Raw genomic sequence first — 72,089 nt, 5'->3', positions numbered from 1 at the left:
ATTTAGTCACATATTTATTACATAAATATATAGTAAAATAGACCAGCGACAATTACCATAAAAATATCTTCCTTTAAAACCCTGACCATAAACAAAGATTTGAAAATCACACATCGACATTTACAAACACGCTGATTGTCTGGACCTGTCGTAAGCAGCCCACCACAAAAACCTGACATCACACCACCCACTGGACTCGTCGGGAGGATGAGGAGGAACAGGAGGAGGAGGAGGAGGAAGAAGAGGAGGAGGTAAGAAGGGGGTGGTGGGTGCTCAGGAACAGCAGGGGATTGGGTAACTGCGGGGGAGGACAGGTCCAGGTGAGAAGGGGTTTGGTGTGATGGCGGTGTGGGTGGTGTGAGTGGAGATCACAGTAAATATTCCGAGGTTTCCTGCGCATGTGTGTATTTATTGAAAGACAAGACTGTTGTGTATTTATTGAGCCCAGAGCGTCGCAGTATGTCCTTGCATGTTTGTTTGCCCCTGTGCTTCATGGAAATGAATCCTAAATATTGTTCCTTAGCTTGAAATGTCATCTGAGAGTTAAATAATATTTATTATAATAATAAAAATAATATAATAATAACATCTTCTGATATTTCTTATTGTCTGGTTCAACCTGCACCAGATACCAGGAGGTTGGGGTGTGTAGTTATATCCTGTATGCTGTCGGTAACAGAAAAGTAAACCGATAAACTTTTTAAATACTTTAAACTGCTCTTTATGTTACCCTGAAAATATATGAATATCTGGCACCTGTGGATAGAGACAGAAGGAGAGAGCTCTACTCTGAGTACAGTGAATGGCCATGTGTGTTTCCCTGCGTACTGTGTCCTCTGTCCACTGTCGTGCAGGAGACTCCGGCCTACGATGTACCTGCAAACTCTGCAAGCACTTTGACTTATATTACTGCAGATTCTCATTTGGATGTGTGTTCCCTTTGGCTTCTTATGCTCTCTAGAAATCTCCTTTCAGCGGTGTCCTGATCGAGGACCGAGATACGTACAAATCTGGACATTTCAGTCACTCACCGGCTCACAAACTTCAGTACAGGAAGAATGTTTAACTCTGGGTGGACAGCAATCTTCTTAGTAATGTATAAGGTGGCTACTTAGACCAAGAAAGTCCTCTAACATTGTATTTATGTACCTGAACACTGGATTCCAAGACGGCACCCCAGTGATGTCACAATTTTCTAGCCTCTGGAAAAGCTTTATAAATATCAGGGCTCAACAATAAGAATTGTCCAGTGAGTAAAATACTGTGTCCAGCAAATAAATCTGGCAACTCATTTGCTCAATTGGGCAAGTAGTCATCTTTTTTGATAATTGATTAATGGTACACAAAGATAAGAACATTTTCTTCTTTTCTCTTCTAAACAGGCTAGGATTCGTTTCCTGTATGAAGTTATTTTCACCCAAACAATCATGTCTTTCTCTTTTGTGTCATTCATAAATATTCTGCAATCGTCACAGGACACAGAAATTTGCATCTACCGTGTGTAGAACCACATCACATCACATTGTGATCTTTTGCACACTAAATAGGTAGAGCTAACATGTTCTCGCCCTGGAACAACCGCAACCATCGCTCACATATTGACTTTAAAGAAGCAGATCTTTCTTGGTCAAAGTAATTCTTGATTTTTGGTGCTTTAACACATTTTTTTTCCACCTTGAGGCTCATTTATGTTCGTGGTCCGTTCAAAATTCTTCCATGCATGCTTTACATTGGCATGGGTGTTAAGCAATTTATCCAGTAGAGGGCGCCACTCGGAGTCAAATGTTACCCCAAAGAAGAAAAAGAAGGGTCAAAATTTTTGACTAACATGAAGACACTGCAGGATGGTACTGCTCTGTTTCATCTGTATCCTTACATTTTTAGAAAATGTGCAGAAATACGGATGAAATGAATGCAGAGTACGGACAGAAGGCTCCGTCCGTATCTGTATGCAAATCTAAAGTTAAACATAAACGAGCCTTTCTGAGTCATTAAGAAAACTTCCCATAATTCATTTATGAGCCACAGAGAGGCTGAAATGTCCCGGTTTCAGGAGATGCCCATCCTGGACCGTGATCCGTACGATGAAAGTCCTGGATCAGGACGAGTGACATTCCTTGCTTCAATCTCTTGCGCTTTGTTGTTCCCAGGTGTCTCCAGAGACAACGTGGTAACTGTCTGGACAGGTAGTTTGCATGGAGAGCCATGACAACAGGTGTACATGCTTTCAACACAACTGACAAAAACACCTCACATCCTGTTTTTGGCACCTTCCGCCTAACCCTGACCCTGACCGGACAGGTCATGACCCCTGAGTGTCTGCAGAACACATCATAGTTTTCCCAGCAGCCTCTGCAGTCACAGTGAAGCAAGGAACTCTTGAAGGAGTGATACAAAAGTAAGAAAAGTAGTTGTATAAGTTGTTATCTGTGGTTCTTATAGCTCATTTGCATGTGTACTTTATTTTTGTGTTGTAAAACATCTACTGCTGGTTTGTGAAGTTATAGAACTGTATGTGTTTCCATAGTTACAAATATTCTCAGCAGGCAGCACAGGGTCCTTGAGAAAATCCAAGAGGAAATGACAATAGAAATTCAAGAAGAAACAACAAATCAAAACATAACCCAGCTTGTTTGTTTGCTTGTCTGAGTTTGACGTCAGTGTGTTTCTGTTGGTTGAATTTGCTGAAATATCCAATCACACAAGGTTTGCAAAAGGCGTTGTGTTTGAAATGACCTGTCCAGACTTTGAAACTGGCATCTTTATGTCAAATCAAGACAAAGTAAACTTCTGAACACCGTCACTGTTTACTTTTTCCTGATTTATCATATGTTTTCTGACGCACCTGCTTTTTCTATACAGGCGTGTAAATAGTGAATACAGACACATAGAAAGTTCATAGACATTTGTACAACATAACGCCATCTAGAAATAAAGTCTGACATGGAAACATCAACCAGCACCAACTGCTGCATACAAGACGTAGAACTTGTTGTGTCCACCAGTTTATCTGCTTTTTTTTTTTTTCAGCGAAACATCAGCCCTGCTGTTGAAGACACCACTTTGAAGCATACTCTGTTTTTGCTAAGAGTTTTTTTTTTTTTTTTAGAACATACTATAAGCATGCTAAGCTTTCTGTACATGCAACACTGAGTCCTTTCTGTTGTGAACAACATGAGCAAAAAAGGTGGTAGAGTAAAGAAGATGTTCCCAGTGGACATGAAGCCTTTAAGAGGTGGTTGTTGGTGGTTTGCTGGTGCTGTATAAAGTGGCTTGGACCTGCTACAGAGTGGAAAACGGTTCATAAATTGATCCCATTCTTTTTTCTAAGCTTGAGCAGAGAGCATCTCCTCTGGTTTTGCATACAACAGTGGGCTTGTGTAGTGTAATGTGCCAAGAGAGCTGAGTGTATATGCTTTGAGGATGTTCAACAGAACAAAGGACAACGGAGACACGTTGGACCAAGAGCACAGGGGGAAGAGAGAGGATGGAAAGCACCCTTTGAGGCCGTTTTTTTTTTTTTTTCAAACCTGAGCAGTTCTGAACCAATTCAAAACCTTATTTTCAACCTGACAAACATTGCATATTTTTCCTCAAAAGCACAGATCTCCCTTCGCATCATTTATCTAATCTCTGATTGATAAAATATTAATAGATGAGCTAATTAGTGTACATTCTTAGCTGTCTAGGCATGCGATTTCCCACCCGTTTACAAAAATATCCTCATGACTATAAATCTCCTTGCAGATAGTCCGAGCAGCACAAAACTGATCAACTTGTGAGTTGACGTCCGAGCAGCACAAAACCCATCAAAACCGCCTATAAGTGCTCTTAAATTCTGTCTTGGGATTTGGTGTACTAGGCAAAGGTCTCACAACAGGACATCAAAAGTGTCCACGCAAAGCTATTCATAACGTCTAGTGGCCGGATCGTGGTTCAGAGCAGTGAATGGAGCTCCATGTGCCATTGGATAAGGCATGGGGTGCGGTGGTGCAGTGTTTTCTCATGATCAATACATCTATTTACTCAGCCATTAAACTCACAAGTGCCGGCTGTGAAATAGTATGCTAACAGTCACAATTTAAAAATCAAACAGTCTGAACACGTATCTTTATGTTTCAAAAAATCGGATGAAAATTGATGACAGTGCGCCCAGTGAGCAGATTTGGCACTTTGATTACATCGTTCAGCTCATGGGCTTAATTATCCTCTGCTGATTTCTCGTTGTGGTAATGTGCCCCAAAAGGGGGTGTTGGTTTCGATTTATTCTATTAATATTGTGTTGCGATAACCTAAAAATCACTCTTGGGAGCCCTCAAACTGCTACCACCCAGCACACTAATTCACTCTTTACCAGAGATTCAAGTCCACGGCATGCATTTTCTGAGTGCAAGCTTTCATTACAAATCCACTAGCGCCCTATGAAACATGCTGTAGAACAATGCCACAGAGGAGGAGGGATACAAAGCAATCAATAAGGCCATCATTTGGAAAGAGAAGCAAAATTGCAAAGCCTCGAACTGCAGCCGTGGCAGCAGTCTGCTCTGTTGTGTTCTGCGAGCTGCAAACAGTCCGGCTTTTGTTTGTGGGAATCGTTGCAGCTTTTCTTTTGAAATATTACCCACTCTTGCAATCCAGCCCTCATCTCCCTACGAACTCACCACTCCTACGTATAAATGTTTCCCAAGACCCCCTGCTTTTTACTCTCCGTTATCTCGCTGAACACAATATTAGTTACATTCTTCAAAGTTAATAATACAAGTCTATGACAGGCCTCTGTTCTACAGACTTCTGTCACGTTCCACGGCCTGAAAAGGTGCTTTTAAAGGGGTTTGGGAGGGAAAGCGAAGCAGGTCGATCAAACATTCATAGCAAAACGTTCACACGCACCAAGCACAGTTCTCTCACATGAACATGGACGCTGACATTCACATGCACACACCTATATACACGAACAGCGTTGGTTTGAGCCATGCCAGTCTGTCAGAACATCACAAAGTTAAACAGTAAGCACACAGAAATAGAACAGGCCTGTGGACGGAGGAACAAAGCCAGTTCCTCTGCCCACCCCCCACTCCCGCCACCAAGGGTGGATGGAGCCCGGTTTGGATGGGAGCCATGGACTGCTGTATGTACACCATTAGCCAACTGGGTTGAGGGTGAGTTGGATATTGCTGCTGGCACTTTGACCGTGAAGGGAGAAAGTGCAAAGACTAGACTAGTACTGATAGTGAGGACTGAATTGGCTTTTGTTCACTCTGGCACGTGTTTATGAGAAAAGTCAAAATGTGATTTATTTGGGATCATGTGATCATGGTGGACTTTTGAAATGAAACTAGGCTGGCCTGAATAAAAAAAAAAAGACAAACCAATTTGTGTTCTATGGAAGCCCATTTCTGCCATGCAGGATAAAAAAGTTAAGTTTTAAGTAAAAAAAAACAAAAAACATATGACATAAAAAGTCAGATTTACAATGAGTAGTCTACTTTTTATCTTCGTCTTCTAACAATTTGTTTATTTTTGATTCCAAGACACTGGCACCTCCCCTGATGCACATTGTGATTTCCGTGTGATCGATAACCGCTGTCTACGCTTTCTCCCTCCTCAATTTTTTGTTTTAATCTCTTCACTCTCCTTAATCTTCACTCATATACTCATCTACTCAATTTCTCTCTGCTGAGGTCGTATCATTTCAGATGGCCTCAGCCAGAAGTTTGATAGCAGGCCTGTTAGTGAAATAACCAGCAAAGACTCGTTGGTAGATAAAGATTCTCCCTGTTTAGCACACAGCTCCACTTCAGCAACACTGCAGTCCATGCTGGCACCGATAACAAAAGGATGAAGCAGTCAGAGAAGAGTCACACGTTTGAATTTACCAGAAAGATTCTTCAGCACAGTCTGGATATGATTGTTTTATCTAAAACATGGCTTAAACCAAATATTTTCTTCTCATTAAATGAAGCTTCACCACCTGACTATACCGGCACCCACGTTGCTTGAGCTACTAAACAAGGTGGGGGTAGGGTGGTATGCTAAAGACCATCTGGTCCTTATTCCCAATTTTCACAAGAATTTGAGGATTTATCTCAGACTTCTTACTCATTCTGGTGATATTCTGATTAGTTGTGATGCTAACACTCACTTGAATAAGGTCTTTTTCAGTGGAAAATCCTTTCTGGCTTTCTTGATATTTTTCCTGTCACTCAGTTTGTGCATGAACCTACTCAGTGCAGTGGTAACACTTTTGACTTTCTATTAAAGAAACTGACAGATGTGAACTCAAAAGCCGACACAGGCAATCAAGTCCAGTTTACTGTCAAGGCAGACAAAGATCGGAGTACTGGATATTTGCGCCAACTGGCAACAAAATCCAAAGCGGCAGGCAGGAGAAACGAGGTCCAGGAAACAGGCAAACGGGATCAAACACAGGCAGAACAGGAACAAAGTAAAACTGGCTGGAGACACCGCATGTTTCTTAGATCTGGTTGGACGCAAGTCAAATGGAACTGGTATATGTACTGTGGCCTAACTTGGGGGAATGAGCTGCAGGTGGGGAGACGGGGCGGGGAAACCAGGTGAGGGGAGTCGGGTGAGGGCCAGGAGGGAGGAAGAGGAAGGATCTGAAATGAGTTAAGCTGATATTAAACTTTACGTGAGCGCTCAAGGGTCTGCCAGGGTCCATGTGAAGTCAATTTCATCACCAGAGGGTGGACGTATGGACATCTGCATCACTGTAGCATTGGACATCTGTAGTGTCTGTGCAACCACTGCAGATGCCAGTCTACTGCTCACATCCACATTCAGAGGACTAATAGGCGTCCATGGTGTCTGTGCGCCTGTTTGGGAGTATAATCAAGCCTTTAATGAACTCACTGCTCTGACTGTCTCTCCTGTCACGCCTGTGGTGTCAGATTACTTTCTTTTTATCCTCTCCTTGTAATGTTGGTGCTGATGTATTTACCACTTGACACATTGGTATAAACCAACTACCTCCTTGACCCCTCTACCAGTTGACCAGTTTCTAACCTTCTGTAGTTTTCAAAAATACTAGAAAGACCAAATTGAAGGTCAAACTGGCATCTCTGGCCTGGCTCTGTGTGGCTTAAGTCTTTCGTATCTGTAACTACACAGTGTTTCCCCTATTGTGAAGTAAGGAGTGCCTCAGGGCTCTATTCCTGGCCCACTGCTTTTTTTCTCTTTATATTTCTTAGCCGGATTATCCACAGGCATAGAATTAATTTTCAACTATTATACTGATGATATTGGATATCACATAGTTTCACATAGTTTGGTAGTCTGTCCTCTTTCCAGGTCTCAACAACTGTGTGGCTCAGGTTTGTTTAGCACCACCTCATGGTTCAATGCCTCCCTGAGTCAGTTGCTCTTTCTTAAGTTCCTTACATTTTAATAGTTTTTTTTGGGAGGAGTTTATCAATATCTGAAATGTTCAAGGCTCAATAAGAGGAGAGTATAGGGTGCACAGATTGTAAAACCCCTTGAGGCAAATTTGTGATTTTTGATTTTCGGCTATATAAATAAAACTGACTGTCTTTTCCTGGCAGGAATGGGCTTCCATACAGTGCAGAATCAACTCCCAAACAAACACAACTCACAAACACTCCAAACCAAACAAAACAACACACAGACAACACTCTCCCACCTCCACATGTGAAGAAATAAGTGCTTCATTTCGGGTTAAGAAAGCAATGAGGGCAAGATTCTTTGTGGTTGAGGTGGACTCAGGATCCAAATCCTTGAAACCTGGATGTCTACACCTTTTTCAATCGGACCGAACACAGAACAGGGAAAAAAAAAGGTACACTGCTGATTGTAAATTGAGAAGACAAATAAAGATGAACTTACAAATGGGTTTTCATCTAAGGTTCATCATCATTTATTAGAAAATGTTCTTTTACCTGAGAGAATCCTTCAATAGCTTCCTTTACCCAGTCACAAAAAGCGGCCTGTGTTTGTGTGTGTCACATGTGTATGCGCACGTCTGGAGTGGGTTTAGCTGATGCTCTCACGGGTGAGCGAATTTTAAAAAATAATCATGAGATTATTGTTTTTCCACTAATGTATAAATAAGATCTGATGCAATGTGAAATACGCCAAAAGGTTCACTCACTCACTTATTGCACTTCATTAAAAAATAATTGTAAACTTTATAATTAGTCATTTAATGTCTTTGCCTAAAGGCTGCAACTCTGTTTATTTTCGGGGTAAACTAATTTAAAAAACATTAAATGGTGGAAAAAGGCAATTGGCTTGGATGCAATTTTATTACCACCAATGATTCTTCCACTTAGCGTGGATTGGTGTGGGCCGTTCAAAGTGCTTTTCAGTTAAGTGCTGTAGTACAACTGATGGTCAGCAGATCTTCATCTCAGTGGGGTGTTGTGGATTTTTCAAATCCGCTCTTCACGTCTCAAAAGCAGAGGTAATGGGTTAAGTAAACTTGCTTATGCTACGTACAGTACATCTCACTGATGAACATCAACCACCAAGAATACTCTTTAACATTACATTAACTTGGTCGCAGGGTAGAAATATTAAAGCTTCACACACATATTGCAAAGGGATTAAATTCGGGGGCTCGTCTAATTCTTGGCCTTTGAGGCCTTAATGGTCAACCCACCAAACAATGAGAGCATTGCACCAAATAGACATGAGTAGTACCCAAACGTCCAAACACACATATACATACACACACACACACACACCGCTTTCTGAGCAGTTTACAAAAAACAGCACATCTCGTAGAATCCTTATTCTCCACAACATCCCCAGTACCCCTCCTACTTGTTCTCTGAGACCCGGACTGCTGTGAAGAGTTACCGACCCTGAGGACCAGCCAGGCGGCTGGGCTAAGGGCCAGCTCACCCGGGCAGTCCTGACCCTCACCCACACAAAGTAGCAAGGGTCTCGAGGTCACGTAAAGAACCTCTGGGAGCTCAAGCCAGGCCGAATTTGATTTCAGAAGCAAGACTGGCTCGTTGTTGTTACACCGAGCTTGTCTTTTCGAAGGGAGCTGGAGGGAAATTGCATAGACATCTTGCTACTTGCATGTCTTCACAAACTCTACATTTGGCATAGGGGGGGGGGGACCAAACACAACCATAAAACCAAAAAACATCACAGACAATCTCCACCCTTGTCCAATGTGTCAACATGTGAGAATAAACCCAGGATCATTATATAGGAGGGATGGGCTTGGAACCCCCCCCCCCCCCTGCAGAGCCAGCCTTGAAAACCTCACTTTGCTGTGGTCTGGCAAATGCAATCTGCTTGCATTATGGGGTGTCATTATATCCCAAAATTACTTACAGATTTATCCAGTCAAAGACAAATATGGTCCTTAATTCAAGCAGCTATCATCATCGTCTAAGACTCCATTTACACTTCACTTCATGTGTCTTGGGCGGATCAAATGGCTATTGGATCTCAAAACAGTTAAGTGTAAATGCCTCCAGGACGAATTTCAGATGGGTTGAAATCAGATGTAAATACACAGGTTATCTTTACTCTTCCTATAGCTGAAATTGCAAGTATGTAAAGGTTTGCTAGGGTCAGAATGATGTAAATTTCATCATCAGAGGGTTTATGCAAAGGCTCAGTCTCTGTGCAGAAAGCCTGCAAACATGCCTGTACTGCAGCACCAATCTGATGGCAGCCCTTTATTTTTGGGCGGTGACATGCAAACGTCATTTGCCTACCACTGAGGAGAATGGGGATGGAGGCTGTCGTGCTCTTGAAAAAATGTAAGGGGGCAAATATTTTGTATTTAGAAAACCTCTGATAATTGGTAGGCACAAAGATCTTTGATCATCTGGTATCACGAGACTAGTCCTGTGAGAACGGTAGCTAAAGTTACATTAAAACTAGCCGTTGCTCAGTTTCCAAACTCGAAACTCATTTGTTACGGACAGTTGTTAGTAGGGGTGGGGGAAATTTCCGATTCTTAGATGCATCGCGATTCGGACGTGGACGAATCTGAATCGATTCACAAACGTCCAAATTTCGATTATTTAAATCTGTTAATTAAAGTGATACAGAACCTTCTAAATAATGTGGAACTAAGAAGCGTGGTACGCGTCATCGCCGGGACACTTTGGGACGCGCACCTGGAGCGACACGCGCACAGCGGAAAACAAACATGGCCGACCGGCAGCCACCTCGCCATGAGGTCCGAACAGCTCCTTCTAATTTAAAAGCAGCCGTGTGGAAACACTTCGGCTTCTACAACGTCGACGGCGGAAGCGAACTGGACAAGAGCCACGTTATATGTAAGTTGTGTCGAGCTAAAATAAAATACTTTGGCAACACAACAAACATGAGAAGCCGTAACTCGATTCCTCCCGACGGAGGAGTCGGGGAGACGGCAGGCTGCTGTTGCTGCGGCTACTAGTGGCTACTGTTGGTACTTTCCAGTTTGCACATATTTCCAATAGTTTAATAAAATATAATCGAAATGAATTCTTATTACAAATGCGCTGTTTTTAAAAATTGCAAGTGACGAATGCTTATTCAGTGAGACAAAAAGAAATGTGTTTGTGAAAAAGTGCATCAATATACATAAAGATGCATCAATAATCGTTTTATAATCGAATCGTAGCCCCTGAATCATAATCGTAATCGAATCGGCAGGTGCCCAAAGATTCCCACCCCTAGTTGTTAGCTAGCTGGCTGTTATGGTTTTAACCAGTAGATGATTTCAGAGGGAGCGAAGGGGGATGCCATCTCTTTTTTATAGCAAAATGACCAAGAGAGATAAACGTATTTAGGCTGAGTTAACATGCCGTCTCATTATTTTTATTTTCTCTCCTCATATAGGACATTTTAGCTCATTTCATAAATGAGACAAAATAAGTGAATTTAAGCTAAAATTAACAGGGTCTCTTTATTTCCCCTCATCAATATAACCTTTATAAAATATGTACTGCAGTTATGAATCTTTAATTTGCAGAATTTCTTCCATAGTCTTTTATCTGTTTGGTCTCTGGGAATGACTTTGAATCTATGGCCCTGACCACGGCTCTGAAATATCAATAGGCTAAACTTGTGGTTCTGTCCGTGGTGCTGAAACAGCAGACAGCTTTGCAATTACACCTTTTTCTTCTGTCAGTTTGCATGTAGAAAATTATCTAAACTATACTGCTTATATAGCAGGTTTCTTAAAGGATCCAGTCTTTCACTAGGGTGTTCTCATTGGGTCATCCTTCATTTTAAAAATGAACAAATCTCCTACTAGTTACAACAGCACGAGTTATTATTCCTCTGTTAAGTTTTGTCTGGCCTATGGAGACACATAAATGAACGTGTCTTAAATTGCAACTGAATTTCATCTGGATACAAGACACTTGAAATGAAGTGAAGTATAAAGGAGTCCGCTACTGTAAACTGGTCCTACTTGTTTCCTTGATTGCTTTAATATCAAAAAGTGAGCTTGTAAGGTTTTTAGGCTGGCTTCTGGGAGGCAATGAAGTGGCAGACAAATGGGGAAATCCATTTTGGACTTTTTCAACCATGATGTGGGTGTGTTGCAGCCACGTTAGCTGACATTCTTGCCAAATAATAACCTGCTTGTGTTCTATTCATATCTCCCTCACCCACCTCCCACTTTATCAAATGAAAACAACCTTGCTTCTTCCTCCTAACCTTTAGCCACTGTGGCTGCTGGCGACACTCACATCAGTCGGTTGGAATAACTGATTCCGTAGATGAACACACTCACAACTATAGGCATTCATGTGTAGCGTGTCATGTCGTGAGAATACGAGGGAATCTATCTCTTTGCAAACAAGAAGAGGCACAGGGTTTATGATTAATGTCACGGGGCACTTCTGAGTATGGATCGGCATGCACATGTGAGAGAGTGCACACATACACATGTATGAAGCATTACACATTACGTTTGTTTTTCTTTTTTTCCTCTTACATGACAGTGGGATGGAGCGGTTAAATTTACTTTGTAGCATTAAATCTTGAGTGTTGTATGTTTTTGTATTTACATCCTTGGTTATGGCCAAAACAAAATGTAAATGAAATGAAAATAAAATCAAAACAGAAAACATACAAAAATACATAAACATAGTATTGCACCTTGCAGATGGGCAATATATATTCTCAGTTTTGTTGGTTGTTTTGTAACGTCTATGTGACACCACTATCCTTTCTGCTGGTGTGTGGAAGTTAGGTTGTGGGTGGCGGGCTCAGGTCCAGCCCCCTCCTGTCAGCTACATTCAATACCATAAAACACTCAGCCATTACAAAAGTCATAATCCCTCAGTCTCTGGGCCATTCACATTTTGAGTTTACTGTCTGTAAACTGTGCCTTTAAGTTGGAGAAGTGCTCACATTAGCAGATGATTTCTAACGTCATGTTTGTGTTGCATCTCCCGTCAACCAAGAACCAAATCAATAAGATAGAGAGCACAAAAGCTTGAGGGAAGAGTCCTTTTGTAACTTCTACTGATGCGTACACACAAGCACATATTATCTTAACATATACATTTTTTAAATCTATATATGCATCTCTGAACTTTCACATGTGCCTGCAAAATATGACTCCTCCCAAGTTCCTTTGAGTTTTGTGTTGTGTGAGGTATGACAAGATTGTTTCAGTTTTTTTTCTCTTTTTTTTTTTTTTTAGCTATTTTCAGTTTCTGTTGCATTATTTTTCCTGTTTAGGTTTTTTTTCTCCAAAGTTGTATTTCATAAAAAAGAAACAAAATATAAAAAAGAAATTCCTGTTGTTGTTGGTTGTAAATTCCTCCTGATAAAAGGGGACGGACAGCTGGACAGACACACAGACAAACAGATCAGTTGGCTTATCAACACAAACTATAGATGTGAAAAAGAAGTGAAATATTTTCTATGTTACACTGCACGCATGGTCAAAAAGTGACTACAGCTGTTTTTTTTTTCTTTTTTACACAGAGCAGTTTAAGCGTCAAAGAACAAACAGAAAAATAAGAAAACAATGATAAAATGAAACAAAAAAAAATCTCCAATCATTTTGTTCAGGAGTCTTTTTTTAAAGTCATCTCTTTTCATTTTGTTTTATGGATTTATAATCATTTCATATATCTTTTTTTCTTAAACTAAATCAGACTCAGAAGGTAAAGCAGCATTATAACCCCTTCTGTCACACACACATACCCAGTCAGCTCACGAGAACAAAGGACATCGATCGAGTTTTTTTTTCTCTTTTTCAGTTCTTTTACAAAGATGTGTTGGACTTCCAAACCTGCATCTCTGGAATATCGGATCTCTTCCCGATCCTTGCCATAAGAAAGTTGGAGGTTATCCTTTTGGATGGAGCTGAGGTCGGGGGGACATTTGGGGGCTGTCAGCTGGCATGGGAGCGGGGGACTCATATGGGGGTTGTTGTGGGAGCTGAAGGAGAGACCGTACATATTCCCACATTGCCATCTCCCCTTTTCCTCCAAGTTTTTGTTAGCATCGTCTCTACAACCGGCCACATCACCCTCTCTCATCCCATGTCAATGATGGCAGTGAGGGTCAGCGCCCCCGGCTTTTTGTTTCCTGTCCCACGCTTTCGTCTTCTCTCGCATCCTCACATTCTCGCGCTCAAGTCTCTCATTCCCATCGCTGCTGCTTTGCCGTTCACATTCATCCGGTGGTGCCACTCTAAAGGGCAGTTATGGCCAGCCTTGTCTGACAAGGGAGCGGCCTGGATCCCGTTTGATTTGTCAATGATTTTGGGCCAAACTGGGGTGGTGTGTGAGTGGGTACGATAGCTAGGGTGCTGAGGGAAGAGGAGAGGATATTGATGGAAGGGCGGGCTCTGAATTTGTCATTGGGCTTACTCTACCAAAGGAAAGGATGATGGGAAAGGGACAGGGAGAATGGGTTAAGTGCTACACAGCCCTCCTACCCTCCAACGCAGGGATCTGTCTCCACCCCTGGCTGGGTTGGTTAAGGGTTGGAGGTCATGTGCTGTTGGTCTAATACTGACAAAGGGACAGGTTTGGGACTGAGCCCACTGCAACTGCCAGCCTCTGTTACACAGAGCAGCCAAAACTCCTGAACTGCTCTGTTTCATACAGAGCAGAAGGGAAACTAATTGGTAATCCAACGACGGGCTTGACTTTGATCAACAAGGGGCCGAAGCGTGGACTGCTGCAGTAGTGCAAAAACTCCACTCCAACACCAGCCAGGCTGGGTGGGGGCTGATATAATGGTGATGGGGTGCAATTCAGTCAGAGCTAGGCTCCAGAAAGAGCGCTTTCATGGGCTAGAGTAGGGTGGGTAAGGCAGGGCAGGTGATGGATCTCTGGAAGAGGTCATGATGCTTGCAGAGGGGGTGGGGGGTGGGGGTGGGACCGGGAGTCAGATCAGACTCTGCCATTGTGGCTGAAGGTGGCGTTCCAGTTCCTCTCTCCTCCCTCCTCCCAGCATTGCTCCAGACGTTGAAGAAGTGAGGCTTGGCCTTCTGTGACGATCATCTATGATCCCTGCCACACATTATTCTGCTTAGGTACTTCTGAGGGGTGCAGATTACCCATCCTGTACAAGTGCCCAGTATGAACTACTGCTTGGCATTGAATATAAAATAGATTTCTTAGTCTCTCTTTTCTTCCTTGTAAGAGTGGTAAACCCAGTTAGAGTTGGCTTGGCCCCAGAATTGGAATGGACAGAGCGGGCTTTATTAGAATCAAATCGACATTCTTGAATGGTCATTTTGGCGAGTACGCTAAGATATCTGCCATGGATGTTTGCAGTGAGATATTACTGTTATAGTGGTGAGCATGGGTAAAGTGCACGACACTGAACAAGCTTCATTTCGGTTGAGAACATTCCACCTTTTGACGTCTTATGCACTGACCATGCATGAAAGAAAAAAGCTTATTTCCATGAAAATATTCATCAAGATCCGATGGCAGTCATCATGAGTGTACTGTGGAAGGAAAATGCCCTTTCTGTGCACTCTAATTCAAATGGACACGGCCACCACGGGGTTTGCAGTTACTCTATGTTATTTATCCTCCTGCTACTCGCTTCGATGGGTGTCAGCTGGGCTGCACATCCACACTGTCCTTTGTCGCTTCTGTGAGTCGATTTCTGTTTCGAAACGGGTAAATCCAGATTTCAAAAGATGACACTTGGTCCCATATAACAAAAAGAGATAACCCGAGTGTAATGGGTACCATTCCCTGGAGTGGGTGACACCTTCCAGGTGGAATGGCCGGCCCTCCTGTCTTCAGTGGTATTTCATTTCAACCAAGTGATAGCACTGAGGGTGTGTGTGTGTGTATGCCGTGAGTGTTTCTGTCTTTCCATAACTACAAGTGTGCACCTACGCAAAAAATTATGCACGTTTTGCGTGTTAATCTACACATGCGCCAACTTGAATGGTGTATGTCTGTGTGTAGGCTGTGGGCAGCTGCCCTGTGTCCACAGAGGTGAGGTAGTGCCTGACACCACAGGGGCAGTATTGCTGCCCCAGCCTGGGGGTGTGTCCACTTTGAGGTAAATGGTAGCCTTCTTGGCATTTGCCTGCTCTCAGTGACGCCCATGGTAAAAAAAAGGCAAATGTGTATGGAAGCCTGGAGGGGCCACACTGAGTTGAGTCCGTGAGGAGAGGACTCGGTACAAACCCTGCAGGTTAGGGCTGTATATCAACACCGCTGTGCAGTGTATACAGTAAAATGAGGCATTCACGTTACTCTGAGGTGATGTGTGTTGTGTGTTTTTATGTTTATGTTTGTGTGTGTCTGTGAGAGAGAACAAGAAAGATAAAGACTTTATGTGTGTGTGTGTTTGTGTGCGTGTGTGTATGTGAGATGAGCTTTGCTGTCTTGCTGGTGGTTGCTGCTAATCAAAACTTCCCTGGAGGCTGCGTGTGGGAGATTTACTTCTGACCCCTGGCTCTGAATCTATAGTCTACCTATTAAATCTTGTTTCCTGTCTCTATCTCTGCTCCTCCCTTCTCTCCCCTTCCAAGTAACACTCACCCTCCTCTTCCTCCTCACCTCTCCTCCTCTCTGTCTGCCTTTCTTTCTTTCAATGCAGTAACTCCTTGGAGAGAGGGGGGACTTAATTGTCATTCGTGAGACGCGAGGCTGCTGGCACAAGCAGCACGGGCAATGACAAGGCAAGTCTGCTCATATGCGTGTCTGGTCTGTGTGTGTGTGTGTGTGTGTGTGTGTGCACACTGCATGTCACAGGAGCCGGTCCAATGACACAAATGAAGGTAGATATGGAACCATGGTCTGCACAGGTAAGACAACACAATTTCATAAAACTGGAGTAGCCTTATATAAATATAGCACCGGTTTCACTGGGATCTAAGAAGAAGAAGAAGAAGAAGCTCCAGAAACAGCTGTAACGGCTCAGATTGAGTTGAGGATTTGATAATGATCTAGCTCTGGTAGCTCTGTGTTACTACAGCCATCATACACCAGAGTAATCTGCTGAAATTTCCACGTGCAGTGTTCGCTGATTGTGTGTGCCTGCATGACTGTGAGCAAAAACATGTCACTGATGTCCGTGTTTTGTTTTTTTTTCTGAATTGCTGCCTTAACAGTTATTCAGAAGTAATACTGAGAGGTGCTGGCCAGCATGAACGCTGGAGACATGGGTTTGTAAATCTGCTCCCCCAGAGAGGGGGGACGGACCCCTGCAAAGAGCGCTGCTCTGAAGAACTGAGGTGGAACAGGCTGTGGGTGTGTGCGTGTGTGTGTGTGTGTGTGTGTGTGTGTGTGTGTGTGTGTGTGTGTGTTGTGTGATTCTCTGTGTGTGTGTCTTGGCAAATGGCTACAACTCTGACTAGATAAGACATCATGCTCAGACAGAAGGGCCCCCACACGGATTTCAAAACAGGGGTAAGTAAAAGGAGAAGAAAGAGGTGGAGGAGAGGGTGTTCAAAAAACAAAATCCTCTGTTTGCTCGACTCTCCTGTTGCTGGTGTGTTGTTTCTGTTAGCGTTGGTTCCAGTTTTTTAACCACATACTGTAAATGCAATGTCGGAGAAATGCAGACTCCTGCCGAGAGGACTCTCCCTCCATCCTTTCCCCTTTATAAAAATGATGGCCCTTCCCATCTCTCCCAGTTTGCCCCAACTTCCTCTTCCCTTTGCATGGTGGCAACTGTGTTTCACACCTCCTGGTCCTCAAAGACCTCCAGGAAGAGCGGCGGGAAGAGTTCGTTGGGACACTCCACCTTCATGTGAAGGAAGCGGCTGGCGTGGCACGCCCCGATCATGCGCAGGTCCGTCACCTTCATCAGGAGCTTCGGCCAGAAGTGGGGAATGTTGTGCTTGCGGTAGTTGATGTAGTGCTCAAACGCCAGCAGGTAGGTCTCCTGGCACTTCTCGATCTTTTCCATGCAGGTCAGGCCGGAACGGTCTGGGGACAGGAAGAGTCGGCGGGACGGGAAGGAGGGAGGCAGGAAAAAATTAGTGGGAGGGTAAGAGGGAGAAGAGATGGGGGATGAGTAAAGGACAGAAGGAAAGAAGAAGAGCATTTGAAAATGAGTGAATAAGCAATCATCAGCACAGTGTAATTATGATTAAATGTCAACATTCTGGCAGGAAAATGTGACCTTCAGGCTGTGAACACTTTCATGTCTTATTATGGGCGATTACCAGTGTGAAATACTGTGCGCTGTTAAAACTAGAGTTTGGTAGCATTTTCTATACCAAATGCAGAATAAAATTCACTTCAGTTCATCCAGTCTGAATCCTTCTGAATCAAATCTATTTATCTGTCATCATTTATAATTAACAAATATAACAAATGTTATAAATAATTTCATACAGAACTAAAACTGAATGATTTAAGAGCTTTGAAAGGACTTTGATACAACATTTCAGTGGTATCCTTACTGATTTACATATAAACAACATAAAAAGTTTATAACTGAGAGGTATAAGGGCCACACCAAAAAGTGGCAAATTCATTTGCACAACTTCAAAAAATATATGAAGAAATTTGGTAATGTGGTGACTACTCACAAGGATAGCTCGTTAAAGGAGAAATCTGTAATATATTTACTTTAATAAATCATTAAAAAAACAATGGCATGTCATCCGCATACTTGCTTCTCTGAAAGCAACATCACAGCCTCGGGGTCCTCCTTTAAAATTTCTCTTCAGGCCCTTAACTGTTGTTGTTTGCCTGTTTCACGTCAATTACAGTCAACGGCTACAGTAACTTCTGTGGACTGGCTCTGGACTCCATTCTCCCTCAGAAGTCAGAGCTGTTCAGATGATTTAAAATTAATACAAAAAATTATGTTGTATTCACTTTGTCCTTGAGGGCGAATCCTGCAAATTCTGATTTCTCTGCCAGTTTGCCAAAGTTTTAAATGACCTTACAATAAAAACAAACAAACAAAAAGATTCTATAAAATTATAAAAACAATAAAAAATGACATATTTCATAACTAATATTAATAGTTATGTAATATAAATAAATCTTATTTCATACCTAATTGTCACAAAATGCATTTAATATTTCTTTCTTACTTTTTTAATTCCCTGAGACTTATTAGATTGCCTCTTTTGCAAGAGGCCAGAATAACACACCTCCTCTCTGTATTTGCATCCTATTATTTCAAAACCCTGAACATATTATTATGTGACATGTCTTAAAACCGAAATGTGTCAAGAGTTTCAATACAATGAACAAACTCAGAGTGAAGGCTATTTAATCACATTTACGCTGAGCTTTAGATTTTCTCCTTTCAACCCTGAATATGTATGTGGACTTTCATCTTCAGGCCATAATTACATTTTGAAACACAATAGCCTATAATGTGTGCTGTGTAAAGCAGCGGTAATGATTAGGAAGATGGACTGTGGTTGAATTACGTTTCCAAGAAGACTGAGAATTTACATTTACATTACATTAAGCTCGAACTCCTGCACCAGCATCGTTATAAGCAGTACGGGCTAAAGGCACAGTCCAGCAGTTTTAGGATAAAGAAAAGAAAGTGGCGTCAATAACAACCTGAGCTCATGAGCAGCACGGCCTGCAGCAGCGCCACCTCTGTGTCGTCCAGGTTGAACTGCGCCAGGCTCTTGCCCAGATCGAAGATGGCGTCCGACACCACGCCCAGCCCGCCGTTCTTCAGCTGCTCGCGCTTCACGGCCATCTCCCCGCTCAGCGTCAGTGTCTCGCTCTCCGGGTCGTAGCGCATGGCGGCTCGCAGCGACATGATCTCCATACAGCAGCCCTTCAACAGGATGATCTGGTCTTCACAAGGTAGCTGCAGAAAAAGAGAAGGATTTTTAACATTTAATGCAAAGTTATTATTACCTCTGGACAATCAGCATAACGAACATGTGGATAAGACTGACATAACACTTTCATAAACATGAAGGAACATTTATGAATGATTATGACTGCTGTCCTGTTGTGTTATTTAATGCAAAGTTAACATTGTTTGGGAAGTCTAAGCCAAATTTAGCATTAAAAATAACATAATTGACTGAATGACACTTAAGGACAACAGTCATAAACATTTCTTAAGACACCCTAATATTCATGACAGGTGCCATGTCAATCTTATGCACACCCCTACAAATATGATGTCACCTGATCAGAATTAGGGTGGATAATTTTTCCTACAATAACAGATAATTTACTTCAGTTAAATGGTATACAAAAAAATTCTGGCTTCCTATAGCAGTGATTGGTAAAAAAAATAATGAGGTAAACAGAATATGTTTGTTTCCTTTTATCTTTATCACAAGTAAATTAGAGCATAATAGATGGAATATTGTTTATTACGCTCAGGCAGTTTTACAGAAAGGTGGAAATAAAACAGCAACACAGACAAAATAACTTTCAAAAAAAGCTGATATGAGATATGACCTCAATTACAGCAAAACAAAAGATGAATAAGACACAAAACAGCAACCACACAATTCAACCACACAGAAAAAAGTCCAGTAATCATCCATTTATAAGTTCAATATTTGAACAGATAAACAAAAAACAGAAGGTTCCTGTTCTTATACATTTCAGACTCAGAAGCATCTCCTGTCGCCAAACTTTAAAGGATAATTCCACGTAATTACAACCAGTCTGATCATGTAGCTGCTTGTGTTCATTCAAATGTCAAAATTGGCATCTGTGCATGCTGTGCCACAGTCCACGCTTCATGTCATTTCTGACTTTATTGTTTTATTCTTCTCAACTCCTCCTTATTATGATCAAATGTCTTTTTTATTAAGATTTGGTTGTGTTCTTATTTTGTATCCCTTTGTTTAGTCCCTCCAGGAAGTTGCAACAATTAACGGCATGACAAGAACACAAAGTTTGTCACTGTAATTGACATTTATCAATGTTCTGCATACTTACAGATTTTATACATATTCTATAATTTTGTTCTTTGAGTTTGAGCTCCAGAAAGATTTTGTTTCTTTCTGAATACCCCGCAGGTGCACTTCATTTACAAAAAAAACATATGTTGTTTGCATTTTCTTGATCTCAAGCCTTTTTAGAAAGGTTACTAGGACGACTCAGAACAACATGTGGTTTTCTTCACACTGCAACTTTCTTTTGCAACGTTCATGTGTTCCTGTGACTTCATTGCAAAAAAATGCCCTAAAAACATTGCAGTGTGCATCACAGTTGCTGTCTTAAAATCAGGCATTTTAGGCCAAAACAATCCCGGAGAGCCTGATCGTTCCTACATGTTCCCCATGTAGGATTGCTGAAACTGATCTGGATGTCGAACTTTTGTTTTAGTTGCAATATTTTAAGATCTCAACAAGAAGTTTGGTGTGTGGCCAGGGCGTACCACACTGGAGGAGAGAGGAATCAGAAGAAGAGTTAAGAAGAAACGACGGGGAGGGAGCGAAAGATGAAGATGGTTGAAAAGAGTCAGACGTGTATTCTTACTGATGAACACAGATTATGACTAATACACCCTGATTTACATGGATATTAGAATCTCCGGGTTGAAACCCATTTGATTATATCTACAGACTGATGTGCTGAATTAAATCTCACCTCAGTGTAAGCCTGTTTCTTATTCCGCTGCTCTTGACTGCTGAGTAGATTAATTGGCATTCATTGGCTTGATTTGTCTCGTAAATTTTTGCCTGGGGGGTATGCTTAATTTTTAGTGACTTGGTGAGCGCAGGCTTTGTTTCTGTGCATTCTTATCACTAATTCACCACAGTGAGCAGACCTCATGTAGGCTAAACTCTCCCTCCACCTCTTTCATCAGATTAGAAAGGCTTCTTTCACTATATAATCTATTATATTATGACTAAAAGATAGCACATTAAACATGACTGATTATATGTTTCAGTGTCTGGAATACTAAAACTGTGTGTCCTAAACTTTCCTCTGAAATTAATAGAATATCCAGCAGCAGAATGAGGAATTTATTCTAGTTTACACACTCATTTAAATAGAGGTATCCATCACAATAGTAACGATTGTATACTAAAAGAACAATCTGAATGAATTTACTTTAAAATATGCTGATTAAAAAAAAGAGACGACCTCTACTTTCAAAAGTATCAGTGATTTATGTTCTCAAAAAACAGTAATGGATTACAGTTACAACTTTTCCGTGCCCACTTGTACAGCTATTCTTCTTTTCTTTTCTAATGCACGCATTCACACACACACTGCAGCTGTCCCACTAGACAGTAACTCAGCTACCCTGATAATTATCCAATCACACAAGGTCTCATTACGAGCAGCGGAGACAAGAAACATGATTACATGTTGCTAATTAAGGCGGGGCTGGCAGGAACAGAAGTGCTTCTCTGATTGTCACCGGCAACAAAAGCTGCTTCTGGGTTCGTTTTTCAGCCAGACTCATATTATGAAGGCTGCAGCAAAGTGTAAATGATCAGAATATTAACCTGTGACTTGTGATTTTATATTGAACGATACAAAGATTTAAAAAGACGTGCTGTTACAGGGATAGTTTATAATTTTATGAGGTAGTTATCCATAGTCAGTGTATAATCTACAGTGGACGGTGGTCGACACGCCCCCAGTTTAAAGGAGCAGCAGGAATACTTGTGTGTGTGGAAGTGTGTGCCATATTTAGAATATTTTCATTGCTTTTTCCAACGGAAATCTCAGTTATGCTCTCCAAACCAAACAGAGTCCTTTGGCAAAAACAGTCATTCTACCTCACAGAACACAGGAGCTGCTGGTCTACTGCTGCCTCAATCTGTTAGTTTATTTGTATTATTGTGTGACATCAGACTGAAGTGACTGAACTTTAAAAATCTAGGGCTGACACCGTCTGATTGGGTGGTTGATTGTTATGCTCTTGTCCGACCAAATTCTCTTTAGTTGGACAGTTGCTGGTGTTACTTTCATAAAGAGAGAACCCGTCCTTAATCCATTATTGTCAGGAACGGTACATCTGCAGGCCTGATGTATTTTATTTTTGAGTGATATTTCCTGAAGATTCACTGGCTCCCACCCTTAATGGAAAGAAGACCTCTGTGGATCAAAGGTTTATTTTTCTGACTGTTTTATCAACGTGGGCCAGTCGGTAACTGTTCAGGCTCAGTGATAGATCGATACAGGCTGTCTGTGACCTGGTTTATACTTAAAGCTGTAAGTTTTGCCAGTTTGCTGTGATGTCTTAGTGTTTACTTAATACGCTGATCTGGTGAATTTGGTGTTAGCATGTTGCTAATGAGGGGCTACTCCCACAGGGAGGGGCATTGCTGGACTTATGTTGTTATATTGAGGGACAGTCAAGAGAAACTGTGTGAACGTTAAGCGTCAAGTAAAGCCAGCTACATAGCAGGATTAGCAGGTTTGATGCCGGAAACTGTTTTTTTGCTTTGGTTGACTACAGCCTAACTAAAGTCACACAATAACACAAACTATCTAACGGATCGAGATAGTGTTAGATAAGCAAATACCATGAGCTGCGAGGAAAAATGACTATTTTGAGTGTGGTTGCTTTGGAGAGAGCAATACTGAATATATTCTGAATACAATGGGCCTTTTTTTAAATGTCTAAAATAGGTTTTGCTGCTGACCCTGTCCACAGTAGTACATTGTTTAGCTTCCTACGCTGGTCGTCCTTCTGCTTCCTCAAAACTGGTATTCTGCTGATTGCTATTCTGACTATAGATAAGTAACCTCGTACAACCCCACTTCAAATAATCCGAACCATCCCTTTAAGGCAAAAATGTTGGTCATAACTCTTGTCCCACATATTGTTGGAGTCCTCCTTAAGCAGAGGTAGGGCTAATTCTACTCAACAAGTTCAGCTCCTAAATCAGACATTTCCTTATCTCACGCCCTCTCACATGATGACAGGATCTTGGCCGCCCGTCTCCCGCTGTGTGTTATAGTTATAGTATGGCAGTTATAATTTGTATCTGTCAGGCTCCCACGCCCACCCTCTGATCCTCTGATCCAATAACCACCACTCACCTCAGAGAACATGGGCAGTTTTTTGGCAAAGTCGACGACACGGGTGATGGCAGGAGTGATGATCTTGGTGAACTCGCTGAAGGCCTCCAGGTCCACCTTGTCTCCGTCCGACGTGGGCGCAACCGGGGACTGGCCGATTTTGTCTGGCTGCATGAGGAAAGAAACGTGGGTTGATGATTAGAGCACAGCCGCAAATGACACTAGACATGAGCAAAGGAGGACTAGATTAAGAGTTTAAAATGTTCTGTTTTTGTCAGTTAAACCCAAGGAAAGACAAAAACCAACAGTGAACTCATCCTACTAGGACATACTGCATAAATGCTCAATTGCTGTCCAAAAACTGTGCCTTCATCAAAGGTACCAGGGCCGCAACTAATTGATTAATTGATTATTTGTCTGCCCTATTAAATGTAGAAAATAATGAAAAATCAGTGTTTTCAAAAGTCCAAGATGGCGTCCTCAAACGTCTCGTTTTGTCAACAACCCAAAGATATTCAGTTTAAGGTAATAAAAGAGTAAAGAAACCAGGAAATAGTCACATTTAAACAGATGAAATCAGAGAATTTTGACTTTTTAAAAAAAAAACCCTTCACTTGATTAGCAAAATAGTTGGTGATTAATTTCATAATCAATTAATCATTGCAGCTCTAGAGGAACTGTAGTTTATTCTGACTTAATCCCACATACACTCCCCTGCTGCTGTAAATAGTTCCTAACAAATCCACCTGTTGGAATAACATTTGCTAAAAACTACAGTGCGCAGCTGTTTTGGGTGATTACTGAAGCTTTTATCTTTAAAATTAAATTAATCATAGGCTCAATGGTGCGACTTGTACGGACTGACTGAATTCAGAAAAGGGAGTTTATCTTATTACAGCCAAGGTCCTGGAATGACCTGCAGGCTTGACTCAATCTGCCCTCCCTCATCTGTTTATCCAGTTTTAAACAAAAGCTAACTGAAGTTTTTATGACAAAATCCTCCTCCTGTAATATGTGGTTAATTACATGCATTTTCTGCGTGCATTTGAGGTCTTCTCTGACACGTGGACATTAGTCTTTTGAATTGTACCATTTGGCATGTCCTGTCCTCTATTCTATGTAGTAGACGTGCACTCGATGTGTTGGGCAAGTTACCAATGAAAAAGAGCTTGTGTCAGAAATGTTAAATTTTTAGCTGGTTAAGTAAAGGTTAAATAAAAAAAGATTTTAAAAGATTTACGTCTTCAGTAGTAACCAGTGGGCCGAGTACCACAGGCAGGGTAGGGAAGTCGGAAAGTATTCAGAGGTTTGGGGTGCCTTCCCGTACCTATCCTACCATAGTATTTAGTATGCCTGAAAAAGATTTAGTATGTTCCAATACATGGCGTGTTTAATGCAGTTTGCCAAAATTGCCAGGATGTCCTGCATCCACACATTTTGCAATATGCAGCATGCTTTTCTACCTATTCTGACCCACAATCCTCTGTGCAGTGGAGGATACATCAAATTGACTGCGCCCTGCCCCAGCGCAGACATGCAACAGCTCATTGATGCTGCCTTCCAAATTACATACCTTTTCTTTTAATTCAAATGTTGTGTTACAGACTGTGACGGACGTATGAGCAAGAGGTTTATAGTTCACGGTGTAGCTCACGCTGCACACATGTTTTTTTTAATATTTTTTATCACCTTATCTACCTAAGTCATTTTGTTCATGTTTCTTCCTTCTTTCTTCCCTTGTTTGTATTTATTAAACTTAACTTTTGAGTATATTTTCTTACTTCTAAATAGAATAATTGACGACGCCAGCTAGAGAGAGACAGAAGAATTTCACCACTCTGATAACATATGACAATAAAGCCTTTGAATCATTGAAGCCTTATCGCAGAAATGGAACATAAAAGTGCATGCACAGTGATCGAGTAGGAAAGGAAAAAAAAGAAAAGAACAAACTGTGCTACAGTATGACAAAAGAGTACATTGGAACAAGTTTCAGTTGAGAGAAGGGGTGTGTTTTTAGACTTAAAGAGCACGAAAGAATAAAATAAAATTATAGAAGAATCGATAAGAGCGGAGTAGGGCTTAGAGTAAAATACACCAGAGGAAACAACACAGTTTTAAACGTTTTATAGCCTTTTTGCTGCTCTCTACAAAGTGCTCTCTTGCCTTGGGAGACAAATTAAAATCAATTTATCAGATAATGACGGCAGATTGTGCTCTGTGAAAGGAATGGGACATGTCACCCGAAAGATAGTGGTTACTTAGAGGAGGACTGCAGTGAGGAAACTGCAGATCAGTAATACATATGTTTACGGAGTTGTGCGACTATGAAAAATATTGTTTCACGCTCCGATGAATAAAATGAGTGTCAGGGCCGAAGTCATTTATTCAGACTGGGCTCTGACAATAAATGGGACGAGATAAAAGTATAGAAATAATCACCTCACATGAGGAACCATCAATCACAATCCAGAGGGAGAAGGATTGTGTAAATCAGAGTGAACTTAGCCAGTCGTCTGCTGTGCAGCTGAAAGCTGAGCAATTATGGAAAAATTAAAGCATCGCAATAATAACTTTGATGGACTGCAAGTCTTGTCATCTGAGAGCCAAAACAAAGCATTGGTTTCACTGGATGTCAGTGGCATTTTTCATTTCACTGTTGAGTAAATATCTCTCTGGAGGGAGTCGGAGGGAGCAGCTGAGGTTCTGAAAGCAGGCCACGCTCTCCAGTGGAGAAGCTTGGAAAAAAAAAGCAAGACAAAGTTCAGCTGCATGTCAGAAGTCACAACTGATAAGGATGACAGGGATAAATATGTAGTCTTTAACTCAAATCTGTTAAAAGGCTCTAAAGGCTGAGTTTGGATTTTTTTGGCGCAGGGTTGAATGAGGCAGCCTTTTCCGATGGAAAACCGCAGTTAAGTAAATCAAATATCACTCTCTCCAAAGCCACCAGACTGCATTGGCAAAATCAGTAATTCTACGTCACAGAACACTGGAGCTGCTGGTCTACCACTGCCTCGATCGGTGAGATATTGTGTGACTTCTGTGCTTTACAAGGTTCGTCCAGATCCACTGAAGTCTCACAATAACACTTACTAACCGACTGAGACACTGATAAATGATTAAAGATTAATGCTTTTGCCAAAGGAATTTGGTTGCTTTGAAGAGAGCAATACTTGGCTTATATCACAGGGTTCACACAGGTGCTGGAAATCCTTTAAAATATTTGAATTTTAACGTGGTGTTTTCAAGATTTGAAAAGTGCTTGGAAACTGCTGTAATTTAAATGAAATATACTGTAGTTATCTCCAAAGCCACCAGACTCCTTTAAGAAAATCAGCAATTTTATCACACTGAACACAGGAGTCTGCCGCTGCCTCGGTTGGTCAGTAATTTGGGTTATTATGTGACTGTATTTTACAAAGTTAGTTCAGATTTGCTTAAATCACACAGCGACACAAACAAACTAACCAGCTGAGACAGTGATAAATGAGCAACTCCCAGATAAAGTGACTATTTCTGCCAAAGGAGTTTGGTTGCTTTGGAGAGAGTGATATTTGGTTTATATAACTGAAAATACTTGAAAATACTTTTAATTTTTATGTGGTGTTTTCAAGGTTTGAAAAGTGCCTGGAAACTGCTGCTACATAAGCCAAGTACAGCTCTCCAAAGCAACCAGACTCCTGTGATGAAAACAGTTTTGGATTAATTTGTCCAAGTTGTGAGGAAGATCTGAGATATCTGCATGGACCCACATATAATGGAGGTGCTCACAGAACTGAAAAATGGCCTTTAAAAAAATGCAACAGCACTATGTCTTTCCAGAAACTCATTGTCAACACGTTTCATGGAGAATATTTCTTCAGTAGATTGCAGCGAGGTGTGTGGATGTCTTTACCCAGATTAATGGAGATTCAGATTCTGGAAACAGATGTTGCTGTTGAATATTTTAAATGTAATTTTTCAATGCAAGCTAAATTCCATTCACCTGCGTTCACCTTCGTTGGTGTGGCTGCAGAAATTTCTGAGACCGATATTTAAAAAGCTGGACAAACAAAACCAAATCTTCCTTAACCATCCTTCAGCTTTGTATGCCATTTCATTCTTCTACTCCATCCTTTCAAACCATAAACCCATTTCTGTCATTTTTAGGGTGGGACAGTGGTTTTTAGGGGGAGGCAACAGGTCAACAGCATATGTCACGTAAGAAGCTGTATACATCAACTGAAAGCTGGAAAGCTGAAGATTAATTTGAAATGCAGCTCAGCACTCTGTGTCAAGGTTTTCTAGTCATACATCTGTAATAAAGATTGTATTTTGATTAGACGGTTATTCAATCTTTCAAAGTTTAGAGTGTATAAGCCCTGAGAACATTATTATGAAAAGTGTACATCTCATATGTTGCTGCAGCAATTTGTGTGTAGACAAACACTACAGAAGTGTTTGTCAAGATCTTAAAAGCTCACCTGTGATTTGGTGTCAAAAACATTTGATTTTGGAGATTTCTGTAAGAATTGCATTCTTCAGTGATTGGATGGTGAGCACGTCTGTTCTGGGGATTGCTCAGAGACCCCCTTATTATCATATATATATATATGTAGGAAAGCCATCCATCCTCTGAAAGCCCCAGATCTCTAGTTTGTTGTTGTGGAGTTTCATTAAGCTGTGATTATCCCAGAGGTCACATTTGGTGATTTTATAAAGTGAAGAAAAGTTTCAAAAAGTGCTCTCATTGAAATGAAATGGCTTCGATGGGGACAAACGTCATCACACATGGATACTACTGGGCTCACTGAATCCACAAGAGTCTCAAACTCTCAGTCATACCCAATTTATGCAATTCCAATGCTGTTTAGGGACCCCAGTATGCAAACATATTCAAACAGAATTGGCAAAAACAACACACTTATGCTGCAAAACTGCTTGGCACTAGCATAAAGTGGGCCTGTCTGTAAATGGAAGACTCTTGGGTCCCATCAAACTAATTTTCATTCAGACATCTTGAGGTGAGATGTCAAGTTTTCTATGGATGGTTTAGGTCCTCTAGATTCAGATGACACCAGTATGTTCACTCTGGCTTTAAAACTGAGCCTGCTACAGCCTCTGAAAGACAGTGATGCTGGCTGAGGATGAGGGTGTCCTCGTGGAGTTTAGGAGGTTTTAATCTCAATACCAGAAGTGTTGCTGGAGCTCTGATAGCTCTGCAAAGCAGTTGATATACAAGCAATTATAAAACCGTTTGTGATTATGCTGTGCATGGGTGTATATTTGTGTTTGTGAATGTTCTCTACATCTCAGGCCTGCGGGGCTTCATATGGACTAATGTGATTTTCAACTGATAATGTTTGTTTATTAGCTGCACGGCCATCTGGGTGGCATTGAGGGAAAACATTTGGCTGCAGTATAACCGCAGAGCTGGAGAGGGACTGTGTCTTTGCTGCTGCTATATAGGCTGGTTGCTGAGGGAGCCTGAATCTCAATGTGGTGTAAACGCTCCTAAAGAAACTCTGAAACGTACGGAAAAAAAGAAAACTGCTCGTAACGTTTCCCAAAAGAGGCACAAGATATTTAGACTTTGACATGAAGCCACGGCACACAGCAATTGGCAATTGCTAAATCGTGGGGAGAAAAGGGGAGGGAACTTCTTATACTGCAGTCTCATCAGTTATGTGGTGAGCCTCAACTCTTGACCTTTTATCAGATGGATTAGTGCTGGAAAGTTTGCTCCAGACGAGCTGGAGAAGAGAAATGGGGAGGCCCAATATGTTTTAATCTGGCAGACGGATGGTTTCACCCCCACACTGTGAACTGCACACTTCATTCTGTATGTTATTGAGATACATTTTGAATTAATATTGTTAAGAGTATTGTGTGTTCTTAGCAGAATATAGATAGAAAGTTAGAAGATTCTCGCAGTTCCATAACATATTATGTTATATAATATCAGTGGGATTAAAGGAGTTATTGATCAATAAAAATAACTCAGTGGCTACTTTTCAAGGTGAAGACTTCTCTGGCTTCCAGATTCACCTTTAGTGCAAAAACTCCCCACACACTTTACTCCAGCACAGATGAAATATAGACATCTGAACCTTGGGTTGTGCTTTTTTTCCCAGAGTATTGATATAAATGATCTGGCATGCAGGTATGCAGTTAAAAAACAAAACAAAAAACAAGCTGGTGTTTTTGAACATCCAACTCTGAATGTCTGCACTCAACCAAAACCATATGTCCCTCCGAGCACGAAGCTGAGCAGAAAATTTGAAGCCTGCCGGTCGAGCTGTCCTATTTGCTTAATGTCGCTGAGACAGACAGCAAATGACTGTAGATAAAGTTAACGAGTTCACAACCTATTGAGAATATGAGGCTTGTGTGATCTGAGCGGCTGCCAGTAGGGTTCATGCTTCACTTGGCCTGGAAAACCAAATAAAAGACCTGAAGCCTAAAGTGAGGACTGACCTTTACGAGCCACATAGGAGGAAATAATGATGGTATATAGCATCCTGCATATGAGTAAACATGAGTAATAATTTAGCATTTCGCATTCACATTTTGCATTTTTAGGTCCAATGAAGCTTCTGCATCCCTGATCAGAAAACCAAACACTCCTTCAGTATATGACATGAAGTTCATCAGATATGTGGATGTATGTTCTCGCCTTTTTCTCTATCATCATTCTATGAGAGCAACTTCTTAAAATTTAATCCCCACATTCACTCATATAATATTTTGAATGCTGATCATTTCCACCTTCCTTTTTAAAAAACAAAACATGGCCGGTAGTCCCAGAGATGTTCTGTCGGACTGTGGTGTGGAGATATGGAACACAACAGTACGTTATCAACCCTTGTCTTTTAGCGCACTCTTGACATTTTTAGAAGGCAACAGTCATCACATTTAATTCACAATGCCTAATTATTTCTTAATATATGCACATATATATCTATGCTGTTGCCATGGGAGTGCCAGGGTGCGCCTGTGTCACCCAGAGAGGCAGCTAACACACCCAAAAATCAAATGCAGAATGAAATATTCATTATGGCCTTACTGAAATGTTTTGTTTCAAACTTAGGCTTTTATGGTCTAATTATAATAACTGTTAAACTAGATTCTAAATTATTTTTGTTAAAAAAAGCCTATTGCACAGCATGCAGTCCAATCAAATTTATAAATCTATAAATTGATACATGCTATTGACCTGTGACCCCAGCAAGCATAGAGAGAAATTAGCAGTGTAATAAACAATGAAACGCCTGCAGCTAATGCAAGAATCTCGCCGCTACTTTATCAAAATCTAAACAGCTCGCTGTTTTAACTTCTTGCATTGTCAACTAAAGACTTGTTGCTGGCATTTTGAAGGGAACTTGCACAGAGTTTGGAAAAATAATTAAATAATGGAATCATTTAGAGCCATGCCACGCTGTCTTGCCATTTGGCCGTCAAGTTGCACAGGTAGGTTGTGTCCTGATAAAGTTTTGTGTAAATGAAATTTGGGGGAATGCTGTGTAGATTAGTCTTGCCTCTTTGTTATCTGCTCTATTGTAGGCCTATTTTGTTTCATTTGATATTTGTGACGTTTAAAATAATAATCAAAGAATGGACTGTACAATGACCAAAGCACTTTTTACACTGTGTCATGTCTGTGTTGCGTGAAGCCTATATGGAGAGTAATGGATGGTTATGTTGCACATCAGTCATCTGTATTTTATGTAGTTGTATATGTGTGCAAATAATAAAGAAAAGATCACTTATGACTGAGTAGAGGTGTGTGGTGTTGGCTGTATTTGTAGAGACCCTTCTTCCTGTATTTCCATATTTTCTCATTATTTTGCTGAGCTCGGGGCGCTTTACCAACCCAAAACATTGGAATTTGATGTCCTGGGAATCAGACTCATCATCATAGACACGCTAATCACCAAGAATTCCAATGCATTTTTTAATACAATGGCTCTCTAGACGTTAAGATTACCGCCAGACAGATGTGTTGACGTGCACATGCACACACAGCTGTATGAACTGAAACTCTCATAAAATTTGTTTCCAGATGCCAGACCACAGAATGAGAGAGAGAGAACACTGTGTAACTGAACTCAGACCAGAGGGTGCTCAGTTGCATCAGCCAAATAATACAAAGGGCAAGACACAGGTGTGAAGCACTTTTCAATGATGTGTTCCTGTTTGGTTTCAGCAGCTGAGCTCTTGTGTGGCAAACACACTACAGTTGTTGCTGATCAGGTGCATTCATTCATGGCCGGTTGACAGTTTAAACTGGATAAGTCCAGAATATGTGTCATGTCATGAGATGAAAATAAACACACTTTCCAGGAACGTGACAGTGAACTGACTCAAATATTTTATTGTTTTTTTCTGTTTATTATCATAATAAACTGACCTGAACTAAATATCTTTGGGCTTTATGGTGGTCTGGTATGGTCTACTGGTTGCTTTTATTTTTAGTACGTGTTCAAGCTTGTGCAGAGTCTAACAAATTTAAGGCACTTTGTCTGGAACTTTTCTGCTTCTCTGCCTCTCTTCGTTCTTCTTCACTTTACCAAAAGACTGCAGCAGTCCTTTGCTTGACTTGATGCAGAGCTTATTGTAATCAGTGCATCATTCAACAAAGTCATCCTTCACTGAGCAGTCATTTGCGAGCTAAAAAGTGCGGCGTATGAGGAGCGGTGTCACTGCTGCCCTCTTATAGCTGCCGTCCCCACAGGACTGAAAAGGCTCATCCTGGTCGGCTTAGCATGTAAATTTAGATATTCAGGGTTCAGCGGCTACAGCCTCCAGAGCCCTGTTATGGGTGAAGCCTGTGTGAAATAGAACTGTTTATCCCTTTAGATGAACCAGGCTCAGGGCTTATAGACAGTATTTCACAGGAGCACGGGTTACTGTGCTAATCAGTCTTTTAAATCCTGGTTATTGTAAGCCCTGCTCGAGAGACTGGCTCTCAAAAGCTCACTGTAGATTAATAAAATGGAACAATATGTTTCTTAAAGGAAAATTCTATAACATCATAATAATAATAAGACCATGATATGCCATTAGAAATTAGGGAACACGTTAAGCTGAAATACTCGCTTCTTTGACAGCAACAATACAACTGTGGTGTCCTTTGAAATTTCTATTCTGGGCCAGAATAAATATGTGATTTTGTTTGCTCAATTTAACTGTTATAAACATCTACTCCTTCTAAAAGTTTATTAATGATTTCTTATTTAAAATATATTTATATTTTACTTAAAATAATTTGTATTTTTTATGACTATAGGTATGACAAGAAGAATTTTGTTGATCTCTGAAGACATTGTGGTAATTTTATGATTAATTACAGTAAATATATGACATATTTTTCATCTAAATGGGATTTCGACCTATTTAATAAACCGTCTATGGCTCCAACTTGCTATTCAGACTGCAGTAATATTTTTTGGACATGCAATTATTACATATTGCTCAGTTAATACTAACCTTAACCTTCTCACTGTAGTGTTAATTCCAAATATAAGTCTTGATGTAAGTGAGGACCAGGTTTAATGATCTAACTTCACACAGAAATAAAATAATACACACATTTATCCTTTCTCTTTAATGAAGTTCTTACACTTCTCTCGCTTGAAGCTTCACACCTGCTCACGCACGTTATACCCGCATGGCCTCCATCCCATCACACCCGGCTATGTCCTTCTTGTTGCCTAGCAACACCCTCCACAATGCTTGCCACTACACCACCACTGAGTGCTTTCAACCCCTTTCCACGTGAAATTCCCACATTTCTCACATCTAACACCCACCTACACCTCACAGGTCCCTTGTTTTCTATATAGAGTCTGTTGATTTGGCCGTGAGCTGTGGCCCAAAGCCACTCTGAAATTGTTAGCAAGCGCTTAAAACTGGGTAAGCACCTCCGATAATCCCAGGCCAGAACATGAGGTCAACGCCTGTCTGTGTTGGCGTGAGACAGGGGGAAGACTGATACCAGGCAGGCAGGGGACACCCTGACAGGGCCGTCCAGGATAAATCTGAGCACTGAGCGCGGCGGGAAGACAGTATGAGAGGGAGAAACTCTAACTGCCAGCATCCCTGCCAACTTGTAGATGAGCGCTCATGACTGAGGATTTGCGCTGGCTGAGATAAGGAGGGAGCTCACAGAAAACAGACGGGGAAAAATAGAGGGGAACGTAAGGGTAGACTCCAAGGGACAGTGAGCGAGGAAACAAAGAAATGAAGACGAGAGAGAGATTAAAGCAAAGAGAAAAAAAAGAGAGAGTGTGAGAGGTGTGAATGAAACCTATGAAGGGAATTAGGTCTGGGTAAGAGCCCAGAAGGATTAGGATGAATAAACCCCCCCAAATGCTGAAGAGAAATGAGGAATAAAGACACAGAGAGGCAGAAACAGTAACAGAGAGCGGGGAATACAGAACGATAAAGTCATACAGAGCTACTCTGACAGGCAGGCATGTGAGGAAAGAGCCTCACTCCCCTCCAGATAAAGTGAAACACTATCATTTCTGATTTTAGCATGCATGTTTGTGTGAGGAAATCATCCATCCCTGTCCTGTTGTTCAGCTCTGATGGGTTTCAAGGCAGAAAAACTGAAGCACAAACACTACAACACAGTTTAACAGCTTGAAATGAACCCTGTGGCAGTTGTTTGTTGAGTGTTTTTGCACTTAAAAAGGCATTAATGTTACTGCAAAGTCAACCAATCCTGAGTGCTTGAACAACAGGAACATGCAGAATAAATTTCATACAGCATATGTTTGTTTTATCCTTTATCCTGTTCTGTCTCTTGTCTTACGTTATTTTCTTAGTTTTGGCCAATGTTTCGATTTACGTCGATTAAAGGAAGTCAGACAGGTCAAGAAGCTTGTGTGGTGAGTTGATCAGACCCTTGGTTAAACCAAATTTGCCACAAGCTGTGCACACACACAACTTTCCCATGCATGAGACATTTCACAGTTTCACTTCCAGTTTTAAATTTTACTTTTCATGAAAAGTGGTGTCGATATCAGGTCGCAGCGGTTCCTGATTTACAACCTGTATTATTATTTGAGCATTCTTTTGCCCTGTCAGACTGATGCTGTCGTGTTCCCAGATCTCAGTGATTAACTTGGTGAATGCATGGTCATCATAACAGATAGAAATGATGCCCATAGCTATAAAAAAAATAAGACCCAGTCTTTAATAACCCGGAACTATCCTTTAAAAATCAGAATCTAATTGCTGGAAACCTCAAAGACTGTTTACGGTAGATTTGCAACATTCAGTCCTGTTTTTCCTGTGTTTCTGAACTGTATTTCAAAGCCAGAGCTCTCCTGTGTCCTTGTTTCTTCTGGGAAACTCCTCTAATTTGTGCAGTACTCAAACTTCAATGATGAACAATCATCACAACTTTTTTAATCGTCTATGAAACACAACCTAAACACACAGTTTACATACAATTTAAACCCATCTGTCACTGCAACCTGGCAACCAACACCCGGATTCAAGGGGTGTGTGTGCAGCTGCTCTCTGCAAAGTCAGATGAGCTAGCCAACTAATGCTTAGCTATTGTCAAAATGTCAGGGCAGGACGGTATTCCACCCAAAGAATCTAAATATACTTACAAACCTCATATCCAAAAAGGTTGGGCTGCTGTGTAAAATGTAAATAAAAACAGACTTAAGACTCTACCATGCAAAATAAAAGACATACATCAACAACATCCAGAAACGCTGCAGACTTCTCTGAGCCCGACCTCAACTGAGATGGACTGATGACAAACTCTCACATCTGTGAAGGCCCCAATAATGCTGAGAGGTAAATATAGGTTTTGGAGCGACATATGCTGCCATCCAGATGACGTTCCTGCTTGTTTCAGCGAGACAACGCTAAGACACATTGTGTACGAGTTCCTGCAGCGTGTCTTCGTAGTAAAAGAGTTCAGGTACTAGACTGACCTGCTGTTTTGGAATTGGGGTTTGGATACTCCTGCTTTAAAAAAACATATTGTGACACGTAAATGTTTGTGGGCAGTGTGGTGGGTATGGCTGATTTGACGGGTATCACTTATTGTCAACTTCTCCACATCCTCTTACCAGGAATTTGCGCTTCTGTTTCCACTGGGCGCCCTGAGCATTGGTGTGTCGGTGGGCCTCCGTCACCAGGTGGATCAGCTCCCACTCGTCCCCGGTGGGCTCTGGACGGTTCTGGAGAGTTTTCACCATTTCCTCCTTCTTGCGTCGCTCCCTGTTCTCCTCAATCAGCCGCCGCTTAGCCACCCGCTTCGAGTCATCCAGCACCACTGGGAGGAGATGCCGGAGGAGGAAAAAGATCCACAGAAAGAGAGAGCGCAGAGGGAAAGAAAACAAATTAGTTTGCATGTCGCCTAAAACCTGCATATCATCTAAAGTTGCAGCTTATATGCAAAGTTTCTATACAAGCCTTCTATATGAAGTCCTCATACATTTTCTTGACACTTTTTTTCTAAGAGCTTCAGCACACAATATAAAACATTAATTTAAAATTGGATCAATAGCTTCTCTCTGTGTGATCTTCAAACATTAAAAGAAGCAATAAGCGAGACTTAGTACTGCAGCTACGTCTGAAGGTGCAAGGATATACGCTCTCTCTCTCTCTATGTGTGTATGAATAAGTAGGTGCAACACTCACAGTCCATGGCCATGCCCACTGCAATGCACTTCTTGAAGCGGCACAGCTGACACTGGTTGCGGGTAATCTTGTCGATGATGCAGCAGCCATCGTACTTACAGGAGTAGGAGGGGTGGAGGTTCTTTTGAATGGTCCTACGGAAGAAACCCTGGTGACAGACAGTAAGAAAGGAGAGATGGACGGTTTGTAGACAAAGGAGAATTTATATAAAGGAAGGCACATATAAAGAGTGTAAAAGGGCAAGGCGAACGCGATGGATGGATTGTCGACACAGGAGAAGAATATATCAAAAAGAGAGGCGCATACAAAGAGGGTTATAAGGACAAGGTGAAAGCAAGAGGGTGAATGAGACACAAAGAGGAAAGACTGACGATACGGAGTGAAAACATGGAGTCTACCACAACTTCTTGCTGCTTCTTCTATGTGACTAATTCAGAAATAAAATCATTAATCCAAAACTTGTTGTGAGGTGGACTGTACCTGACTTGCTACTTGTCCCTGGAATTCTAAATTCGGGATAATTTAGGCTCTTATTCACAGTACAAATTAAAAATACTGTCATTTAACTTTTTGTATACTTTCTTGATAATGGTTTTGAATTGGGTATGCTTGTGCTCAGACATATGTAAGAAAAAAAAAAACCCAAAAAACACTTGAGTTGTTGTGAAACAGGTGCAATAAATCATCTCTGCTCCTGATTAATCTGCCTCTTTGACTCTGAGTCAACTCAACAACGTGCAACTGACTATCACACTTGCGTTTTTATATCACTTACGACTTCTTTGACAAAAACGCTAAGTACATAACATTAGTTAGTCTCATCAAATTGTCTGTGCCTTTTCTGTGTCTAACTTCCTGCCTCTGTCAAAAATAGCCTTGGTGTGAATTTGAAGTGGAGCAGAGCAGAAAGCGGCTTCTGGGATACTCCAAGGTGCTGCTGGTGAAATGACAAGCGTTGTGCAGAATGGCTGCGATCAGCTCCGGCTGATGTGGCGCCTGGTGAAATCAGTTGGTTTAGATACCCACCAAAAAGTTGTATTTCATGTGAAAGTAAATAAAAGTTAATAATTCTATATGCACCCAAATGATGAAAAATCTGGTTCACGATTGTGAGCAATTTTTGAAATATTTCTTTTACCTAAAGATTCTCTAAAGATTCAAGTTTATCCAACAAAGAAAAGTAAATGACCTCAACAAAGGATTATAGGTTTAGATTATTTCAAAACTTCAAAGTTTGATTCAAAACTCAAATATCTAGTAAAGGCAGTTGCCTTGACATTACAAGTCTTTTCAGCTTGTTTATTTTTACAGTGTGTGCCGGGGCCAGGGAGATGTCAAAATCAAAGCGTGATCTTACACGCCCACACAGTCTAAACGGGAAAATTACCTTCTTTTTTTTAAACTACGTTTTCTAATAGTTATGAACTTTTATTTTCATTCATTCTTTTTTGTGTGTGCTTAACGAGACACTGCATTTTTAATATTTCAAGACATATTTCCAGAGGCTTTAACATCCAAGTATTGTAATTGCTGAAAGGTAACAGCGTAGGAGTGAGCTGAACAAACCAGTTGGAAATTAACTCGTATTTATTAAATAAGCCTTGATTCTGCGCCTGTATTATTAGACTAGAAGTATTATTTTGCAGAGTGAAGAAATCTCCACATTACTGATGTGCAAGGGCTGATAAGCAAATAATTAGCATGAATCTAATGTCTTTAATTGGCGTCCTGATCAATCATACATCAAATACATCATTGCCCACAGAGCTCGATCGCGATCCGTTCAGTTGTGCCTCAGATATCACATGTCACCGATGAACAAACATGAGCAGAGGGAGGAGAAGGAGAAGGAGAAGAAGAAGAAGAAGAGTGATCATACGACCAACCGCCTGACAATAAAGACTGAGAGCTGACGTGACAGACTGACAGGTTTTATACAAACATGTCAATATATCATCTTTCTGGCTTGTACACAATGTATGTGTTGTGTTTGTGCGGATGTATGCGCTCACTTTGAAGTAAGTGACTGTTCCAGAGTGTGTGTGTGTGTGTGTGTGTGTGTGTGTGTCAGATATGAAACTGTGTGCGGAACCAGGTGACCTCAGAGACTCATTTTAGATTTTCTGGCAGATATTATGTAGGTTATGAGTCGTGTGTGGATATGAACTACAGGCATGTGTGTAAATGTGTGTGTGCGTGTGTGTGTGTACCTTGCAGCCCTCGCAGGTAATGCAGCGGTAGTGGTAACCTGTGGCCTTGTCACCACACACCACACATGGCTCATCCTTTTCGAGGTAGCTGGGTATATACCCTGAGAGACAGAGAAGCAGAGAGAAAAACAAAGTTAGATACAATTTTAGTGCACGATACGGTAAAAAAAAATCCCACTGCAATTTTTTTGACAGATTTTGCATGATGATTCATGATTCGTGGGAATCATTTTCACACTGCTTCTCAGAAAAACCCCCAACTAAAATCATAATAATGTGACATTGTTGGGGTCTCAATCAAACAAACAGGTTTTCTTACATCTGGAGAACAAGATTTGTAGATCATGGCCAGGCATGGGAAGTAACATTCTTGTACAAATACTTGGTGTACTTCAGTGTATTTTTCAGTTTTCTGTACATTATTTGAGCATTTCTTTTTCTGACAACTTTGATAATTGATAATTGAATTGATTTTGATAATATTTTGATTAACTGTGAAGCCCAGTATGTATGTTTTTACTATCATAAAGATGTTTTACAGAGATCATCACAACAATAGATAACACCGACATCCCAACGCATCATGTCTACTCATCACCACTGCAGCAGCCTTACAGACTGAACCATTTCTGCTGATTCATCCAAACTGTGGAAAAACTTACAGTAACAGTGGCCATTCACTGTTTTTACATGGTACCATAAACACACTGAAAGCTGATCTCATGAGCCTCCATATCCAGTGTGATTGAATTTATTTTCTTGGCCCAGGGAGAAACTTCAGATGAGACGCAATATTCTCAATAGCGCAATAGTCTCCTGTGGTAAGAAAGTAAAAGCAGCTAGACAGGTATTTTGTTTTGGTAGCAGTGATGCCTGAGCATCACTGTCTGGCCCTAAGGACAAACAGTTCTGTCTTTGTTAAGAAACACCATCACTGAACATTGACATAACTTCTGTGTCTGTACAAGAAAACTCCATGGGGCACCTTTAAAAATCCATAGCTTTATCAGCTTATACAACAACAGACAAGGCAGAAATACTCCAGATACATTTAGCAAATTCTACCACACCCACATGATTGTACCACTGCAGCTGCATAACTCCCTTTACTTTATGTCAGCTCTGACAAGAGAAACACCCACCCTTTCTAATTACTCTCTGTCTGGAGACATATAATATTTTAAAGAGTACAGTCTAGTCCTGCCCAATAGTTGTTTTACTTGTATGTTTGTTTGTGTGCTGTCATAGATGGTTGTCATTCCTGTTCTCAATTACTAAATGGACTGATTTTAAGATTTTACACTAAAACATCTACTTTTAACAGATGCTTGGACTATCAGTGCTCAGCAAGGCACCGGTATTTAAAGTAGCTTTGGCTAAAAACATTTGTACAGCACACTGGAAACTACTTATGTAACTGTCAATGTTTTTATGTACATGTCCTGGACAAATAAACTAACTAAACTAAACTTTATGAAAAGGGCCTGGGGATAACTTCTGTTATGATTTGCTGCTATAGAAATAAAACTGAACTGAATATTTTGTAATGGCTTTTAAAGCTACTATAAGGAGTTTTTAACTGGTTATGAAACAGTCTCAGTTCTCAGCTTAATAATGATGCCTCTACATAAAATACACAAGTTAACAAACTCATCAGTGACAAGTTTGGCTATTTCTGTTTAACTGTTCAGATGAGATGAGCCTGTGTTTTTCCCAGCAAAATTTACCATGAGTAGTGTGTTGGCCAATTAAAAAAGAAGCAGGTAGAGATTTTTGTTAAATTACAAAGACATTATATTTTGTGGCTAATACAATGGAAACTCTACCACTTCTGCCCACAGGAGCCTCAAAAATCAAAGTCAACAAAATATGAAAGTTCCTTGTAGTAGCTTTAACCAACTAACAGTGGATAAAAACTTAATTCAAGTCTTCAGTGCTTTCTGGTGATGATCAGTATTGTTTTGTTTATATCATTTTTATCATTTTTATTTTTCTGATTTATTTTATTTAATTCCTTGTCTATGTCTGATTTAACTCTATTATTAATATTGCTTTTAAATCTATTTTATTGTATGTCACTGTCAACAGTTTCATTCCTTGTTTTCAGTCTATTACAGTCTCTCTAATTGTTGGTTTGCCAGTTATCTGTTAAACACTTGAACTGCATTAAACTGTATGAAAAGTGCTTTACAAAGAAAGTTAGTTTGTTTGTTTGATTATTAGCTCGCACACACATCATTACAGATTGGGTCTTTAATATCATCATAATTGGATTTTTACCTAAAGAGAATTTGTTGCAAATATAACGTCTATACTGTAGGTCACATAAACTTCAGTGATTTAAATTTACACTATGGATCTCCCTCTGTACTCGTCCTCTCTCTGCAGTCTCCTCTCCTGCGTTAAACTCTGGAATAGGACACTTTGTTCTTTTTCGCCTGCACGACCAGGGAGGGTGAGGGAGGGAGCGCAGAGACACAGGAAATAGCAGATTTCCAGCCATTTCATATGATATATAGCTCAGAAAGTGGGAGGGGGGAAGAGATGGCACACTGCAAGTCACAAATAAGGACACAAACGTGGGTGTTTAAGTCTGAACGCACACACAAAGAGCCTTTGGTAGATCTTGGCACTCTGTACATACATGTCTATGACGTTCACATGACATGTATGCTTCTGTGTGTGTGTGTGTGTGTGTGTGTGTGTGTGTGTGTATACCAAGGCGTGGTGAGAGCTGTGACTGGCAGTGTCAGTTGGGCTCTGCCTTTTGGCTTTGTTACAGATTTTAGAGGAGGAGGGGGGAGGGCAAGCAGAGGATGGTGGGAAAGAGAGAAAAAAGACGAGGCGAAGGAGAGATGAGAGCGAGCGCCAAAGGGGCACAAGTGACATTTTGCCCAAATTGGTTTTTATACACAGTTGAAGAGCTCGAGCTCGCTCTGTTGATAAGAAAAATCCATTCAGAATCAAAATATGAGTTTAGATCGAGAGGAGAAAGCAAAGCACTGAGAGGAAAACTTGTGTGGAGAACAAAGTGCACAAGTGCATTTTGTAATAAAAAGTAGTGAGAAACTCAATACTTCAGAGAGGGAAAAAGAAAACAAGAAAATAATACAAACTAAATGGGAGCCAAAAGGAAAGATAACAAGGACATCAGAGAGCGATCATATAGGAAAAATGTCAGCTCAGGCGTGTTGGCAGGACAAGCAGCAGCAGCCGGATCTGCGAGCCAGCCTGCTGTGGCTGTGTATGGAAGCCAAGCCCAAAATCAATACTGCTGCAGCTCTCTGGCTCTGGATACCCACCCCTCCCATCACGGGCCCTGCAATACCTCCACGAACAAAACCCAGGAAAGGGAAGGAGGTTTTTCTACTGTGGCCGAGTCAAGATAAATATTTTGTCTTCACAAGTTTCCCAACAAAACATCTGCCATTTCATTTTTATCAAAGCTTGTGGATCAGGGTGGTACAAATCCCCGATGGAGTTTCAGGATTGTTTCTTCGAGGTCCTTACATGACAAGAGCCGAGTCAGGTGACATCTGAGACTGTAAACAGTGAGGACATCCGGAGACAAGAAGAACTTATGCAGTGATGTTGGAGCTGGAACAACAGCTGTTGTTTAAAAAATCTAGTGTGGCCACTACTGCTGTGTTATTGCCCTGTCTCTATATATTTCTATGAAAGGGTTAAATTCCCACATTATTTAATGACAGAAAATAAACTACGGCTGCAATTTAGGACCGCTTTCTATCCTCAATTAATCTATTGGCTTTTGTGTCTTATCAGTTGTTTAGTCACAGCCGTTTATTTAATATGGTACAAGAGCTATGATATTAATTACATAGGAGTGTCACACGTCACACGTGTCACTGCTCTGATTGGTTGTAGGTTTATCCAAGTGCGTCCAGTCAGCAGGTTTGTCGATTGCAACACCTCAGGCTTCCAAAACTCAGATCAAATTGTCAAACTAGGCAGTGCTGATCAAATATAGATCAAATATGGATCTAGATTCTGTTATTACATTGCACTGTTCCTCACCAAGCACTGTTATATCATTCTTGCTCTGGTTGGTTGTAGGCCTTTCTAACTGCATCCAGAGCCTTGACATATATAGAAATGGACAACATGAGAGCTCCCTAAAAGTGAAGCCAAAGCCCCCACGGTTTTAAGTCGTTCTCATCACGCTTATGTTTGTTCATGTGTTTTTTTTTCTGATCAGTTTGGTTTTATTTAGTTATTTGATGCTATAAAAAGGGGGTTTTATTGTCATGATTGACAGCTGTGCTCTGCTCGTGACTGAGTCAGCTGGTTGTGTGGACAGGAAATTGAAAGTGTGGCTCCAACACTGGTCACTACTGCTCATACCTCAGTGCAAAATGGCAGCACACCTATCCGGAATATTTTGGCTTCAGGCTTGTACAGCAGGAGGAAGCGGAGCCACGGCATCCATCTTTATTTATGTCAACGGCATAAATAAATAAATAAATCTGTGGCAGTATCAATTTGCAAATCCTCACACTGGAAGGAGCAACAAATACCAATATTTGGCAGGTTTCTTGGATAAATTAACAAATTCTTCAACAACAAAATTTACCAATTAATTGATTGAAGAAAAAAAGATTTGTGTTGCAACAACCCCTGGGCATAATGGTAAGGAGCAGCTCCTTAAGTTGGAGGTGTTTAATAAAGGAAAACATGGTTGACTAAGTACATGTTGTATATATGTCATTTATACATTGCAGTTTGAGTCTATTATGAGAAATACAACTAATTTAACAATCCTGTGTTGTACAATGATAAAACATGTTCTTGAATCCTTAAGACTCAATGAGGAATGGTTTAGTTGACTATTAGGGGCTAGCATCCACCAATTAACTAAGATTGAACTTAGCAGCAGAGAGCAAGATTCATTAATTAGTTAGCTAGCAACTGCATGGGATGTTGGATTATGACATATCAACTTTTGAACTTTCTAACGTTGCGTCCCACCTGTGTATCCGTCTTCACTCTAGAAGGCATCATGATACGGAAAATAGATACTTTTGTTTCAAAAGGACTTCATAACCTGTTAATAAAGCTTATTCCAAAGTCTGCCTCTTTACTTCTGTTACAGTAAAGAGCTGTGTGTGCTCTCCACACTCCAGTGTCAGTCCACATGTGAGACAAATACTCTTTAGTGTCCTGGAGGCTCGTTGAAGCATCCAAAGTCTGTTTGAGGGTCCACACTCCCACAGGGAAACTCTGACATCATTACAGTGGATGTAATTCGATCTCAGACAACCATGCCTCCCAGGCTGACATATTGTCATAGCTCCCCAGTTCAAATGGACCATGGCAGGTAGAATATGGTACAAGATTCCAGCAGTGATGCAGAGAGGCAAGCAACAAGCCTGCTGGGAGGGAGGATGTGCAGACGACTGGCCTGGGAGATTTAATTTATAAATGCCAAATCAACCCTCCTGTAGACTCAGATTTTTATGTTGGTGTTACTCCCACCCTATCTCATTCAATATCTCTGCCTTCTCTTCCTCTGCTTGCTTCTTTAAGCTCGGGGGATTTGGAGCTGTCACTCAGACAACGCGCTGCGTCCGACAAGAAAGCAGACCGAGCACAAGGCTTTCGTTTATTGATGACAGTTGCCAAGATGTTTTACTTTTTCTCTTTGGAGGTGACAAATCGAAAGCGTAATGTGCACAAGGCAGCAATGAATCATGCACCGCTTGCTTCTGTGCAGTCAGTCAGCTGCCTGAGACTGACAGTCACAATTTTCCTTTTCCAAGAGAGAATCCAAAAATGTATCAAACGTAGCTGAACAAAATGCTGGGAAAGCGATTTTCAAAATGACTGGTTCGCTGCTCTCACAGGGCTTTTATTCTCTAAAGGGGAGACTTAAAAATTCAGACTTCATTCACACTTCAGGTATGACGGTGGAGCTTTGTTTCCTAGCTACCACTTCAGAGATGCTTTATCCACCTACATCAAAACACCAGCCATCAGGTACTCACCAGTCATACTCTTCACCGAACATTGGCTGTTCTTCCTCTTCCTTTTCGGGCCATTGAGCCACCTGAGAGGGTGAAAGGAACACAGAGAGATCAGAAATAAGTCAAAGTGCATGGAAATATACTTCACCTCTCTGTATCTGCATACTTTATCTGGATTAAGAAAAACAAAAACATATTAAGGACTGCATGAAACACTGCAATATGACCTGGATCAGCCAGATCATATCTGGAATTGCTCTGGCTTTTGCAATGTGATCACATCTCATCCAGGTGTGAAAACAGTCTGTACCACATCTGGACACATTTTAAAGAAAACAAATTCCTCAATAAGCTGAAAGGTCATCTAATTCCACCTCCTCCTGCTATATGAAACTGCCCAGCAAACGGCTGCAGACAAATGCCTCCTCCGCAAAGCTTCCTTGAGAGGACACATCGCACGTTTGTTGACAAGACCATCAGAGACAGAATCGAGCTGTGAGTGTAGGTGCAAAGGTCTATGATTAGATGTCATTTCAAGTAAAGTACCCTGGTCAAAATAAGAACACCAGGTGTAAATGGGGCCTATGACAGAGCTCAAATAAAATAACGATACAGAATCAGCACCAGTGGACTAACATATATGCCACCCTACATGCTAGAAATCAGTGTCAGATCAGTGTGGGGCATGCTTCATAGACCTGGCAACTAAAAACTTAATAATTAAAGAAGAATTCTGTACTATATTTAATGTTATTTGTCATAAAATGACCATGACATGTCTTCAAAGATGTAGTGTCCTTTGAAATTTCTATTCTGGGGCAGAATATCTGTTTTTGTTTGCCTGTTTCTCGTTAATCAGATTTCAAATCAATGCCGAATGTTTGCTGAGTGAGTAAGTGTCTGTTTAGGACTTTCTAAGAAATCATTAATAATCTTGTAAACGGAGTAGATATTTCTAATGGTTAAATCGAACAATATTTTAATGGAGTTTGACAGGCAGTGAGACAGGCAGTAACTTAACTTTAACTTTACATCGACAAACAACTGACAGGTATAAACAGCTGATCAACTTACAGTGGAGGACTCGTCCTCACTTGTTACTGTGAATTTAAGATGCTGTAAGCATGTTGCCCTCCTGCAGTGTTAATGCAGCCTGTATAAGCCTCCCTGAGTCTGGGGAGGAGGGGGTGCAGGGAAACAACTCGTGTCAACCACAGACCATATATTAAACAGGATAATATACAGTGTATGGGTCCAGCTCTCTGTTTGGACTGCTACATTCAGTTTTGCACATGCTATTTCTACATATTGCTCCTTTAAAAACAAGAAAATGCAGATAGCAGATGCCCCAATACGACCTTGTGCCCACAGTCTGCATCTGGTGAGTCAGACTACAAGTTATTAACCGGTAGGAAAACTTCCTCCCCGTGACATCCCTATTAATCTCATGAAAAAAAGAAACTAAGCAGACCTCCAGAAAATTTCTCTGTATTTTCTGTACCAGCTGACCATCTGCTATTCTAATTAAGTGAAAAAAACAGGAGCATGGTTTGCCACCACTTTAATTTCAACCAGAGGAATAATGGGGCTCTCCAAACCAATAAGTAAAGGTTTACACATAAGCACTATGTCAAAGGAAAAGGGAGCATCCGAGGCAACAAATGGTTTTATTTGGCAGAAAAAGCTCTGTTCTCAAGGGTTCCCGCACAATGAATCCAAGCAGCAGGAAAGCGATTTTGTGGGGAATAAAATTAATGCCCCAAAACAACTCTAATTATTAGAATACACAAGGGAAAGGCCCAGAATAACAAACAAAGACTGCAACTCTAATATGTATCCAGCACAGCAACACGCATGCTCGACACGCATGTGCACTCAGAAACACACCTGCAACCCCACTGACACATGTGAAAGGCATGTAAAGCACAGATGGGAACTGGCTGCTCTGAAGGGAATTATGAAAGCGCGGAGATGGAGGAGGGAGAGTTAAGTACAGGGAAAAAAAAAAAAAAAACGTTGGTGAAAAGAGAGTATGAGAGAGAGTGCTTCATGTGTTTAGACTCCCAGGAGTTGAGCTCTCTGCTCTCAGACAGTCCTGATACCCGCAAGCTCTCCTCCCACACCAGAGCCCTTTAATACCAGCTCCAGGAGAGGGAGCAGGACTCCATTAGCACCATAAATAAAACCAGGTCCTGCTCTGTTATGATGCACCACACAGGCCTATAGGTTACGTTCATTCTGTGAAAGAAAGAGTTGTATTACGGTATGTTCTTTAATGAGTGGAGTTTTTTTTTCTCATCTGAATCACAGGTTTACGGATAGACAGTGATTTTTTGGGGGGGCTATACATTAATAAAGCTTTGACCCAACTGTATTCTATGGCATTTAATATACATGAAAATAAAAGTCTCTGCCATTTACCAACAAAATCTGAAAATATCAAAGAGCAGTATTGTGACAGGATGAAAAATAACTATTTCAAATTCCATTGTCCACTTTTCCTCCCTCCAAATCACCTCAGGCTGGGGAGTATATTGATATAATATCGATACTGTGATATGAGACAACACATCATCTTATATTTTGGATATCATTATATTGTGATATAAGTGCACTTAGTCATTAAATCCACATTACTGATGATTATTTATCAAATATTGTTAGAATATCGAGGTATTTGGTCAAAAATATTGTGATTAGGGCTGCAACTACCCACTATTTTCATTGTCAGTTATCTTCCAGACTAATCAATCATTGTTCAGTCTATAAAATGTCAGAAAATGGTGGAAAATATTAACCACTGTTTTTGAAAATCCCAAGGTGATGTCCTCAAATGTCTTGTTTTGTCATAGATGACTAAAGAAATCAGAAAATATTCACATTTAAGAAGTTGGAATCAGAGGTCAGAATTCAGAATTGAATTTTCTTCAAAAAATGACTCAAAACAATTAATTTAATAGTTGATCAATCAAATGTTGCCGCTCTGATTATGATACTTGATTTTATTCCTATTGCCCAGGCCTATTAAATAATGTTGAGTAGTTTAATCTATAGCAACGTATAATATTCTATGAGATAATGTGATTGGATTATTTTAGAATTTACAATATATTGTTTTAGATAAAATGTGTATGTTGTATAACTGCATAACCTAAAAATATTGATATATAATTTATGAGTCATATTGTCCAGCCCTAAAAGCATCTTGTCTGCAACTATTTATTCATAAAAATGTTAAGCTGCATTAAAAAGCATATAAATACAGCTATCTAGAAAATAAAAGACCTAAGTCCTATGATTTTGCACATAGCCAATCACCTTAAACCTTCTTTGAGGTTACAGAGTAACTGTGTACTGACCACCAATATATTTATTAGAGTGGTGTAGAGAAAGTCATGGGGGCATGAAGCAGGAGCAAAATACCAGGATGGATTGCTCTCACCCACACAGTGTGATGGTGGTGGAGTGAAGCATGGTGGAGTTAAGCATGATGGATTTGCTGTAGCTGGCAGTTCAGTGTGTCAAGACGCCACCATAATATTTTAGAGTATGGCTATACATCCAATGCAGAAGGATTATTCTGGTTTATTTTTAAAAAGATCACTTTATTTCTAGTATAACCACCAATTTTCTCACTGTTTGCACACAGTTTCTGACTCTATTCTGTTTCTGTTGTTGTGTCACATGTTGATGGCGCCACTGAACAACACATCTGTTAAGTGGCATGCAGTTTGTGTGACTCGCTCCATTATCAAGTGATATGACAGGTTGTTTATGTGTCGATATGTGCTCTCATGGCGGTTTGTATTTAATACATTTAAGTGAAACTATTGAACATTTTATTGAGCAAATTTCTTATTGCTATTGATGAAGTGTCTACTGAGATACATATCACTATTGTTTCATCACTCAGGCCCAGAATTATTTCAGGAATGCTTCCGCTGACATGATGAAGAAAGGTATCAGATGAAGTACTCGATTTATATCAGTGTCACTTTAAGGATACTGGTATTGGTGCAGGTACATTTAAACAAAACATGTAACACATATAAACTGATATAAATTATGTGTAAAATCCCCCTCCGGATAGAGATGCTGCCTCTAATGTTCACACTCGACATCAGGAGCTCGGCTGTCGTCTGCTGGCACACAGCTCCTTGTCATTTTGTATAAAGAGGTAATTACATGAGATGTGTGTTGCTGGAGATCAATCGAACCATGGCAACTCTGGAAAGTGACATTTGAAACAACTTTGAGAGAGAAAAAGAAAGTGAAAGCAGGCACAGATTTTTCAAAAGGTTCAATACTTGTTCTTGATGCTGTCTCATCTGCCTGTTTGCAGTTTGTTTTTCTAGTTACCAGCTCCTGGGAGTAGCTCCTTCATTTAAATTGTACATTGCATTTTGGGATAACTCACTTTCTGTATGCATACTGACATCTCAGATTATATTGTCTTGTTCTGCTTTTGCACAACCAAATAAAGATCCTTTAATCGTTGATAACTGGCATTACATTACTAAACGATGATAAAATTCTCGCACCTATTCTGATCAGGCGGCTGAAAAATGGTTTGAATGCCATTATTCATGAATTTCAAAGTGGATTCATGCCTGGACATATTTCTTTTTTTCTTTTTAATTGGTGCAAAAACAAAACAGTCATGACTTTATGTATACAGCAATTATTATAGAGACAAAATGCACAAGGGCAAACAAGCAAAGAGAGACAGGGAGGAGGGAAAAAGGACGCTTTAGAACATGCAGAATGTAAGTGGGATGCAGTGATTGATATTTCAGCCTAAACTAATTTCAGAAAAAAAAAGTACTTGGCAGAGCAAACAGAATCCAGTTTCGTGACGAGGCCTTCTTTACCTCCACCTTGTTTAGTGTTTTCCTATAGAACCTGTGAGGAAACCTGTTATTTGCTTACATGTACAGACGTGACCTGACAAAGAGAGTTAATGCAAAGTGACTCCTCTGTCACGCACGAAAATTATCAAAAGGTCTCGCTGACAACATCACACATTTTCTCACCTGTCTTACAATCCAGCATTTTCTTAATATTTCACACCAACAAATAATGTTTTCCCTCCAGAGAAATAACAATGTAATTGCCTGTTAAGTTCCGGAGTTGCTGTAATTGCACCTAAATGCCAACTCAAACTACCCTTCACATTTTACCTTGGCTTCAATTATAGCACTGTCTTGTTCTTAGTTATGGTTCCCTTTGCCCTTTTCAGAATACATCGCATGTCTTAACAGGGCATTAATTAAGCTCTTAAATAGTTTACTGAGTTGAAGCTTGATTTATTGTGATTGTTGTGCCTGTAGCGTCTTAGAAACTCATCTGTAGCTCAAATAAAGAATACAGTGGGCCGTATGCAAGAATATTTTCATACTCTTATCTTAACTGTCTCTTTTTTTTGTATGGTGGGCCTGTATGAACAGGCCATGTCAGATTCAGCGAATGCTCGCAAACATCAGGTAACTGTAAATGATTTGTCTGTGCATATTTGAATGCACATGCATTAGACTTGTAAATTAGCATAATTAACACCCTAATAACACCATATAAGGCTGCACTTCCAGCCCCATATATCAGGAAACATTCATTCATGAATATGGTGTCAAACAGTAAAAAGTTTGAAGTCCTGCTTTCAGAGATCCATAAAGGAAAAACTATAATTTTAACAGCATCAGCAGTGGAATTAAGGGACCTCGTAAAACCAAAGAATTGGAAATATGAGTGCTGTTAATGCCTTGTTACCTGAGGCTCTCACTGTCACTGAAATAAAAAATTGAGAAATGTTTCGGTATGAAATGGCTTCAAAGAAAAAAAGGCAACTTCCATCACACCGTTATAGAACTGGAGGACAGGATAAGTGCCGTAATAGGTGATGCAGAACTTTAAGGCATGTTCATGTGGAAAGCGACTTCATAAACATTCATGTGAAGATGCGACCCACACACCTGACAAGGCAGTAACAATAGGCTTTATGTGTAAAGTTAGAATTACATTATAATTTGAAATGCAGTCAAATATGATATATGATACAATTATGAGGTGTTGGTCATTTTCCAAACTCAAAATGTCTTCAAACTAATGAAATACAGTCAGACAAAAACTGTGGTTGGGATAACTGACTAACTGCACACAACCTTTGACCTACTATCAAATACAGATCTTAAATATAACAGAGATTATCTGATTATGTGAAATATGTTGCTGGTGAAATAAAGCTTTGATTGAGAAGGAGGATAATGCATTTGATATTGTTAATTGAATAATAAATCATTAATGTTGCCAATGATTGATTAAGGAAAGTGCTTACAATTTGCAACAGCAGTCTGGACCACTTGAAAATGTGTATCTTAAGGAAAAAGTCAAAATATGAGAAAATTGGTGACTGTGACAAGTTCTCCTAAATCTCATGTACAAACCATGTATGTATGAATCTGCTGGCAGAAATGGTTCTTGCACGAGTCCCATTGTTCCTGTTATGGAAGGACAAGACAGCTCTCTAAAAGCTGCAGGCGTGCTCACCTGTGAAGCAACACTTCTTGGCAAACAACAACAGCAAAGGTTGCAGGGTGCATATTTTGTAATACACTTTAACTTGTTTAACATGACCAAAGCTTCTGAATTATTTTTTTTTTTTTGTTTTTTGGGCAAAGTCACATATTTGGAGGCTGTAGAAACAGAATTAAAGGTGTCACAGCAGCAGAAAGACAAGGTGGGGTTCTCACTGCCACTCAAATGCAAATGTCGCTCCCACTGCCAGTTGGCTTGCACATCACTCTATACAGCTGCTGGAGGCGACAGCCATCAAATTGTCAGCTACGTGACAGTTCACTCCTCCCATGTGGCAGCATGTCGATTAAAGATGGAAACATAGGCGAACTGGGTAAAAACAGATACTCTTTATTCAGGTCTCTGTCACTCCTGCTACAGCTCCACTAAGCCTTCTCTGCATCTCTGCACCGAGATCCAAACAACAGGTCCCTCGTAGCCTAAAATGCCACAACCTGCCATATGTTCAGCTTTGTTTTCTCTCAGCTGTGCTGCGCAGCTGCAACACAAAACAACAGACAGAGAATTGGCACTGCAATTGTACAATAATGAAATGATAATATAATCGCGGCGCTCTGAAAACGCTCCAGCTCTAACCCTCTATTAAGATCAGATCAATCCCAAAATAGCATTAATGAAAATATTAGCAGCCTTGCAGCTAAAAAAAGAGCTTAGCACCCCTGGCAGAGCCTCAGAAGTGCTTTTCTCTGCACGGAGAACTCTCAGTGGAAAGATTTAGATGGAAACGGTGTCAAGTGGCCCAAAGAGGAAGGAAGAAAACAAAACGAAACATAAACACAGAGAAACACAATATGCATAAACATGATTCAGAGTGAAAGTTTCCATATCTGGTCAGATGTCTTGCAGGAGGCGGTGTGTTAAAGCTTCATCCAGAAATAAAAAAAATACATATTTTTCCTCTTACATCCATCTAGATAGTTTTGGTGTGAGTTGCTGAGTTTTGGAGATATCAGCTGTAGAGATTACTGCCTCATCTCTAATATAGTGGAACTAAATGGCACTCGGCTTGTGGTGCTCACAGTGGCAAAAAATACATTTTAAAAACTCAGCAGCGTCTCTTTCCGGAAATCATGACCTGCTTACTCAAGATAATCCACAGAACATGTTGTGAGCAGTTTCATGTAGGAAACTACTTTGTTTCTGAAGTAGACTCAACCAGAACTACTTTCTCTCAGCAGTAGGCTCTACTGGGACTACTTTCTCTCAGCAGTAGGCTCTACTGGGACTACTTTCATTCAACAGTAGGCTCTACTTGGACTGCTTTCTTTTCACAGCAGGTTCTAATGGAACTACTTTCTTTTTGCAGCAGACTCTACTGAAACTAGTTTCTGCAGTAGACTCTACCAGGATTACTTTCTTCCTGCAGTAAAATCCATCAGCACCACCTTTTTCTGCAGTAGAATCAACCAGAATTACTTTCTCTCTGCAATAGACTCTCCCAGAATTGCTTTCTTTCTGCAGTAGAATCTACCGGACCTACTTTATTTCCACAAGAAAAGAACCTTGTTCCTGTGTGAAATTGCTTTCAACAGGTCTGTGTATTATCTTGAGTAACTGGGTCATGATTTCTGGAATGAAACATTGGTGTTTGGAATGAAACATTGGTGTTTCAAAAGTAATTTTTTGGTGCTTTGAGCACTACGACTGGACTGCCATCTCTACAGCTGTTGTGTCCAAAACGTAAACTCACACCAAACAATCCAAATGCACAAATAGCACTACAGGCCAGAGGAAAATCATATATTTTTGATTTTGGGGTGAACCGTCCTTTCAAACAACTTCTTGACCGACATGATGTTCTGAAGCACTACTGTAAACAAACATCTAAACAAATAAACTAAAGGCAAATTAGTTTTGTGTGCTTATGTAAAAAAAGCAAGCAGCCTGATTGTATTTCAAATCATGTCACTCAGACAGTGAATGATATAACATAGATTCATGTATGCAGTCATCGTGCATGATCGAATATTTTTTGATGGAATGTGAGTTTTTGCAGGTCAGGGCAGGACGCCGCGTACTGCACAGGCATACCACAGAACACTTTTCAATTACCAACTCCTAAACTCTGACAGGATTGCAACACACCGTCCCCTCACTCTGTGCCTCTCAGCAACCTGAGCCAACCCCACAGAAGCATGCACGCTGTACGTTCTCTCCAGCACACACTCTCACACATACACAGAGTACAAAACTTAACTTGACGTGAAACGACAGCGATTTCTATGGCCCAAGAGCAGTGCAGAACAAATGCGCACATGTTGCGCAACTAAATGCACAAACAGCCAAAAACAAATAGAGAACAGGAGAACCAACAACATGAGCCAAATCGATGACATGAAAAAGACTTACAGCACTGACCTGATGACGCAGTGGGACTGTAAAATATGCATGGCAGTGGAGGACTTCGGGTTGGAGTTGCAGATGTACCTGACTTGCTGCTACACAGCCCTCATGGACCGAGTCTATCCGTGTTTCTCACTCTTACACCCTGATGTCTCTACCAGTTGTGCTATCTTTAGCCTGCTGACCCACTCAAATACATTCTGCCTCTCCCTCCCTCCCACTTTTCCAATCTGTGGGACTTTCTTGCTCTGCTGGTAGTACCACCCAGTCTACCCTGATTGGACGACAGCCAGCATCTCCACCTGTGACTTTGACAGCGACTGTGGGGCGCGTCGAACAGGTAATCACCGTGCTGTCAGGTAACTGAGCGCTCTATTTTAAGACAGTGTGCATGCATGACTGCAAAAAGATATCGAAAAGCAAAACAGAACAGCGAGAGAACTTACATACTTAAACGTTAGTTGGCATATTATAAGATGAGGTTGCAGTATTCTGTATGTTTCTTGTTGTCAGCACACCAATAAAAACATTTAAACCAACAAGTGTTAGCCAGTCTCTTGATTTTTTAAAATTCTATTTAGTAAAATGATTCAAATCAAGTGAGATAAGACACAATAATACACTCAATGATTTGACAAGGTTGGCACAAAGGGGCAAAACAGGCAAAGACTATATGTATTGAAAATGATGTGAGCAAGGTACAGTAGTTTTTAAGATGTGGTGTTTGTGTATTAGAGAGGGTGCAGGAAAGTCTGTTGTGTAGAAGTGTAGAGAAGCAGTAGGGTTGGTGTTTAAAAAAAGTAGTTTTAAAAGAGAAAGAAGAGGCGAGGAGAGAGGAAAATAAATAACTAGAAAAAACATAATAAATTAAATTAAATACAATACCTCAGGGTTCCTATGCATTTTCCATTTTGAAATTCCAGACTTTTGCAAACTTCTCAGATAATATTTGATATCTGAGTACAAATAGTTAGACGAATGAAAGTAAACAGCAGGCGGTGTGAAATAATTTAATTTTCACACTGTTTGTGCAGCCCGGTTTAATCACAGATCATGGAAACAACGGTTAAAGCAGCCATAAAGATGAAATAGTCTGTTTACTTTTCTGATAACTCACTTACATAAAGGGAGAAACACACTCTACCTGGCCTGGATGGCCTCCGACAGGTGCTCTTTAGTGAGGCAGGTACAAGTACAAAGAGACAACAGGATCCAGGAAAAAATAATATATGCAACCATGGAAAAAAGATGAGGACACTCTGTCTTATGGTGAAATAATACTGTAAACATATTCCTCAACCACAGGTTTACGAACAGATATATGTGTATTGACCAAACTATGAAAAACACTTTTTATGATCAGTTCATTTTTAGAAATTCAGAATTTCATATTTTAGAAAACAGAATAGGACACCACACTGGAAATGACTAAAATCTAATTCAATACTTTTCCATAGTGCGTAGGAACACTGATACACTGGACACTGGAACACTGCAACAGGAGTAAACTTGTTCAAGATTTTTTCATTTGCAGATTAATACACATTTTTTCTGTAACAGTAGGAGGATAGTTTGTGTTAGATAAGTCAAAATAAATTACAGTGTGTGTGTGTGTGTTAATGAGCAAACATATCACCTAGTTCAACAGTGTGACTCAAAGTCTGTTTAATAGTTTTTGGACAACAATGGAGCTCTATGGCACAGAGGACACAAAGACATTACTGGTTAGTTGGATCAGTTCTTTGCTGGTTTTAGTCTTTTCATGGGAATTATCCACAATAAGAAAAATATGAAATATTGCTAGCCATAAGTTTACTTTTTGTTTTTATGATCTTTTAACGGCAATTAATTTTATTAATGTCTTATTCTTAATGTACGTCTATGCTGCCATAAAGCACTTTGAGTCACCTTTTGTCTGAATGGTGCTGTATAAATACATTTTAGAGGTAAGTGACAATAAGTGCTCATTGTTATTTGGCTGAACCGACCCGTTAAAGACTCTGGAAATATGGCTTGTAAAAGTAAAAATGCACATGTGGTCTCAGAGTTGAGTGTCCTTGGCTGTTTAGACCATTTCTTAAGACTGAGTAGGCGTGGAGGATCACGTTTGACTGACATCTCCCTCTGGAGCACCTCAGAAGCTGAGCAACGTAGTGCTGTGGTCTGGGGCAGCAGCAGAACATATTTTAGCCATTTAAAAAAATCAATACCAGTTTAAGAGTGCACTATATGTAGAATATTTTCACACCTTTACTTTACTGTCACCTTTTCTGATGGGAAACCACCAGTATATAGGCCAAATTTCACCCAAGCCAGCAGACTCTTTGACACAAACAGTAATTTTAACTTCACTCTCAGAAATAAAGATGTTAACTAGAACATAAGGTTCTATTTGGAAAACTTTCAGAGAGTAATACCAGGAACCCAACATAAAAGGTTTATACCTAGAACCATCTGTGAAAGGTTTTACCCCGAACCCCCTGTGGTAGGTTCTACATTACACCCTTCTACGGTGTGACGGTTACACCCAGAACCCTTAAACCAAATTAGCTCTGGTTCTTGAACTTGTTCCATTTAAGATTCTTTGAACACTGGTGCATACAGCCGACCAGCCCACAGGGATTACGGTTCAGGACCGATACACTGTTGGTGGAAATGCTCCGACTGGTACAAAATTAGGTGCATAAATGAAAAGGGTTCCGTATTGGTGGAAAAGGTCTATCAGAGAGTTCTGTCAAGAAACTTTCCACCTTTTAAAGGTGTGTACAAGAATCCACCAATTCCAAGGGTTTTATCTAGAACCCGTCCAGGGGGTTCTGCTTTTATATTATGGTACATAGAGCCCTGAGAAACCTCTGACGAAAAAGAACAACTTCTTCTTCCAAAAACGGCTCTTTGAATTAAAATTGTTCTTAATGGAACCTCTGACCAACCCTTTCTTTTAAAAAAAAAAGTTCTTCAGCAACAAATGGTTATGGGTAGAAGCTTAGCCCTTCAGGAAGAACGCTTTTGGGACTTTTCATTCTAAGATTAAAGCAGAAGACCAGAGTTGCTGGACCATTATTTTTTCAGTTTATTTGTGTTATTCTGTGACTTTCGTGTGTTAAGACATAAATTTGTTTTTGAGCTTATGTTACCTGCTGCAGACTGAGGCAGCAGTACACCAGCAACTCCCATGTTTTGCGAGAGAAAATTGCTGTTTTTGTCGAAAGAGTCTAGAGCAATATAATGGCTTCAGTTCCCTGTTGCTGAGTGGGCAGATTAAGATGAAACACTGGAGAACTGACAGGGATTTTTTTATGATTAATTTGTGTATTAACTGCAGAATTGTTACAATAAATGTCCAAGCATAACCACACACTAATCAAACCCAATATGAGGAAAGTGTATTAAAACTTAAAAGACAATATATAAACACTACAACACCAACAAAAAGAATAAAACTAATTTCTAATGCTTTTCAGATGCTTGCTATCATGAACATGAACCTCATAGTTCAAAGGCTGTTGTGTATTTGGGTTTCTAGTGGCTTTAAGTGAGTAATAGCAGAGTGAGAAACACCTGCTTTGAAGCTCATACTCCTTAAACAAACAACAATACAAAACAACACAAAGACACTCAGAATAGTCCAGCGAATTATATCCATAACAGTGTCTGAATGAGGCCCCCTGTCCTATCTTTAGTGGGCCACAGTAGCCTATTGTTCAGCGTACATGCTGCAGGCCTATAGCTGGGTCTGTCCCGTCCTATACATCCAGTGCTAATGGACACTTTGTTCCCTCATGTGTCCCGCCACTGTCTAAATTACAGGCTGAGCTAGAAGGGGATATAGCTTGCCACTGAGTGAAAGCAAGACAACTCCCTCTGTCCAAATACACAAGTGTACAGCAACCCACACATAACCAATAATAAACATGGAGCTAAGTCCTCAAATGTACACAGCTCAGTACGTCCTGTACTATAGAATAAAAAAAGACTTTACAGACTAAATTACTACATTTAGTCTGTATTTAGTGCTTTTATTTCACATCCTATATGTGAATTTTGTGTGTTTTGCATCTATACATTCTATTCTGTAATCGAACCACAGTGAATATTTCATTTAAAACAAACCTCTAATTGAAGAACCATTAAATTATTTTTCAAATTATTATAAAAGAAGGGAAAAAAGAGAGAAAAACTGGATTATTAAAAAAAAGACTTAATCGATGTACAAAACCTCACATTTTAAACAAAATATATGTCATATTGACAATGCAAATGACATGATTTATTTTAAACACGTTAAGTTTAATTTTGATTTGATAAAAAGAAAAGAAATACCTTGCCTTTGACTCCACTGGATACACACTGTGCTGCTTTGTGTACTGAGGGAAAACAATGCTGTGTCGATTAACTATCAAACGTCTGCAGCAGCAGGTCCGTCTGGATCTATAGCAGCATTTTTGCATTTCTAGGCATTACATTTGCACTTCTTCATCAGTAAACATCGCCAGTCAAATCGCAGCCAAAACACAGATCACGATGCACTGATAAACTCCAGCTCTGCATGATGGCATCTGACAACCTTGGGCAACACTCTCTGCAGCTTTTTTGTTTTTTTTTGTGAGTCGTTTTAAAATTAAAAAACACAATGAACTTAAACTGATTCAACACAGCTATGAGAGGCCTTCAGTATCATTCATTCAGAGTTTTTAATTCACCTGAAATAGCTTAAATTTGTATCTCAAACTGACACAAATGCAGCACTAATCCTTTTTAAACTGCTAGTTGTTCATTATTTACTTTCAAAACCAACAGTTGTCACAGCTGTTAAGACTGCTGTTGCGATTCCTGCAGGAGAACATTGATATTGACAGCGTTTCGGTCAATTACTCTCATTAGCGGAGGTGTACGCTGACTGATCACTGACTGACACACTGACACGCTAAATCCTTTCAGTAAATGGCTGCTTCTCTTTCACATGAGTGGAAATTGTCAGTTGAATTTTAGGCACTCAAGGTGAATAGGGTTAAAAAACTTACATTAATAATTTACATGAAGAGTTTTATGAAATATATGTTTGCAGATGAGGCATTATTTAGTTAAATATATGGTAATTTGCATAAATACTGGATAAAATCTGATTCAAAATTCTTGTTTCATTTTGTTGACATATTAAGAGTGAAAGGTTTTTACAGAGGGAAACTATTTTAGCACTCCATAAATCAGAAAATACTGTCAACAGCCATTTAGGACTAAATCAGGTATATTGTATGAACTAATCTTTCTGTAAAAACCTTCAGAATATACAGTAGATATGAATACTGAAGTGAAAATTCTTGGGCAACAGTATGAGATAAAACTCATTTTCAGACAAAGGCCTTTAAAGGTGCGTTTGCAAAATACTACACATTTTTAGACAAAAAAATAAGACATGTCAGTGACTAAAACTTTATGTTTCTATATGCAAATGGGGCATTATCTCATCAAATGTGTGCTCATTTGCATAAATTATGTTTTCAGAACAGAAATATACACTAAAATAAACACCAAAATGTGTTCTGGCAGTTTTCTGTCTATTAATTTAAAAGAACACATGCAATTGTGGCAAAAAAATACATGCAATGCATGAAAAACGATGTTTTCATCTTTAGTAACTTGACTCAGCTATGGTTGCAGGGATCTGAGGCAAGTGAAAATGAGGTTACAGGATCAAAATGGGTGAAAATCATCACCAATTGTCTTTCAGCAGCAGTTCCAGTATCAGAAAGCAGAAAGACATACACACATGATGCTACTGAATACACCACAGACTTCAATCAACACAAATCTTGCATAGTCTTCTCATAAGAAGGGTATTCATGCTATGCTATGTTCACCACAGTAAGTTTATACATCAAACACTTACTGTATGAACACACCCATATACTGCCTAAAGCACATATTTAATTAAACAAAACATCGTCTTCATCTGACAGACATACCGGTATGTACAGTAACTCCCACTCTATTCAAGGCACGACATGCAATACCCAACAAACAAAGAACCAGTTACACAACAGGCTATAGAAACCATAGCTTAATCATGACTTTAACCCGCTCCTGACTGGATATCTTGTTATCATGTCCAGGTAAAGGAAAGGATGAATCTTGTTTAGTACAGACAAGAAAAGGATCATACTTCCTTCCAGTGTGTCAAGAAGCAAATGCTTTCTTATTTACAGTAAATAGTTCCAAATAGTTTGATCATAACGTTGGCATTCAGATTCTAAATCACCATTCAAATGCTGTGCAGTTCTTTTTGCATGTTTATTCATTCTGTTTAAACCTGGTAGAACCTAGAAGATTAGGCAGTCCCTTCAGGATTTCACAGACAGGGGATTGTTGCAGCCTAAAATTTATGATTTCACAGAAGCTTCTCTAAAATGAATTGTGATGCTTGTTGTAATGTTTAAGTGCAGTAGCAATGTGAAGTGGAAACTGTGAAAAAAGTTAATATTTTTTATTATTTTTCTGTACAATTCAATAAAAATCAAAAGCAACAAATCTTTTTGGAGCTCAAACTCAGTCAAAACAACAAGCTTCAAATTATATAATATAAAAGTGCACAGAGCATTGATAAATGTTAATAACAATGACAAACCTTGTGCAGGAAGCTACAGTGATTGGACAAATTTGTGTAAGAATTCATAGTAATCAGTTTATTTTGCATTAATTGTTGAAATGCCATCATAATCAGTGCATTGTGATCTGTGTTTTGGTTCTGATTTGACTGTCGATGTTTACGGTTCAACGAGTGCAAATGCAGTGTCTAGAAATGCAGATGTGCTGATATACATCATGGTGGTGTGACGTTTGTTGGGGTTAGTGCCAAACAAACACATTTTCTTACATGTGGAGAACAAATCTGTCAGCCAGGACGTCTCCACAGCACTACAGTTCTTGGATATTGCACTTGGCAATATTGCAGTTTTGATGATGTTTCGATCAATTGTGCAGCTTTAATCTCAACTGAGAAATTAACAGATTAAAAATGTATCAACAATGTACTGCATGTTTTGTGTACCATTTGACATTGTTGTGCGTATGCCTTTCAGACGATTGTTTGTTGTATTGTGTTATTAATCTGTACCTTTAAATAGTTTGTGTTTCATGAACTAATGTGCTGATAGAGTTGTTTGTAGATTTGTAGATGTATTTGACATCCTGGCATCTTTATGGTGCATTCACTAACCGTTTGAAAAAATCCTACTGATTCTACCTTTAACTCTCAGAGAAGCAGGAAAGCAATATTTCCACTTGCTACATCTGCAGTTGTTGTTGTTTCACAGAACCACAGCACACTTGTTGAACAAATAGAAAAGTGTTAGCGATTGTCAATATATTATTGTCAAAGAAACAAAACCTATGTACAGCATTTTTTTTCCTCTCACCCCACAAGTACTTCATCCCCAGTGCCTGGCCAGCAAATTTCTGCCAGAGAAAAAACTCTAGATGGACGCAAGCTCTTTATTCATGATGAGGATTCAAAAACCTCAATAGAAGCTTTGAATGCAAAAAAAGGACAGTCATTAGAGCCCTATAGTTCCTGTTTCTCTCTACATGTATGTGTGGTAGATTTATCTTCCTCTCTCTGACAGCACAGACAGGTTTGAGTCTGTTCCCTGATACAGAAGGTAAAACTTATTTTCACCCATCTTGTGTTATTCACAGCTGAGTGAAACCGCTCATACCTGAGGCGAATATAAAATTCTGATGATCACCGACTCACCGTCTCACATGTTAAAAGAAGGAAGTGGAGAGCAAAAGAGAAATAACATTATGTACAAACGCAACAAGTATTAAAATCATTCACATCACTTATTGTCATTGAGTTTATCTTCACAACACCAGCAGGACTGCCGACCGCCCCGAGAAAAACGGAGTGCTGAGTGATCTGCTCTTGCACGTGTTTGACTGGAGGCTCTCAGATCAGTGGATATAGACATGCCTCTTGAAGTGCATCAACAACAAAGATTCCTGGATGCAAAGACCCATATACACCACTATGGCGCAAGCCTTTGTGACTGTTAGTGCAACACAGTGCAAGCAGCCTTGCATCAGCCTTGGCGACATGTTCGTAGAAGTGATGCAAGCTGCGACTACATATCGACGTTTGAACTAAATCCAGCGTAACATAAACTGTACAACAATTTATGCATCTTAATGAGCCAATATATGAAACAAACTCACATAAAATAGCATCAAACATCCTGGTTACAGCTGCTCAGAAACTTCAATAAAACTGCCGAAAATAAGACTGCTGAAAATGAAAGCCAGTGTGTAAAAAATCAGCTGCACTTTATTTTACAGTACACTTTTAAGACGTACCTTCTATCAAATTCTACAAAAACTAGAAAAAATATGTTCTTTATTAGACAGTAGATACTGTAATTAGACATCATCCCTAACACTCATGAGATGTAACAATTAATCAAATTATAGATCTTCTTTATTACACGGTATTAGACATTTAGAATTAGAGTTAAAGGGTAATTTGGGACAGATTACAACAGAGGTGAACTGTAAACTAAAGTGCGTTGCTTCCCACTGTTGAACCCTTACTAGACTTTATTAGAGGGTAACTGAGGAGACATTACAACAGAACTGTGTAAGGTCTAACTGTGGAAAGCAATACACTTTAGTTTACAGAACAATTCTGTTGTAATGTGTCCCTAAAAAAAAAAGTCTAATAACTATGGAAAATGATGCACTTAAGTCTACAGTACAGTGCAGTCATAATGTGTCTCTAATTACCTTCTAATAAAGTCTAATAACTGTGAAAAATAATACACTTTAATTTACAGTAAGTTCTATCATAATTGTCCCTTCTTACATCCTAATAAAGTATTACAAAGGTCTAACAGTAGGAAATAATAAACTTTAGTTTACAGTACAGTTCAGCTGTAATATGTCCCTAATTGCCCTCTAAAAAGGGCCAGATAAAAACATACAATTTCTAGTTTTTGTCTAATTTCATTAAAAGTACAGCTTGTTACATCTTATTAGTGTCCTGTAAAAAAAGTGTGACCACAATTTATGTATTTATTGTATCTTATTGCTTGATTATCAGAGGATCTTTCACATTCATGGGAGAATTGAGATGAAAATGTGTTGAGTACAATTTTCAGTCCATAGGTACAGGTGTGCTCTTCTTTGCCTGCATGCTGGTAACCATAGCATCACTTCAAAGAGGCCGACCAGTTCAAAACAACAGGCTGACAACATGCAGAAGGGAGGGGCAGAGCTTCAATAAAACCCACTGTCATGCCAAACACACCGCTGATATCTACTCTAAGTAGCAACTGCTCCAGTCTGAAGCCCCGAGAGCTTTATTCCTCGTGCTTTTAATTATCCAAGAGGTGCAAAGCGCTGCAGCCACCACTTGATACAGGTGTTGCAACACAAGCAGAGATACGCAGAATACTTACACCCAAACATGTCAAAGGAAAGGAAACAGTAATGCTGGCGTACAGGCTTCTACATCCATGACCACACCAACTGTCCCCATCCCCCTCCCCAGCAGCCACAGAGCTGTTAATCTCCTGACAGGTGTCCATGTTAGCTGAGGAATCTATCCAGGCTCCGCCGGATTGACTTTCTTAGCACGAGCTGGTAATACGGCACATGGAGACACAGTGGAGGGGAATCTGATGCTAGGCAGCCAGCTAGTCCCCCGACATGTAATAATAACATAGACCCGTATTGTTATTATCACATAAACTAAATTTAACTGTAGATGTGGCAGGGAAAGGTTACAAAAGATTTTGGAGTGAAAAGCTTCGGGAGTCAAATTCTAACACATGACATGAATGCCCTTTTACATGCCCCTCCTATCCTCTTACTTCCTACATGTCATAGACAGAAGTGCTTTTTTAAGAATAAAATAAGTAAGGCTATAAACCTGCCAGCCATTATGCATACACTTATGACACTCACAGGGTGCCTGTATGTAACAAGACTTTTTAATGCCACCGCCCATGGACAGCAGTGTTGATGTGATATAAATGTTTTTTTGATCATGAAGCCTGATGGTACGGTACAGGTCTATGGTTTACACTGCAGACTGGAGACAGCTAGATCCATGTAATATAAGCTTATCTCTTCTTCACTGTGCTGCTGGATGTGCTGCCTCTCTCTATGAAAGCCCATTACTGCCAATTTGATGAAAAAAAGGATCCTTTATAATGAGAAACTTTCTCAAAATAATGACATATCATCTCAAAATAATGACCTATTATGTCAAAATAATGACTTATGTCAAAATAATGATTTCTTATGTCAAAATAATGAGGAACTTTATCATAATTATTCAGTGACTGTTTTGAGAAAGTTTCTCATTATTTTAAGATACTAACTCATTATTTTGAAATACTAACTCATGATATATCACACACTATTTTGTATGTCATATATAGACTGATCTCTGACTGACTTCAAGAGTTCCTGTAGCCTTAACAAATTGGGAAAAAATGAGCAAAAATAAAATCACCCTTAACCTTTTTTGAGAAGTATTTTTGTGCTTTTGCCTTTACTTTGATAGTGACAGACAGGGAGTAGAGAGACAAGGGTGACACCCAGTAAATAGGCTGCAGGACTAAGAGCCTCAGTACATGGGGCGCACACCCTACCAACTGAGCTACAGGGACGTCCCGAATCATTCTCAACCCTTGGGTTAAATTCATTATTTTCATGAAATGACTGTTTGATCTGATCTGGCCTTGCTGTGCTGGCATTTGGCCTTAGTGCCCTCATAAATCAACAATACCAAATGCCAAGTGGCCTTGCCTCTAAAATGATGAAACTCCAGGCCTGGTAAAGGCCTTTTGTGCATGGAGTGAATTTTAGAAAAGCAGCATTCATTAAATAAATATTTAAGACCTTTCCAAACCAAAACTAAGACTATTTAATACTTTTTAAAGCCTTTTATTAGTACACGTGAATTTAAGACATTTCTTAGACTTTTTGAGGACCTTTAGCCACCTTGGTTTAATTTATTTGATCAGCAAAAGGGATATTTGTTAAAGCAATGTAAATAAGCTTTTGGTTAAGTGCAGCTCACAGTGTTTACTTCCTCAACAAACTATTAACACAGATTAAACAAAGTGAAAACATGCTCTGATTAAACAGAAGCTTCTGTGATCTTCCTACACTTATTTGCTGAAGATACAAACATCTGACTCATATTTTTACTTCAAAACAAAAAGTGAAAGGTCAACAGCATTACAGCTTTCGATATTTGCAAACAGAAATATGTTTTTAATTAAACAAAAAATAACCTCCCTGTAAATGATCATTGGTTTAGGACCATTAGCTGAACTCTTCCCTCAAAACCAGAGCAGACTGATATTGACTGATCACCCTTTACTTTACCCCGACGCCTCCTCCACACAGAAGGCCCCTTCCTCTCGCTGCAGCAGCACTGTGAGAGAGGCTCCATTCCACTAATATTATGTTTTCATTAATGAGAAGGGGCTTAAACAGTGCTGTGTTTGTTTGTGTTCGGGCCGGTCTGACTGGCTCTGCTCCTCAAGAGATGAAGCGGGGAGGAGCGTCAGGGTCAGATGTAGCTATAGGCCTAGTTCTCTGAAAACAATTCAGACGAGAGGAAGACAGCGGCGGGGAGGAAAAAGAGGCTACGTTGTTTAGCTTGTCTGGAGAAAAAATGTCTCAGAGATGTAAAAACAGGGGGCACCATGAGAAAGATTTAGACGATAAAAGAGAGGCTGAAAAGTAAAGATTCTCTTCTGAATGTCCTCAGAAAACCTCTTCCATACTTAACAACATTATACAGTAACACAAAGCCATGTGTGCTTCATATCAGGGAGATGTTTACATCAGGAGAGACAACTTAAGGGGGAGCTCATTAAAAGGCTTTTGGAAAAGAAGCAGTGGAGAATTTGATAAAAAACAGAAAGAAAACTTACCGTTTCTCTTCTCCCTCTGATGGGTTAGGGTCCTGCTCCTTGGGAACGTGTTCCATTCACCTTAATTCCATCCAGCAGCCAATCATGAGAGACTGAGGCAAGCCCCACCCTCGGATGCACACTTGTCATTCGCCGGGTGGGAGGGGTCAGTCAGTGAAACATTGACAGGGTCCCGTCCCTGGGAGTTTTTGGGGGGAAGAGGAGGGAGGGGGTGGGGGGTGGTGGGGAGTCGACCCCCTGTGAGGTTGGTCTGTTGTGGCTCGGTGTGAAACTGCGAGTTTTGGAAGATGCTGAGAGGTCGGGCTGGGTTAAATCTGCAGGCACCGGGGCCGAGGCAGGGGGTGGATGTCAGTCTCAGGGGTGCAGAGGGTGGAGTGGGGTCCAGCCTGGAAGAGAACAAAGGACACAGTCAGATAACACCATCTAAAAAGCTGGAACCATTCGATTATGAGCAGAAAATTAATTGGCAGCTATCGCGCAGATTAATTCAATCCAATAAATCTTTATTGCCCCCAGAGGGCAATTCTGGTGCTGTTTAAAAAACATAGGAGAAACATACTACACCTATGACAACAACAAAAACACGATCAATAAGTAATAAGACAAATGCTGCACATAATACAGGGAGGTCCTGAGAGACTAATTTCCTTGCTGATTAAACAAAAAAAAAAAATTTAGATTGGCTGACAAGTCTAAAAGTAAGAAAACACTCATAAAACAGTTCATTGAGCACAATTTATTAACTGATAATATTAATTATTGTCCCAAAGATATTGCGTTATAAAAGCCAATTGAAGCAGTTATCCATATTATTCAATAATTAAATAAAAGGCATTTGCACTGTGCATTATGAACATTGCCCATTATCTTACAAAACATGACAACAACTCACTAAATGCGTCATATTTTCAGACCGAGTAGGATCACAACGTCAAGTATGGCATTGTTTACCTGCTGCTAACGTTAACTTCTACACAATATGGCTAATGTTAGCAGTGCTAGCAGCAGCAACCTGCTCTCCTTGCAGGTTAACGTCCATGTGCCACGTCCATTTTAATTTTCTAAATCAAAATACTGCTAAACAGCGCTGTTTTCTGTGCCACTTTCCACCTTGCTGGATTACAACATTTTGCCATCAGCGCAGGGAGATGGAGGCTGGCAGGTGGATGCATAAAATCTTAGAGGAACCAGTTAGCCAGAGTTGCACAATATTCATTTCTAGTTAAACTGACGAGTATTTGGACTAGTAAACAGTTAGATTTGAGCACATTTTATTAGTTGATAGTGTCAAACATTGTCTGAAAAAATACTGCATGTATTAAAAGCCAACTGAAGCTGTTAATCACATTCTTCAATAGCCACATCATACATTAAATGTCACTGAAATAACATTTCTTGACATCTTCTCTTTAGGTTAGGTGCAGATTGCTCATTCATCACAGACTTCCACTGATGTGGACTCTCTGTGAACTGAGGTGAGGTGATGAGGTGAAAAAAATTATAAAGTTCAAGAAAATCCACTGTGTCTAATTAGTCTCAAAACCAGTATCCACTTTTGACTGACTTTTGAGACTTTGGACACAAAAGACAGTGGCTGATGTCTCCCCTCCTGTCCTTGTCTCTGATTAGACTCATAATTACAATAATAACAAAGTATATACGTATATAATGACCACAGGTTTGAGCCAACTATGAAAGCTTGTGTTGCTGGATTGTCCCAGGGGAAGCTGCCAAGCTCTGCATCACTGAGATCAAGAGCGCTGCCTAGAAGTTAGACTCCAACCTGGCCAGCACCTGCAGTTTTATAAAATATGTTCCAACAGACAAATTGCTGCTTTATTTCATCATTTACTGACCATTAGCTCAACAGGCTAATTCGTGGTTTTGAAAGCACTCTAATTCCCTCTTTGCTCTGGACATTGTTTATCTCCTAACAGCACATGACACGCTTGGACACGGACAACTGGCTCAGTGAGAGACCGAAAGGGAAATTCCTCCTAGTCACACACCAAGTTAAGACTGGATACGGTGGCCTGGAGGGGTCAGAGGGGAACCTCTGTCACCTTCAAGTGCTGCTGCTATGACTGGATAATTCCTGGAAAACTGTTTACGGAATGTCACCTCTTATGTGGGGTTAAGTAGCATTAAGATGAGCAGCTGAATCTGCGTGAAAGATTGTGAGTTTGTGTGTATGTGTGCATGTCTGAGTACTCAGAGGGTCTTGATCCATTAGCCCCTGCCTCCCTCCTCTGTTGTCCAAGGAAGGCTTTCTTCTTTTCCTTCGCTAATCCCTGGCTCAGTGCCTTTCTAATCCGGAGCAGTGGGATACAAGGCATGAGAATGTCCTTAGACATGACTGATATTATTATTGCTTTTACCGCTAATAGAGAGATTACAGGCCACATTCAAAACAACCTCCGTCTGCAGGCGAAGGAGCTTCTCATCGTCTACATACGTGTTATTTTAGAGTCGTATTACAGCAGGATTGTGATGGTGATGAAATTATAATAAATTTAACGTGTAACAGGTTTGCCAAGTGCCAATGAGGTTATGATTTCAAGCTGGTGTTTAGTCTTTCATTAATGCTTAAACCATTTTTAAACAGCTTTTCCTATAATCAATTTATCATTCAAGTAATGTTTTGAGCGAGAATGCCAAACATGAGCAGGTTAATGTGAAGATACGCTGTTTTTCTATGCTTTATGTCATTAGAAATTCAACACTTTTGGACTCTAGAGATGTTAATGATTAATCATTAGCAGCCGTTTCGAATGAGAGCCTTAATGTTTTATTTTTCTGTTCATTTACTTGTTTGTGCTGTATGAATTAATATTTCACACAGCTAATGTGCCCTAGAATTGTTCAAATGACACTTAAACAGGGAAAAACATGGGTGTTTTGTTTCTTACTAATTATTATTGATTAATCCAATAATCCTTTGTTTACAACTATCACTTAAAGAAAATGCACAAAATGTGCAGCTCTATTGAGTTCTAAATTGTTGGTTGAACAAAACAAGCTAAGATTGTGCTCTGGGATGTTGTAATAAGATTTTTTTTCCCCTTCATTACACATTTTATGGACTTACTTGTCGTACTACTCATATATTTAAAACTCAATACTTTGAGCTATTCCCTGTTATACACTGTTATTAATATAGTATTTATTTATTTATTTATTTATTCTGCACATTTCAAGTAATATTCTTTATTCCTGCAATTTAACACACTTAATTTAAATAATCAAAATGTAAAATCAGTTAGTTGGAGCCCTGTAATAAAATATTCTTTACTGATAGACTCTGACTTTTTCTTCCACTGTGGTCTTTTTGATTCATGCATACTGTGCCTGCATTCATCAGTTCATAGAAGCAGGGACTTTATTGTTATGACTTCCTTAATCTGTTGGATTCATGGATAAATGGTGCCACATTCTGTGTAACTGCAGAATCTAGTGAAAACACATACTAACTTAAATGATACTCAGGTGAAAGGTGCGTGAATTACTGCAACTTTTAATAAGCTTATAACAGCAGAGGACAACTATTTATGGTTCATCTTGTACGTTGAGATGAGAAACGTTACGGAGGGACACCAATTATGTTACTGAAGTCTTATTACGTGATACAAAGGGATGTTGTGTAGGTTTAACTCGCTCAAATCTTTGTTCATTTCCTTTTCACCCACTGCTGCATGTTGTAAAGTTAACAGCAGCTAATTACCATCTCAAACATATCATATGCAGCCATCTCTGCAACCATATACCTTTTTATTATGTGTCTACAGAAAAGAAGAAAGTTTATCAAGAGTCTTATTCACTGTAAACAAACACTGTTTCTCAAGCACGCACTTCAGCACACTCACACACACAAACAAGCGGCTGTGAGTGGACCACAGACACGCTACCATGACCAACTTTGGTGTGATGATGAAGAGGACAGTAATGACCTAAACCCAGAGGCCTACCACTAATGGAGTCAGCTTTATCATCTCTCTATCACATCAACTGCAGCTACAAGTGGCACTATAGCCTCACTGCTGCTGTTTGTTTGTAGCACAAACAGTTGGCTGTTTATTGCACTGAAGCAGAGGAGACAGATGAGGAAAAAGAGGCCCATTGTTTGATTAGCAGCTGAAATTAGCTCCAAGTATCAGAGAATAAATGAACACACGTCCCACCTCATTTGAAGACACATGTAACTATTAGCGAGAAAAACATCTTTTACGACCTGAGGGTTCATCTCTTACTCTTCATTATCGTCTCTAAATCCAGAAATAGCTCCAGTGCTGCGGTCAACGGCTGACAGGCTGAGGTAAGCCCAAATTTCTCCCCCTCACTTTTTGAGGAAGAGGGCATAAAGTACAATGCTACTGCAGCTGCTGTGCATATTTTTCCATTTTTAAAAGAGGGTTAAACTGTTTATGGACATATTTGTGGAGACAGTGTCTGAGATTCATGTGTATGGTGGCTTGTTTCCCATGGGTGCAGTTTAAGGACCTCTGAGGGTCGCCGTTGGCAGGAGACATGCTATCAACTCCTGTGGTTCGCTACTGGAGCACCAGCACCCCCCCCTTTTTAACAAGCTCATATAGACTTGGGTGTGTAGCGTTTCTTTACAGTATTCAACATTTAGGAGGAACAGATGTGCTGTATTTGTCTGTATTTGTTTGTTGTTTAGCAAACCAGGCTAACTAGCTCCACTTTTGTGAGTGGAAGCTTTTGAATTTTTCTTTGGCTCGCAAGAGGCTGCCTGCAAATGAGGCTGTTAGGTACATATCTGTGACCTACTTTGAGAGGACAATAGACGGTGTGATCCGAACCAACAGGGCATTGGTTATGTCTTTTTAAAGCACCTATGTGCTGTGATGGCTGCAGCAGGATTACACCTGCTCCAGGCTTGCCATTCACTTAGTCAGGCCTCATGTTGCACCGTGAGAGAAACTCACATTAGCTGAGTGAACAACAAGAGTGACAAATGTGTCTCTCTAAGTTTTAAGAGTATTTATTACAGATGAATTACTGTGATGAAAGAATACAATGTGAAGAGGCACCTCAAGTCAACTCATGGCTACTTTTCTACCAGTTTTCCTGCTTGGCTTGGAGGAATATATCTTTTAACATTATTATTAAAGAATTATTTGCTGTGCATTCATTGACAATGTGACTCTGTGTGGCCCACGAACACCCATTGATTTTCCTGTTTGGCCTACTTGTTGTTGAATTTGAATATCCCAGCACTTGACATACTTTTCATTCACTTCATTTCAACACGTGTTGAGTCATCAGCAGCTTTTGCAGACTCTGTGGTGATGTTGAATAGCCAGCAGAGATGTTTCTTGTTCCTGGTGACTAATTTCTCTCTTGATTAAACAGAAATTTATCACATCAATTTATCAGTTGACCAATCACAGACATTCCTAACAGCCAGACTGTCAAAACTCATAACACATATCACACTCACCAAACACAAAACTCTGAATCAAGGTACAGTGCTTGTGGGAAAAAAGTACGGAAGTATTCTGATAAATCTTTGTAGGAAACTCCCCCTCTCTGTGCTGACCATAAAGCTGCCCTCTCAATAACCGTGTCCTCATATGAACTCTCAATCAACTCATTTACCCTTGCTCCCACTCAGAATGTTATAGCCATATTAATATCCTCTATATCTAAGGTCAGGGCATGAAAATACAGCTTGTCAAGTGGTCTGGGCCATCTGAGTACATAGCATACTTGTTGAGCGGAGGAAAGATGGCGAGAAAGAGAGGAGATAAGGAGGGAAAGAAGGAGAGAAACAAAGTGAGTTTGAGATAATGTGTACAGTACTGTGAGGACGGGGACGTTGAGGTGAAGTTGATGAAAGGTAAAAGAAAGACTTGAGTTAGGTCCCTGCTGGACTGAAGACAAAATAAACCCACTTATCGGAGCTAGGAGACAAACAACAGGAAGAGAACAGGGAGTGTCAAAAGGCAGATTTAGGGCGTTCAGCTGGTTGTGAGCATGAATGTACATATATAGATAAAACGTCTGACATTGTACACGTACAGTATCAGTTACCAATTTAATATGAAGCCATTTATGGTCTGAGCACAACAATGAGCAATAAAATCAAGCTCATGCTCAGATTATATCAGGAAACAAATCATGTTTAACAATGTGTGATTACTTCATTTTAAATAGGTCATGAACTGCTTCAGTGGAACATGTTTTTGGGTCTAAAAGTCTCTATTTAATAGAAGATGGTAGAGAAGCAGACAGGAAATGTGGGACAAAGAGGCATGACATGCGACAAAGGTCTCCAGCTGGTTTCAATAGACCCTTTTCACGCCAGATATTTTCACTTGTCAAAGCAAAGGAAAGCACAGGTGTGAACATTAAAGGAAGATTTATGGGGATTTATTGGTGGAGTATGGCAGACATGAGATAAAATATTAATAAGTATGGTTTTATTAGTGTATAATCACCTGACAATTAGAACGGTTTTCTTTTTGCTGCCTTAGATTGAGCCAATTATATACAGAGCCATTTATTATACTGAGAGCGTGGGACCGCTTCTGTTTTGTGCATTTTCCTCATCCAACAATTAAAAAAACACTAACAATTGATTGATTGATTAATAATTAATAATTAATGAGATACAAAATGCACATCTTTTTCTAATTTTAAGTTTTATTTGAGCAAGTCCAGTTGCAGATTAGTTACATGATACTTTTATTCATGAAGCAGAACCAATTTAAACAAACATAATAATGAGAAAAGAAGGCTCTCTTGGTGCTCTTGCCTGCCTGTCCTTATTCATCAAGTGGCTCTGTTAAAAACAAAACAATGTCAAATGGAGACCAATTACTGCCATTTTTAGCCTAACAAGGCAGAACAAATCAAATCATCAGACAACATGTGAAATCAGGAGAAATGGTACACAAAACTCTCATTATTATTGGTTAAATTCTTAACTTTGATTAACAGATTAATGATTAATCATTA

At 40.0% G+C, this 72,089-nt stretch overlaps 1 protein-coding gene across 3 annotated transcripts; it reads right to left on the bottom strand.

Moving 5' to 3' along the window:
• Positions 1 to 16,255: 16,255 nt before the first annotated feature.
• On the bottom strand, positions 16,256 to 65,489 carry LOC146312376 (thyroid hormone receptor alpha-B). Of its 3 annotated transcripts, none has more exons than XM_084740328.1 (8): positions 65,109 to 65,489; positions 44,248 to 44,309; positions 38,246 to 38,346; positions 36,036 to 36,183; positions 35,462 to 35,667; positions 23,403 to 23,549; positions 18,978 to 19,236; positions 16,256 to 17,372 (listed from the first exon to the last, which is right to left on the bottom strand). In XM_084740328.1, exons 1-8 carry the CDS (start codon positions 65,162 to 65,164, stop codon positions 17,122 to 17,124), a joined length of 1,230 nt encoding a protein of 409 aa, XP_084596454.1. In that variant the 5' UTR covers positions 65,165 to 65,489; the 3' UTR covers positions 16,256 to 17,121. The 3 variants fall into 3 exon arrangements, with proteins under 3 accessions (XP_084596454.1, XP_084596455.1, XP_084596456.1); XM_084740329.1 differs by lacking the exon at positions 65,109 to 65,489 and adding an exon at positions 53,167 to 53,693; XM_084740330.1 differs by lacking the exon at positions 65,109 to 65,489 and adding an exon at positions 53,176 to 53,693.
• Between the last annotated feature and the right edge of the window lie 6,600 nt (positions 65,490 to 72,089).

Source organism: Lutjanus erythropterus, chromosome 17 (assembly GCF_056507025.1).
Source record: "Lutjanus erythropterus isolate fLutEry1 chromosome 17, fLutEry1.hap2, whole genome shotgun sequence".
Classification (NCBI taxonomy): Eukaryota; Metazoa; Chordata; class Actinopteri; order Lutjaniformes; family Lutjanidae; genus Lutjanus; species Lutjanus erythropterus.
Note: the sequence above shows the minus strand (reverse complement) of the source record. Positions and strands in the feature narration are given on the sequence as shown.

What these genes read in the sequence shown, in the direction of transcription:
- LOC146312376 (XM_084740328.1), bottom strand. Translation starts at nt 65,164, where the DNA reads ATGGAACACGTTCCCAAGGAGCAGGACCCTAACCCATCAGAGGGAGAA. An exon ending in TCAGAGGGAGAAGAGAAACG is followed by an intron (nt 44,310 to 65,108) that starts GTAAGTTTTCTT and finishes TCACCCTCTCAG; the next exon opens with GTGGCTCAATGGCCCGAAAA. An exon ending in CGTGCTGCTCATGAGCTCAG is followed by an intron (nt 17,373 to 18,977) that starts GTTGTTATTGAC and finishes TCCTGTCCCCAG; the next exon opens with ACCGTTCCGGCCTGACCTGC.